Here is a 72,089-nt window from a genome sequence, read left to right as displayed (position 1 = left end):
CACGAAAAACATTGCATAATCGCCGCAGGTCGTTGGCTCTACCTCTCGGCGTTTTCGAATTATTCGTACCCACTCGATATTATTTTGTTTTTGTACCTAAAACTCGTGTATACCTACTTGGTTTACTAATTTGCATATTATTATTATCCCCGTATGGTAAATGTTTATGTATATCAGGCATACGCGTAGTTGATAAATCATATTTTACGATCTCAAATCTCAAATGTATATATTGTTTGTGTACAATTTGAGAATTAGTACCACGCGTTCCTGGGCTCGGGTAAATAATACAAATTCATACAGTTAGGCACTACCTATATATATATATAGGTTGCCAATATATAGGCGATTGGAATAAAAGCGTTATTTAATTTTAACGTCGTAAAAAAAATCTAAGCGCTATTTAAACTTTTGTGTTTAACGTTCAGAGATATTTACATACAAACTGTAAACGTATAAAACAAGTCAACAAATTATGGAACAATCTTTATACGACCGTATATTATAATATATAGTGCAGTACCTGCCTATATATGTAGGCATTCTCTATTTTCCTAGTTTTATTATTATCTGCAATTACTGTATAGACAGGAGATTCGAATTGAAATCGAATCTAGGTTATAATAAATACATAACATAATGAGTACCACGCAGCTGCATTGATCATATTTTCGTGGTTTTAATCTTTACAACAGTTGAAAAAGTAGCTAATTCATATTATGTAGGCATGAGCTATGTACAAATAGGTAATGAAAACATTTTAAGATGTGAAACAACGTTTTATTATATTAGATTATTTGTACAATTTTCCCGTTAGTTGAATTTTTATTTAATAATATATCATTTATTGTTTTCCGTTATCCATTCTAGTTGGATTTTTAAAAAATTGAATATTACATAATAATTATATTAAAATGTTAATAATTAAATATTAAAACTATTTCATCTACGCCTATGCAATACCTATTTATAATCTACACCTGTAATAATGTATATAGGTGTAGATTATATAGGTACTAGTGTATACAGATTATAGGCATAAATATAGGCGTATAATGCTTTAAATCTTAACCTATCACAGGTTAAGATACGTACGTGCATAGTATAATAATTGTGTATGCGGAATACTGATAAAAACCAATTATGTTCTATTTAAATAAATATAGACCACCGACTTTTATTGATTTAACTTTATGAATTTACATTTAAATGATTATTATATTATCATCATTAATCATTAATTTTTAGTGTTATTGTAAAATTGATCGAGGTTACAGACTCAATAATTAATACGCGCGTGTTTATACATTGTTCTATATTATGATATATACATGCATTATGCGCTTTAGATGTAATTCAGTTATTTATCCAAGTCCGAATCATAATTATCATTGGGAATTGAAGTTTGTATGAACAGAAACCTAAGTCGTATACTCGTATACATACAATATGTTGTACCAAACTATTAATTGGTATTATGACAGATATAGGCTTACATATGACACATGGTTGAAATGACGTAAAATAAAAACTATATTTTAATTCAGCTATGTAATAAGATTCCATTTTTTTTTAAAATTCATTGCTGCATTTAGTTTCATTTTAATTAATAACACTGCAGTCAAAATAGAACCAAACAATTAAAATTGTATTTACATATTTTTTCCCATTAAGTTTTTATAAGTCTTAGTTGGGGAACCTTAACCATTACTTACGAACTATAATAGACAGCCAAGTTCAAAGTTGATGGATGGTTCGATTGTGCCTAGTTGTAACCCCAAATCGTTGACTATAGCGCAGTTGGGTAATAATTGTGCGTAAAGACTTAGTTTTGACCAATGAGGAAGTGTTATTTGATAAAAAAAAATATAAATATATAATAATAATAGTTGCTTCCTACCAAAGGGGAGAGCGTGTGTTGTAAGAACGTACTATAAGCTTGTAATGCAATGAACAGGAGGCCGATAATAATAAAAAGGAGCAGATGTATAGGAGTTTCATAATCAGCTACGGTTGGCCAACAACTCGGCGACAGATGGTTACGGGTCCGAAGGAAGAGTTTTTTTTTATAGGCATCCCTCCAGAGTTTATCCATCTTCATTCAATGTTTTAAAAAAATATTACATACACACTAAAAACCAACGATAAATACAATTATTATGTGTGCGATAGGTAAATAATATATCATTACAATAATATGTTAAATTTGGCTACCGTATAGTTGACCATACAATGAATCGTATTATAATTTTTTATGTCGTAGTATGTTTATACTGAGTAATGTAAGTGTGATGTGGGCGCAACTAGTTGATTCGTATTATTATATGGTATAATGATAATATATATGTATATATATGTATACGTATTATATGATGATCACACGAGTATTTGCTTTTGTAGGTCAGAGTCATCAACAAATTAATTAATTTTGCTGATATACTTAAGTCGAAGAATCGTATATAAGGCTTGTGGAATACCTAATTTTTAAATTGTATTTATTTTTACGCAATATAATATAATATTACCGTGAATTCACCGTTTAAAATAGGATTATCTCACAAAAATTAATTGAAAAAAAATTCTAGTCCCAATAAATTCCTGGTGTCTTCCGACAGTAAAACATAATATTGAGTAAAATATTAATGTCAGAAATGCAATTATTGTCTTATTGGACGTGTTTTGCAATGGAGATTGTATGTAGGATGAATCCGCAATTATACAGCGTAATGTCGAGTACCGACTATCTTGTTTAAACCCGATCATTTCATACAAATAATTGTGATAGTTAAAAGTATGTAAATCGCATACCGCGTATATTATAACAATATATGCTATGTAGTAACGTGTGAAGTGTAGGTACATATATAGTGCAATGTGATGATTTATATTAAAATATAAAATTATTAACATAATGTGTTTTTTTATTTATACTCAATCCCTTGCTGTTATAAATAAAAAATATTGTTTTGCACGCCGCTGCAGTAAAATAAATAGTTTCTCGGAAAATAAAGCGCATATTTTTATCAGTAAGTGCAAAAGTTCCGTTTCGGCGAGTTCCGTTTTTCTAGGTCTCTATACATTACACAGAATGTACCTACCCGTCGATTAAAATAAATAATTTCACCGCGAGTAAATAAACCGGGTGTAATACAATACTTTTTTCATTATGTTTTAATAAAGAAAATTAATTTCATGATGCGTTTTGTATGAGCGTTTATAATCAAAATGACGAATCGAGTTTTCCCCTCCGCATAATATTATTATATGTGTCGGTGTATTTTTTTGTTCTCGATATGAAATTTGCAACGAGCGTCGTCGGTTGGTAAAAAAAAAAAAACAACAATAATAATAATAATAATGAAAAAGAGTTGTGCAAATAAATATTCACCCCAAAGCCTTTGCGCAGTGTTCAATGTCACGTAATCGGGTCCCCGCACGTATTTCAATTTTCGAAATGGACCTTTATCGGTATAATAATGCCCTTTTAATGGTCCAGCCGTCGGGAGGGTTTTGAAACGATCATCAAGACGAATCTCTCTAAAAAAAATCTACACCTCCCCCTTCAATAGAGTCATTTTTATACGGTCATGAAGTGTGAACGAAATAGAAATAAGTTTTCGGGAGTAATACCATCGTGGGGTGGCGCTGCTGCTTTATTCTATATATACATGATATTACATTTTTTACCGATCGATCGAGGATTTTTTGTATAACATACTTTATATATATTTATCATTGAAAAGTGAATACAATATGATAATTTTATGTATTACCACATTTCACGATTTTTAGAAATATATATATAAATATAGCAATATAATTTACGTGACGAATGAAACACCCTCCCCCCGGATTTCGCTAAGCCCGTGTATTGGAATATGTTGTCAGCAGTTGGTATTGTTTGTCGCGCGCGTGCGCTGCAGATCGATCATGACTGATGAAAGATTATTCGCGCGATCCAGGTGCGGGCGGAACTCGTATCGCACAGCCGTAGACGGTATAATGTATAGTGGCCTCGAAAACCGAATAAAATCCAAACGAAAATACTGTTCAGTTCCCAATATGCAGCAGATGCTTTTTCAGTAGTTTCCATTATAATATATTATTATTGTGTTTCATCTGCCGGGCGACGTGCACACGTCGGCTGCTGCGAAGTTGTTTGTTTTGCCGCTGCTGCGGTGTTCCGATATAACCAATAACACACGTACACCTCCCCAGGAGGACGAGCGCATGTACCATATCGATAAAACTACATTATTATTCCGTATACATTTGGGATGTCAATTTTACGTTTTACCATGGCATATGTTTTGAAACCGAATTTGACTTAAAAAAATTACATTAAATCAAGAAAAAACCACTAGCTTGCTGCATGTATAATGTATTCTTTACGATTTCCTGCAGTATATAATTCATTCTTGTGTATAATATTAAAAAAAACTGTGAGTAGATCTGCCCACTACTATACTCTCTTCGCTGGACATGAAACATTATAAAGAGGGTATGATATACATATAGGTATAGTTTCATATAGTGAGTATTTGGATCAACTTAGCAGTGCAAGCGTTCGGTCTCTTATGATTCTTCTTATTTCCCGTATACCTATATATTTTATTATCTTTCCGCGCAGCTGTACCTACACGAGAGGTATATATAAAAAATAGGTATAGGTATTATATGAAAATAAATATTTTGAGAAACCATTGGGCGGCGACGGTTGTTTCCGTTACGAAAATCGCACTCGCAGTCGGCTGCCGTAATAATAATACATATAATGTAATAAGTGCGCAGTATAAATCGTAGTAGGGGTGTGCGTGCGCGCGCGCACTCTCTCGTCCACGCGGCATCGCAGGGGTGGCGCGTACGCCCCGCGGAGGGGTTGGCGCGGCTCCGGAGAACGCGTTTCACGTGCGGCGGTTTGTCAACCGGGGCGGGCACCGCAACCACCACTACCGTCCGTCTATTATACGCGTTACCGAAAAACCTTCGAATTTCTCACGCGGCGAGAGAGGGGTGCAACCGAAGCGCCGCGAACTCGTTGTTTTGGTTGCGCACCGCGTGTTCGTGTTTACAATATTATTATTATTATTATTATTATTATTATTATTATTATTGTACAGTGCACGAGCAGTATATATATATACCTATATATGTGTCCATTCTGTGCTCTTCGCTGCGCAGCTCTTCGTCGTCGTCGGCACTACCCTCTGGTGCTGTTGCTGCGGGGAGGCCGCGCGCATCCCAACCGGCGATCTGTTGTCCCAGGTTAGGGGCGTGCGGGTGCGTGCGTGCACGATCGTTCACTACCCGCTCCGCTGCGCTGTCGCCGTTTTTATTTCGTCTGCGATTGTCGTCCGCAACACCACCACCGCCACGTCGCTCCGACTGATTTACCGTCCGCCAAACCGCGTTCTTTCCGCAACGAAAAAAAATGCAAAAACCCGCGCCGAGTTACACATCTTAACGCCGTCGAGTGATCTATATGAGCCACGTAGTGCATTTGGTGCGATATTTCGGAGATATGTTGTGTCCTAGATGCGACCGTTGCGGCGTTGATAAGTCGTGTTCGTCGATATGTCTTAAATGTTGTCCTCCTTATTGTGGTAAGACGATTATTTTATGTTAATTATAATATCATAAATTATATATTTGTATGTGGAATAAACTGCAAAATGTCGTGGGAATCACGAGATTCAATTAGAATATCAAACGTAAAAAACCTTATTTCGTGCTTGTATATAATATTATTATTAAGTATAATGTGTATGCGCAAATATGTGCACAAAACTTCATCGCAGACGTAGGAAAATGCATTCAATAATACGCATAGATGCATATTTTATCAAGCACGCAATAGCGGTCGTCATAGTTACATATACCCGGGGGACTGGTTCGCTGGAGGGAAGGGTGCGGTATTATTATTATTATTATTGCCGGGCAACGACTAAACCCGCACTGCAACCCCCTTCTCGCTCTTCGGGTTTCGCATAGCGCAACACGTAAGATTTCGTCATACATTAATTTATTGCATTCGAATGGGCGTCGGTAACTGCGCTCGCGATATGCAAATCGGTAAAGGGGAAACAGCGATCAAACTGCGTCAACAACTTTTGGTCCATTTGTGCTACACTCGCGACGTATATTATAATTTATTAATGATGTATATTTACCGCGAAAATACTGAACGAAATATCCGCCCCGCAGCGAATTCACCTACGTATGGGTATTGCGTATATTATATATTGTTGTCGCTGAAAATTGTCCCATTATTCGGGTTTGCCGTGCTCGCTTTGTCAAGATGTATGAATGATACGATTATTTCTGCAAAACTCGCGGTCGAGTATGAAATTTTACATTAGATTTTAAGAAAATTCGTCAACGCGTATATGACATGTCTACTCCATCTCTCTCCCTTCGTACTGTACAACACAATAATTTATGCTTGTTAAAAAGTGAGTATAAGACACTTTTTTATAGGTCGTGGGTCCTCGCCATCATATAGTATACGCTTAAGGCTTAACGCTTCACATAATATATTACTATACACACGCGGCAAAGCTCTTCTCGCGGTGCATTGCACGAAATCGTTTTGACACGAACAAACAATATATATATATATATGTATATGTATATAATAAATGTGTTGGAAAAAACCGCTCGGATTTTGAGAAAAAAAACGGTCGCGATACAAGTCTATGCATGCAGTGCGCGTTGCTCGGATGACTGATTAAATTATGCACGGTGGACGGTTTTTGGAGAAAAAAAAACCATTTTTTTCTTCTTTCTATTAATTTCACTTCCTCGGCATTCGGGCGCGCCGTGCTGTACAAAAACGCAGCCGACAAATGAAATAATAATAATAATAACGATATAATATACTTCATTACATTTTTTAGTCGGGAGAAAAAAAATTAGTAATAATAATAATCGGTCTTGTTATAATAACGTCGGCCAGCAATAATTTCCGCGTATAACATACACAAAGCGGCGCATACCCGCGACACATCTTGTATTATAATAATATGAGTAGTACTTCAAAATAAAAGTCGCCGCCGCCGCCGCCGTCTCTATCAGCTTTCAAACGAATCGACTCTGCGGTGCAGCACATGATATTATAATAGTGATAATATTCGCGACGCGCGTGCACACATTATACATATATTATTATATTTTATAATAATTAATAATTATTAAGTATTATTATTATTATTATTATTATTATTATGCTGTAATATAATATTCGCGTGAGTGATAAAAGGGCGTTTATACATATACCTACCTGTATACTAACTGCATGTACGCACATAATATTACATAGATAACATTCTCACACATACACGCGTATCGTAAAATAATATTATTTAGGAATAATATAATATGCACCCCGGTGCATCCAGGCGGTTTCCAAGCGACGTCCCGTTTCTGGAAATCTCAGTGACTCACCCCGTACATACGACGCATTAACACGCGAATAACAATAATATAAGCTCGTCGTTTTATTGAAACTACACCATATAATATGTGTATAGGTACCTACTATGATGTGCCTACTATATATACCATATACTACGACATATAGTCGGGGTAACCGTTGAATATTGTTATTGCGCAGCGCGCTAGGGGAAACGGACTCCGCCGAATCTCGGCGGCAGCGCAGCTGCTCTTGTTTACTACCACGACCGCGCCCGGACGTTATAACGTACATTATGACGCGTATCTGTGTGTGTGTGTGTGTGTGTGAGAGAGTGCGTACCGCGAGCAAGTCTTAAAAAACCCAACCTACTCGAAGGGGGATTAAATTTTTTTCCGATAAAAAACCATTTCCATTGTGCAATGTTCTCGTTTCGTGAACCGAAAACGAGAACGTGGGCCCAGCGGTGGTGGGTCTCTCCCGTCCGCGCGCTGCGGCTCGCACTCTTCGCACTGCACACTTCACAGTCTATAATATTATATAATATGTACGTACCTATACCTATAGCAGTGTACGCGTATAATATAATATATTATATTATAATAATATATATATTGTGTTTATAGGTATGCCTTGCAGCGGGCTAATGTCTCTTTTGTGGTGCGGTCTTTCATTCAATTCTTCTCCCGGTCGGGGAGGCCGTGTCGGATGACAAGAACCTTCTGCTGAGACCCGGACTCCTCCTCCACCTCCTCCTCTTCTTCTGGAGGTTTGTTCCGTACGGGGGGTATATATATATATACCATTATACCTATACACTTATGTGCAGCATGCAGCCTAGCACGTCACTCTACATATAATATATTGCGCTCTATATATAAAAACTATCCCTTATATTATATATACCCTTCGTCTTTAATTTATATATTATATTGTGCGCGTATGCCTACGTGTCGTGGTGTCGTGTAGGAACTATACACACCGCATAAAATAATATTACACGCATTCTCATCTCTCGGTCCGCGATATTTCGTCGATCCAACTGCAGTATTGTTATAATATAATATTCTAAAAATTTTGGAGGAGTGCAGTTTCCTCGTAGCCTATAAATTATAAGTTATAATACTTACATTTGGATACCTTTAAAACTACGAGCGTTGATGCAGCAGTTTTTATTTTCCGTTCAGTTTAAAAATATTATTTGATTTTGTCAGGGTTCGAAAAACTTACTATTTTGATTTTAAACACGTAATCGTGTTGTTGTGTACACATCATATTGTTGTAATAATAACGCTTTGTTTCTCGCGTAACTCGACACCGCGGCGGCATGTGTGTATATTATATACGTATATTATTATTATTATTATATTATATTATATTATTATGTACAACGATATAATATTAAAATATCGACGGAAACAGATCGGAAACCGTCCCAACAAAGAATACGCGCTCGGCTATATAATGTTATCATATACTTCTATTATTTTGTAATACACTAAAACAACGGGGACGAGTAACCTGGAACCTGTTATGCGGTCGGCAAGGATATATCGTGTGTACGCACAATATACACACACATGGTAGAGCGCGATAAAATTACGGTCCTGGGTCAACCGGTGCCAAACGAACAGCATCGCACTAGACCGATCTTAATTAAATTACTGCAGGCTGGCGTAGCAGGAAATGAATAAAAGCTAAAGACGATCGCGTTTATAGAAGTATATGTACAACAATATTGTCACGCCTAAACGATGTATAAACCAGTTTGCAGCACTCGGACCGGCCGCGAATAACGCGAGCATTCGCGCATGTGCGCCGCCGAGTTGTAACGAAAAACGACTTTTATTACACTGTTTTAGCCGTAACTATAACACACGTGTGCACGTTATTATATATGTTATGTATACAGGGTGATTCATCAAGTATATGCTCACCCCCATTTTTCCTTTAATATTGAAATTATTGAAATTCCAATATTTGGAATACCTATGTATGCTCAAAGTCTATATTTTAAAATTCATAAGATTGTTTGTATTGCCCAAGGAGATTAATGTAGGAATACAAACTTTTGATTTTTTTTTTTTTTAAATGGGAACTTTTTTTACCGCAAATGATCTAGCAGATAATTTTTTTGAATATTTGGATGCATTAAAATCAAAAATCATACAAGTAGTTTTTGATTTTGAGTCACTTAATTTAGTGCACTAATGACAAAGATCCGTGATAATGGGTTTGGGGAATTTGTAAAATGTAACAGAGTATGAAAATATACTAGATCCAATATTTTTATCGATTTTATATTTGTTAATATAAAATATAAAACCGTTTTAAGTATTTTTATCCTTAGTATAAATATTTTAACAAGCATGGGAGTGTGAGACTAAAATTTTTGTTCCAATTTTGTATTAGTGTTATATCAAAATTAAAAACAAAAATTATCCTCTAAATAATTTACAGTAAAAAGAGCAGTTCTCATTTTAAAAACCAAAGTTTGTTTCTTCTTAATATAGAAATTACAAAGTATCTTTAAAAATATACTCATTCAGTATATTAAAAAATTCCAAAAATTAGAATTTAAATGCAAATTCATGATGAAAGGAAAAAAAATGGGGTGTGCATACTTCGCGAATCACCCTGTATATATATTTATATTATATGTATTATATGTATATTATTATATATCGTTACAGACTTACAGTTATTTTATATATTGCGCTTCGAATGTCGAGTGTGTAATAATTTAAGTAGGTTGTTATATTATAGGTACCCGCCCCGCTGACTGTTTTGAGTTTTCGCGTGACTCGAAAGACATTATCTTCGAAATCGTATATCTGGAATTTATAAATTAACAATTTTATGCATAGACTCGCAGTTAATATTACACACTTAAAATATACACACATTTTTTTTAACGTTCAATAGTGGGTACATATTATTATATACGCACCGCGTTTGATTCTCAGAGCAAGATTGTCGTCGTTAGCTTAAAAACAACGACACGCATGAGGTCATTCAAAAGCGATTTCTTTTGTGCGGTACTCGATGAACAAAACACAAATAACGTTTATGATAATAATTACAAAATAATCAAAGTGAGTTTTTTCTTAGTGCTGGGATTTTTTTTTTCGTCAGTTTAAGGACAGATAATTTTATTCTTTTAATGGATACTATGTTTTAAACGGTTAGTAAATACTACATATAGGGGCACACTAGGTTTTAAATTCAAAACATAATACTCGTAATTACTAATTAGCATAATTTTATAGAAATTGTATGTAATAAAATTAAAACAAATTGTATTGGTAATATACCGGCTTTCCGCCAACTGACTATACTATTATACTTACTGGCCTTGTTCAGTTGTTCGGATACTGTCGTCGTCGTCGTCAGGGGCACCGACATTCATAAGTTTTTCATGTTCGTTCGTTGTCTATTTTGAGACCGACGTGCTGCCGGGGAAAATTTTATTCCTCAGGTTGTACAATTTTATTCCGTCCTTGTCTCTCGATCCACAGCGTCAGCGGCGTTGTTCTCAATCTCGAATAACCTCTACTAAATGATCAAATTATTATTATTTTCGGATACGCGAAATGTACATATTTCCGAAACCTGCGGAAATCGACATATTTTTTCACTGCTCGATGACGCGTACACCGAGTTTAATTATCACGACTTCCGCGGAGGGGGTGGTTTAATCTCAGCGATTATCGTTAACGTGGCTCCACAGAACTCGGCTCAGATTGTTCGATTTTCGCGGTCAAACCGTTAAACGCTCCCGGATGACCCCGTAGGGGAGGGGGGAGTGAGATCGTAGAGTATGTGGGATGGAAGAGACACCTTTGAAAAATATTGTTGACACGCTCGAGTGCGTTTTCGCTGGACGAGATACGAACAAATAATATGTCAATATAAACCAACCGCGGTTAGTAGTATTATAAACATTTATTATTCCCGGCGGCGACGGCGATCGTTATCACGCGTATATATTATTAAAATAACAACACGTGGATTTAGATCGCGTGCTGCGTATTAGTGGGCATAATAATGTAATACGGAAGGTACACACACACGCCGTCAATCGCCCACACGGTGTGTAAATGTGTAATAGTATAATTTCCAAAAACGACGGCCGGCAGATGTGTTTTTTGGTGGTTGGTGGCTGCTGGCGCGAGCGTGCGCGCGTGACACGGGCCGCCCCGGCGATCAGATGTTCTTTTTCCACCTGGCCGACGCCGCGCTTGCATTTCCGCCGTCCGTTTGGTGGAATCGTCCACATAGGTACACAATAACAATAATAATATATAATTCAATAGTTCCTATGTGTATTTGGCATTTGCAGTATATTATAATGTATTATTTTCAGTGTTTGATATATTATATTATATTGTGGACACATAAAGCCCGCGCGATGCCTGCTGCAGCGACAACCCCGAATACGGTATATTATATTTTCATCGTCGTTATTTTTATTAACATTACGATTATTTGGAAAAAACAACCGCTCGCGTACGTTTCCTTCGAGATGTAACGACGAAACTTCGGACCCTTTTGTCGTTCGAATCCGGCAAACCGAGGGGAGCGGGGTGCACCGACGTTCTTTTATAACAATCGTATTATATCACGAAACCGATCGCTTAAAATATTCAAGTTGATAAAAGTTTGTTTAAAAGTAAACATATACCTTTTTCGGAATTTATTTTACAGGATTTGAACGGACGATTAGATAATTAGTAATAACTTTTTTATTTAAATGTTCGATAATAATATTATCTGCGCCATTCCACTCTCCTCAATTAAACTTTAAATCATTATGACCAAAATTCAAATTATGTAATAATAAAATTTCCCAAAACGGAATATTGTTTTGAGGCTTAAAAAACATTTGAAGGGGGCCTATGCTCTACGATCTCCGACTGTTGCACCGAGATATAGATTAGGTTATCATAAGTTCTGACGCTGCAAATCATACTTGGACGAAAAAGTCACTAGATATCGTTCACTGGGCAAGAGGGGGTGGGGGGAAACCTCTAACTCGTCGTCGTCGATCAGCGAGGTTCCCGCGGACCGGGTAGAGTGTAAAATAATTCATAATGAATAAAAAAAACTCTGCGTAGACGACTGATAGGTAGGCAGCAAGCAGTAGAACATAGGTATAATAACTACGTTAAGTGCGTGCGTGCGCCTGCAGTAGCGGGCAGGAGCAGCCTGTTGACGACGATATAATATAGGAGCGGTTTTTACCGTTCGGAACGAGATTCTTCGGATGATTGGCAAAGTTCAACACACAGCCTCACAACGTTTATATTAGACGCACGCAAATGTAACATATTATATATTATATCATATTATATGAAAAACAAATCAAGACGACTCTCGTTCACGTACCTATTTATAATATATATTTTTATATACATTATATAATAGTTAAAAAGTTAGCGCGTGCAAGTGGCGTGCGTATCGTATACACTGCACAATCGATGTTATCTGTGTTATCAGTGTTATCACATTTTATTATTGCCTAAAATGTACGTATATAGAGGCTTTTAAAAGTTGTATATTATATTGCTGTGCGCGCGGTTTTGATGAAACGTTATACCCCGCGGGCTTCTCTGCAAGTCGCATTAACCGTTTCCGAAATAAAATAATTTTTCGATGGTGAATGATGATCATCGTGCATTGTAGCGATATATAGCGTGTTTCTCATCGAGAATACAATATAATATTAAATTCTCATCGTACCTACGTTTTTCTTCCTGTACCTCGCGAATGTACCTCCGCGGTTATTAATAACCGTTTCGACTGCACCTTCACCTTACGGTCGATCATCATTTTGCATCTCGGCTGGCAACGTCAAAACACGAACGAAGTGCAAGTTCGAGACCAATTTTCGGTATACCGCATAACACAAAACCAATCGTTTTAGGAAAGCCACGGGAAACTAAAATATTATGTGCAACTATTTCACGATTGTACTATATATATGTTATTATGACATCGTCCGTAGTTCAATAAATCTACCCGTATGCGTTTTCTCGAGGTCAAAATACTAATTTTGCAGTGTTCGATTGAATAGAAGATGGACAGTAGACTCGCGGGGTGGGACAAGACGTCTCTTATTGCGGGAGACGGCGTGGCACCTATACAATATTTTAATATACCTATTCGAAATTTACTCGAAATAAAAAAAAACTGGTTTCCATAGGTTTTCGGTATTATTTTCGTTAGTTTCTCTCAGCCGTGTCGTATCTGCAGCGTGTAACCACAATCGTTTGATGGAACCCATCACCGCTCGCCGGTGTAAAATAATACGGGCGCACGCGTTTGTACTAATTAATATCAGTTGGCATAATATGTATATGTATATATATAGGTACAAGGTGATTCTGTTAAAGGTAAACACTCGTTTTCTTGAAAAGGATTTACTTTTTTAGTAATAATAGTAGTCAAATAATATGTACCTAATATGTATGCCAATTATATAATATAATTGTATCAATTCGTTTGGAATTCGATGTTTTTATACTTTTAAATGCTCGGAAATATATTTAGGTACTGCGCTTCGGAATGATAAAAGACATTAAACTTTTTTTTTGTAATCACTTCGAATTATGTAAAAATAAATATTATCTAAAACGATAATACTTTTCGAGAAAACGAGTGCGTTTACCTTTAAGTCGATACTAAGTCCAAAATAATCGGACGTGTACGCATTATACTTCTTTAGTTCTGTATACACAGTCGTCGTCAGTCGTAATCTACTCTCATCATCTTTACCTCTTTTCGCGCCCTCCTCTTAGTCATTGACAGTTCAGAGAACATTTTTAATGTGTAACACGCGTTTCATACATTTGAACGTCGTCATCTTGTCATCATAATATTATCATTCTCATTTCTCGCCATCAATAACGTGATAGCAACTCGTACGGTACTTGTAACGATGTCATTCAACGGCTGTAAGGAAATAAGGATAATATTTTTATTATATGTTGTAACCCAAACGGTATTGGTACTTCCTTAGAGGCGGAGGAAGTTCTTGTACTTTTTGCTGATTTGAAATCTAATTTTCAAACAAAAATAGGAAAATTTGTTTACAAAATTGTATTGTTTAATAGTATTTAAAATGTTCATAGACACAACGAATGCATTTCATAGAAATAAAGTAAAGCTAGATATAAATTAGTATTATGTGATATGTAAATGTACAAGTGGGCTAAAACCAAGGGGTGCAGTTATACTTTTGGAAACATCTATGTAGTTCATTTTGTTCTATGCACTACTCATGGCCCTAATTTTAGGGGTGTCATTTTAGTGTTTTGCATCAATGTTTACCAATAATCAACCTCAAACAGAGCCACGCTCTGCACTTCTTGTTTTAAAAATGATATTATTACATACAATTTTTCATACAAAAACGAGTATACCTAATAATATAATATTTCTAAGTTTAAAATGATTAAGCAAGAGGAAATTCAGAAAAGATAATTTAAGAATTTAATATTAAAATAATTAAAATGTTAGGTACACCTAACGATTTATATCAATTATATAATAGTATAATAATATTTATAGCTTAGAATAAATTTACACCTATAAAAAAAATGAACACTTTAGTTTTGTCATTAATAAATAATAATAATAATAATTTCTAAAACAAAAATGTTATTATATTTTGTGTTAGAAAAGCGTTTCAATAATAGATTTTCAATTTTTCATTGAGATATTTTTGTTATCGTCCACATCACAGCTGCTACTTACGACATTTCGGTGCATTTCAATGAATATGGAGGTATGACGACTTAGGTACCAGTTTTGATGCCACTACATTGAAATATATTATTTTGAAGTTTTTTAGTTTTGATTGTTTTGAATCGATCGATATTAACTATTAATTCTAAAAGGTGGGCTTTTCAAAGGCATGTCCCGCGTAGAGAAATCCATGTTAGCAATTATTATCGATTTCGCCCTGGGCCTAGGAAATCCTTAGGACAACCATGTCCCACATGCAGTACTACGTTATAATCATACAATATAATATATTTTAGACGTCCAAGGACGAAACGCGCGTGATGTACTCGCGATATATATGCAGTCGCAGTGTACTATTTATATGTACGCGTATCACATAGGTAGTGTGCATACGTATTATGACTATATATCGTGCGATAATTGAACGAGCAAATCCACTAAGTACTGTGCAAAACCCAACGCCCGCAGATATCATCGCGTGTGTTCGGTATACAAAAGTGCAAAACGATATATTATTATACAGGTAAACCGCTGCTATATTAAAATTCTGTCATACATACGTCAAGTCGTCATAATATAGGACATGGGTGTACAACAGACGGCGTGTACGTACCAATCGTTTATAATATTATTCCTCGCGCACCAAAACGAGAGCACGCATCGGATTCATTGTTCAGCGTAGTATTTTTAAATTTAACATTTGGTCGCTTGGTGGTCAAAAGGAAGACGGCAGATGTTTCGTCGATCGCCCGGTGGTGGTGGCGTGTGTGTAGGTATACACCGCGTTTAATATAATTTATAATATATAATAATCGCTATAATATTATTTCATCGTATATTCGTGTTATAGTATAGAAGTATACCAAAATCATCGTCGTGCATACACAAGTATTGAGCTGATCCACGGCGGTCGCGAGTGTCGGCGAATAATAGCCGGAACCCGGAAATAAAATAAAATATGTTATAAGTATTATTATTTGTAGGTTTCTTTAATGTTCGGTGTACGTCGATTTCGGTGTATTTTTACATTGTGGACAAACTAAGACTCATTCTCACACGACATTTTCGTTCGTCTCACTCATCAAACATTATATTCTAGGAGGTATCTATATTGATAAAACGACGACGATCGTGGACATGCGGTCTGTCTGACATAATTCCCCGCGACTAGAACCACCGCCGGAGACGACGATCACTGTGATAAACAACGTACCTATATAAACCGCAATCGGTGTATCATCATCGATCAGAAGATTGTTTGCAGAGTCTGGTTTCCGATAACAGAAAAAACAAGCTTTGAACACACACACTCGCGTTGTTGCCTCTGCAGCAGATCCCGTTACCATAGTATATACCTATTTCATAGTATTAATTATTATGTCATTCGTAACAGATCTGTATATTCAATATTTCATGTTCTGGTATTATGTTTCCGATCGCAAATCGCAATGTACCGGTAAATAAAAATCGTTAACAACAACGATAATATCATTATTATTTTAGTTAGGTATAATAGGCATATTCTATCGGAGATCGAAAGTGCTGCATGGATATTGGTTGTCCAATTTAAATGAAAAATCTAATTTTTTATATTGTATTTTCCAATAATTTTAGGCACACGCGGCGCTTTTCGTGATGGATGGTTTGCGATTATTGCTCGCTGCGAAGCGTTCCGCCAGTTGGTCGATGACTTGTGCAACTATTGTATTATATTAATCACACTAATATTGCACATGTCCCGGCCAATTGGAGGATTTCGCTAAAAGTCGACGGCTGCAGGGTTCTTCAGAAATCATCGAGGCCAGCCAACGTCATTTTTTTTGTGTTCGACGGAGACGAAAAACAAAGAATGTAGCAAATTAGGTTGTGTTGTTTGCAATATGTATTATACATTACCGTGTGTTACACGATCTCATATTGCACTTGACCCAGCCTGCAATGCACATTTCAAATCGACGACGACGACTTCTAGCAGACATAACGGTGACACGGCGACGATTTTAATTGTACGCTGCTTACGACGTTACACACGCATTGTGTTCAGGAAAAACGTCACATCGTCATCACTGTTAATTCCTACCCCTGTATTTTTATTTTTTTAGACATATTTTAGTAGATATGAATGTAATAATTGTGTAAAAATAATTTACAACATATCTTTACAAAACATGTAACATTTCTTTACACATTTGACGTCGACGAACTATTATGTAGCTTAATATTATGTTCTTATGTATTACAGAATACGTTGTGCTTATAATGTTCAGCATGTATATCACATAATATGTGTGTAAACGCAAATAGGTTTTTATGATAGGTATATGGTACTTTTGGAAAGATTATTATTAAAGAATAATATTAAATGGTATCACTGTATCAGTTTTTTGTTAATACAGTTATTATTAAGACATTTTACCTAGTGTTCAGTTCTAAGTTCTTCAATGTATTGTAATATGTAATTTTAAGATAATTATAATTTTAAATTATGAGGGTATATACAACCATATACTGTATTTTTCTCGACCATATGATTTGTACAACTTTCAGAATACCTTAAATCCTTTAAAATGCTGTTTAAGACTTATTTTCATCAAAACTCCTGATATTGTATTAATAATTTTAAAAGTTCTTGTTGTTTATTATTATTTTGAGTGTGAATCTATAGTAAGCACATACACACGTCGTATTCAAATTCAAGTGGCTTCTAATTAATGTGATTACTGGTTAATATAATCAATTGTTTTTATCAAATCAACAGCATCATTTATATTGGAACAAACTTGTAGACCAACCATGAAAATAATAAAGATTGAGGAAATATATTAAATGCATGTATATTTGTTTATCTCATCAATATACAAGGAAAAAATGAAAAATACACGACTTTAAATGTTTTATTACTAAATAATATCTAATATAAAAATGACTTACACTTTAGTTGTATTAAATTATACAATCGTAAATAAAGTTGTACAAAGTAGTTGTAGAAACTGCGTAAAACTTCATTATATCAGTAATGTAGCAAAACAGCATGAGAAATAAAATTGTAACACATAAAAAATATGAAAATAATAAATAAAACATTTTTTTCTTTGTCAAATTGTACATTACAACAAATTAATTTTGTAATTTTTGTTTTTATTCTTAAAGTACAAGTCAATATATTTATATGTACCTATTATTATCTAGAATACATTTAATAATACATAAATACATACTAATTAAATCAACTATTACAGTAAAACCATATAAATAACTAAATATTTACAAAAGTACTTACAGAATTGATTTTAAATAATCGGCGACTAATCCAGAATTCAAACAGGCCACTTATCATAATATACCTGTTGGCAAAAAATAGATTTAGGTTGTAAATATGTATTGTAAATGTTTAAATTTCTACCAATCAATACAATGAAGAGTCATAAGTTTGTATAAGCAGTATAAAATATCACATCTTTATTAATAAATACTCCTATTCAAACATTGACAAAAAAAATCTTATTAATTTCAGTTAGTAACAATCAATTTTCATTCCAAAATCATTACCTATAGACTCAGCAAGATTTTATTTTTAATTTCCAATCATGTTTAGGTGAGACATAATACAATTATTTTATTTATAATTAAATCTTAACTTTATAAATAACCAATGAAAACTGAAATATATTATTACGGATTCAAGGTAAAAGTACAATGAATGTTTTCTATTTTTTTTTTTTTTCATCTTAGCCTCAATATTGAAAAAGAAAACCAATAAAGGTAATGATATGAAGTAGAAAATATATATTGAAATTCAAAAAAATGTTGTATCCAGTAAAATAGTGATCTCAGCGTTTGTCTATGGTCCTGTTTGGGTAGGCACACTACTAGAAAAATCAAATGTCATTTTCCACATTTAATTTCAACAATATACTCGGCGTACCAGTCACAACTGGTCATGATCTTAACGTGCGCTGAGTATAGGCCTTAGAACTTTAGTTTGTTAATAATATAAGCTAGGTGGTTGGTTTGAAAAAATACACTTCCTACAAAATGCAGAATCTTACTGCCCGAGGTCATTCGTATATTATGAGACATGAAACCAAACTTATTTATTGCCAAATTCAAAAGAATACTGTTAAATTTTATATGTAAAATTATACTAAGAGCATCAGTTTATATTAGATGTTTTTAAGGATATGATATTGCAGTCATGCAAGTTTTTATCGTAGACAATTTATGTTTTACTTTCTTTAATAAAAACATTAAAAATAAAGAAAAGTGGTTTATATGTCAAGAATAAAAATTAGTCTATTTAAATATATTCAAAACACCATTTTACATTATTATTAGTATAACTATTTAATAAAAAAGACAAAAGATAAAAAATAAAAGGAAATAATATAAATATATGTATATTAAATGACAAAATAGTTTTTTTTTTATGTGACTATATAAATAATAAGTAGATGATTCTAATAGTTAATATTAATATTGATATTTTGAACAATATTTTTTTGAATATCAAACAATAAAAATATTATTTTAAAAATAAAAAGTATTCAATAATTTATACAATGAGTTTAATATTAAAAGGTTGGTAACAACTAAAAGATGTATTTGTATTTCAAGAGTAATGAAACAACTATTTATAACTTACATTATAAGGCTTTGTAATTCTGGAAATGCATATTTTATGTGGCCATTGGAGGTGCAGGTGATGCAGGAGCGACATGATCTGGGTTAGGGACCGGGGGAGGAACACCTGCGGCTTGTAGTCTATGATGAGCCTGTTGGCGAGCTCTGAATTCAGCAGCTTTTAGCTGTTCTAAGTGAAATTGTTGTCGCTCTTGTATCAACTGCTGCCTCTGATATTCTAACCCTTCGCGTTCTCTTTCCATAGTTGTTTCAAGTTCCTCAAAATGTCTTAGCTTAATCTCTAGTTTTTTCATTTGAGTCTCTACTAATAATGCAACAAGAGATTTTATTTTTCGTTCTTCTACAGCTGCTAAATGTTTTGCCTTGACAGCAGCTGCGGCTAAAGCTGCAGCAGCAGCAGCTTGTACTTCAGAGTCCTAATATTTTACATAACAAATATTAGTAATTCAAATAAAATAAATTTAACAATACAACTTACCTTAACTATTCGTTCAGGTTCTTCTTCTGAAGTACGGTTAACAGTAGTAGACTGTGTACTAGCTGTAGTTTCTTCACATGGTTTCTTGTCAACATCCATAGGTTGCTCTTTATCTTTATCGGAGACTCCTTCTTTATCAGATCGAATGGATTTGTCATTATCTGCTGTCAATGATGGATCTTTGACATCTTCTGTTTCTTTCTTTTCTTTTTCATTTTCTTCTTCTTTTTCTGGGAAAGTACCCGCAATACCACTCTAAACCACAGCAAAAATATTATATACCTTGATTATATACCTTGAATTATATTTTATCATTACCTGTAAAAGTCCCACAGCTGGATCATATTTTCCATCTGTAGTTGCTGCTTCAATGTTTTTAACATGAGCATCCATCAACGCTGAAGGAACTTCATCCTGGAACAAATTTATTTTAAATATTATCATCCAATAAAACAGTAAAATTAAATTAACTCACTCGGATAGCAGCAAATTCTTCCATAGCAGCTTTAGCTGCTGCAGCAGCAACTCTAGGGTCGACTACAGATGCCAAAAAGGCAACAGTTGACATAATAGGATTTCCAGATTTACTAAATGGAATTGGTTGATACGACAAAGGACCCAATGCACCACCTAATAAAAAAGTTTTGAATTAATACATTTCAGATTTAATGAATTGTTTAAGCATACAGTATGTTTAATATTAAAAATATAAATATTTAATATTCATACCGGTTTCAAAATCTTCCAAGTAAGGATCTTCTATGGGTAAACGAAGAAAATGTAATATACATTCATCTTGAGTTCTTGTGCCAACATGTTCACAAACTTTGTTCCAATCATCCTTATACATTTCTAATCCTTCAAGTAGTAATAAAGTTTCTTGTTCAGTCCAATCTCTTGTCATTCCAGCAGCTGTTTTATTTCGTAATAAACCAGGTTTTTTGGCATATCTAAAAAAATTATTAATAATACAATATAATACATAAACTTAACTAAAAACATAAATAATATATATAATAATATTATATTTGTTGAGAATTTAAGAATACTTACTGATCTAATTTAAGTCCAAAACTAGATAATGGTTCTGGCTGATGACCAGCATCTTTATCAGATATAACGGGCTTTTTCTCTAAATCTAAAAGTGTTTTAGCAGCAGAAGGTTGTTGAGTTCTAGGAGGATTAACAGGTTGCAGACCAGAAGGTGTATCAGATAAAATATGAAAATGAGATGTAGGCGGTGGACCCATTGCAGTTGGTCTACTATCAGCATCAACCTTAATTATTTATTATAATAAATTAATAGGAAGGAAAAAAATTGGTATTTATTTTAATTTAAATTATATAAAATATATACTTGATAATTAATAAGACCCCATTGTTCCAAAAAAGCATGAACTCTCATAATTGCACAAACATCACCAGCCAAATTACGCCTAGCTGCGGTACTTGTCATGTATTCAGTTGGATTGAGTCTATATGTATCAATCATGAAATTTCGGTATGCTAGGTATATTTCAGGGGTTTTTGATTTATTCTTGTCTGAAGCAATAGAGAAATTAAAATATTGTTAATGACTTTAAAAAGTATTATAATATACATATTTGATACATACTATTGAAAAACTCTGGTAAGGCTCGTTTCTCAACTGTATGAATTGAATTATAATCAAACCATGCAGCATAGCTTGGTATAACAATATGATGCATTTGTTCAGTAGCATTATCTTCTGGCCCTTCTTCTTTTATTATTGACAAAGCACCTCCAGTACTAGATACTCCAGATGCAGGACAACTTGTACCATCTTGAGCATTACTATCAAAGTTTTTATTATCTTCACTTTTATCTAAATCTTCGTCTAAATCCATAAGAGTACCACTTCTAATTGGCTGAGAATCACTATCCTTCTTAGATGAAGATGATCCTTTTTCTAAAATATAATATGTTTAATAGGTAATTTACAAACTAAATATTATTAGAAATTACCAGTTTTTATTTGAGATATATTTAAAATAACTTCAGAAATATTGGGTTCAGAAATTGGGTCTTCGAGATCTCTAGTTAGATCATCACTATCGTCATCAACTTTATTTTTCTTTACACTCATCACAGAACCTCCACGTCCGCTATACAATTAGTGAATAAAATAAAATAACAATTTATAAGTTAAAAAAATTAATCTTTTTACCTTTTACGTTTATTTGGTTTTGAGGGTGGCGATGGTGTTCGCTTCCGCTTGGGCTTTTTCTTACCTCCAGATGGGTCATTACTCATGAAATCTTCAACTGAGAGACGCAACTAACACAATAATACAATATTAATAATATAAAAATGTGGTTCATATTTTTAAATTTTATTTACTTTATGAACTTTTTTTTTGCCAGTTTCATCAACTTCGTAATCTTCTTCATTCATCCATTCATTATATGTATCTAAATCTAAGACCCAAGATGCTGTGACCTAAAAAAATAGTAAAATGTATTTTAATCTATACATTTTTTTATTTATATTTGTTAAGTAGAATAACTATATAACCTAAAATGTTTAAATATCTAAATGTAATTTGAAAAAAATTATTTTATAATAAACCATTGTTAATCATATTGAAGTATGCTATAGTTGAATACAATTCGTATCACCTTGTAATACCAGTAACCAGTATACAATTATAATTTAATAGCAATAAATATAATATAATGTAATATAAAAATATCAGAAAATATATTAATAATATAGGGCAATCCTACAAATATAAGTTAAAAATAATAATGTCCTGTCACAGAGCAATCAAAAACCAGTATCAATTCAAAATATACTAATTAATAAAAATAATAAAGGTATAATTTACCCTCCATGGAGTAGGATGTTGACTGCCATATAATACTTCAGGAGGTTCAACTGGTAATTCAGTAGTCACCCATGAATCATGAGAATCAGGAAAATAATACCAATGCATTTGTATCCAGCGTTCTTTATTTTTGTACACTGGCCGAGCATATTCTTCATCCAATGGTTCCACAACTGGAAATAAGACATGGGTAGCTTCTTGTTCATTTTCTAAAAAAAATAAAAGAATAACAATTTATTTACCATAAAATGATTAATGAGCTTTGTAAATATACCAGTAAGTGTTCCTTGATGTCTTTTTATAATATCCTTTATGCGGTTTTGTACTATTTTATCAACATCTGGATGAATAAATATATTTGGCATAGATAGACATTTAGCATGAATTAAAGCCTTTTCAACATTCATAAACATTTCAATACTTCTGTCCATTCTAGAAGGACTCTGTGAATAAACCAAAACAACTTTTATGATCAAGTAAAAATGAATTTACTTTTATAAATTTAATTATAAACTTGTTTAACACATCACTATATAAATATAACAAATTCTATGAAGGATACTAAAATGTTTAAGTAAAATTGAAACTTATTGAATTCAAAACGTTATATGACTTATTAGAAAAATAAACATTAGCTATTTAATAAAGAAAATAATAAACCAACATTTCAAATTTAAGAAAGTAAAATGTGAATTTTATTTCAGTATACTTCATATATTTATTTAATTTTGAGTATACAGTTAAGACTAATAAATAAATATGTACAGTACTCTAAGATATTTGTAATATCAGCAGCATTTAAAAAATAAAATAATAATAACATTGATCATAAGTAGTTAAGATAATTTAAAATGTTGATTAAGTTGTAGACATCATAGTTTTTAAATGAATAATATCAAACACATAATTTGGACTACTTCACAATGTCTTAAGACTTAAGTTCTGTACATTATCATTCATAGTTTAAAATATTTATAAGTGTTTTCCCTAATATGTTTAATAACTGAATTAGTACAAGAATGTAGAAGAAAAATATTAGTTCACATGAACAAGCACACAAACGTTGTTAAAACTATTTCTATATACACCAAAATATTTATAATTTTATACACATAAAGCAGTTCTTAGTCCCAATTAAACTTATAATACACTTATGAATTTCATTCAATATATCATTTGCTTGCAAGTACCTAGTGCACTGTAAAAAAATCTATTATCTTATACTCCATACATATTTTGTGATGGTTGATTAACATATTTTTTTATAGTAAATATCATATTTGGATAATATAATAATGCATAAGATACACTTGAACCTAAATTATTTCAATATATAACAATGAAAAAAAATATTTAATCACAGTTAAGTATTAAAATGGATATAAATAGAAAATAACTAAACTGTACATATTGATTGAAATTGTTCATCACAATATTTAGACTACAATTATTAACAAATATCATTTTGTGACTTTAATATAATTTAATAAAGTTTGATAGCTCTGATCATATGGCTCAAATATATTCCATTCATAATTGATATAGTTTTTTAATTTAATTCATTTTATGGTCCACAATTATAGGCTTGTATTAGCAAGTGTTACTTCACTTACATGCCTTATAACAGAATCATGCGTAAAAAGGCGTTTGATTTCCAGGCATATAGCTTAAAATATTTACATAATATAAATTTTTGTGGATTTTAAGTGTAAAATAATATTGCATAAGTTATGCAATGATAATAAGACTTGAGAAATCTATACAATTTATGATAGTATAGTTACTATTGACCAATAGTATCGATAACATAAATGCTTTTTCCTATAAAATAAGTAAAATGTAATACCATTGGTTATACATATTAATATAATATGTATAATCAATGGTAATACCTATGAACATTTGGTACTTAAAAAACATCACTCTTGCATGTTGTCTGTGTCTGAGTAACACATAAACATACCAAATTTTACGTTCAGCAAATTCAATTTACCTACTGTTGTTTTTAATATCAATAATATATTTAATAGACCTATTATCAAATTTAAAGGAGAGAATATTATTCACAAATAATTTTCATTTAATAGCAAGATATAAGCATTTACAAATTTACAAATTTAAAAATACTTAAACTTGTTTCAAAATTAAAATATCAAAAAAACATGTAACTATGGATAATATAAGGTCAATTTGCTCTGAAGTTTAAAACAATGGAGTAAAATGAATTCTTCTGAATGTTAAATTTGTTATATTATGTGTTAGTAAAACAGTGTCAATACACTTAAGAATGACATCTTGATTTAATAAGAATATTTGCTAATCTATGAGGTATATTAAATTTATACAAGATATACACGAGAGGTTAGGTTAGGTATACGAGAGGCCACAATACAATGGAAGGACTTTCAGTTATTGAAAACAGTTATCAATGCGTACCATTGATTATAATACATTTTCCAGGTTTCAATAGTTGTCATGTAACACAAGATAATTAGGTAGACCCAAGTGATTTGATGAATAACAAAACATAAATAAAATATTATTTTTATGATAGTTTCAGATGTACCTAATTAAATGTAAACATGTACTCAATAAATATAGACCTTATGTACATAAACTGTAAATAATTATTGATAAACTACTATTGTTAATCTACATATACAAAAAAGTACTTGAGTAGTTTGTGTTACTTGTATAATCCATTGATGTACATATTGCAAAGGATTAGGACATTATCCTATAGGAACAAGGATAGACAGGTGCAGAAAGTGCGTGCTCGGCATGTAATTAAATTTGTGGTCACCACAGAAAAAGCACACAACACGGGCAACATGAACAAATTTCGTACACATATTATAATACCAATAATAATAAATTGGAGACGAGCTATAGCAATACAAATTGACAGCGTGGGATTATAACAACAGGTCAGGCGTGCACGTCCGATTAGTGGTTAGTGGTGAGGTGAAATGAAGGCTCGTCTCGCCAAATCATACCTTACTGACCTGGAAATCGAATCTTCGCCACCCCTGTTCCACCTTAAACTTGTACACGGTAGCTAGCAAATGGCACAGAGCACCTCCAGGTTTGAAGTCCATAAAACAGCGCATCTGCAACAGAATGATGATAACAATAGGTCGATTCAAAAACACCAACACATCACAGATGAGCATATCCAATGAGAAGAACTCGATGTCGTTCATTAGTCAAATCATCAACTTACAGGCAAGCGAGTGAGCGGTGGTTTGCTGACATTTTTGCCAAGATTGTCTTCCTGGAATTGAATGAGCTGCAACACCAGGGCTGCAAGTGTCTTGTTGGTTGGCGGATCCGCTTGAAGGTACTGAACAAGAAACAAATCAAAACCGTCACAACATAAACGTACAATGGGCCACACCAAGCGACAGTACCACAGATACGTTCGAACGCAAATGTCGACAAACAAAAGTGTAATTACCTTTTTGTGATTTTTCATTAGCCACGTCCTAACGCCCTCCAACATATTCAGCGTTTCGGGACATTCGAAAAACTTCACGTTCGGACTGCCGTCCTTTTTCGGACCCAAGGCCAACATCGTAGCGTCGGTTGGCGGACGATCGGACAACAAATCAGGGCCGGTTAGTCTAAAAACTCAAAAACGAGCTTTCGGCAAAACTTCAGGATATTATATCTAATTTCACAAGACCCGGTATACACGACAAGCGAGAAACAATAACAAAAAAACGTCGATAATAAATATGGCCGAATTGTTTGGATTTTGTGCACAGGGCTGACGGAAAGCCGACCAAAAATTACCAGGCGCACCATTCAGAATTGGGATATATTATTTTCATAATCTTGTTGTGTACATTTATTAAACGTCGCCTACGAGACATCCCGTTGCGTTAAAAAAATAATTTTCAGTAATTATTACAAATTAAATGTATATGGTTTTCAGTTTTCAATTACATCTAGATAACCCGTGGATTGAATACTAGAATCGATGCGTATTGGCAAGACTGTGTCGGTAAAAATACCGATTTCCCGCGATTTTTGTTTACGTCGGTACTCGGTACGACGGTACTCCGTATACCACCGCATATAACATAACAATAATATTATTTATATATTTAATTTTTAGTCATATTTGTCCATTGTCACGTTATCACTCCGCCGCGGCGCGCCTCTGCGTTTCGATCTTCGAATATTTTTTCCGACATTTTATGGAAAGCGAAAAATATCGTACAATTATACTCCGTCAAAGGCACAAAGTGTTCGACTGTAATACGGCCGGTTCGTCGTGGTTGCCTTAATGGCTCATTGACCAAGGCTCTGACTTCTTAGTCCGACTCGACTTGTCTGTTGGTGGTTTTCGATCGTCGTCTTTACGTCGTGCTAACAGCCAACGGATTTGTGTACTCTCCTAGTGTTGACTGTTGATCGAAAATCGCCATTTCACGTAATACTTTATCGTCAATCGTTCCACTATACTGTTATTGTTGTATATGACCGGCTATCACTCGCTATCGTTGCAGTTGACCTCAGCTGTCCTGTAGCTGTTATTTTTTCCGATCGAATAGTTCCGTTTGTCGTCCCTCACTTGTTTCGTAACGATACCTCGCGATGGCGGACGTAGATCGGAAACTGAAATCCACGGTCACCGATCTGTCTGGCAAGAGTTGGGCCGAACTGTGCGACAGCTCGCAATCGTCGCAGTCGCAGACGGACATCGATTCGCCACTAAAACTTGGTGGCGAGGCGAGCGCCAAGGATCGCGATGATGAGGACGAGCTGTACGACTTGGTTTTCAAGCCGGTCAAAAAGGAGTCCGTCCAAGCCTCCGCGCAGGAAGACATCAGTTTGACGTCCTTCATGAACAATGTACACATGGTAACGCCGGTCAAGCAGGAAATCGACGACAAGTCACTGACGTTTGACGAAGACACCATTTGTAGCCCATTTGTAAAGCAAGAGTGGATTGATACACCAGACATCAAACCCAAAGATCTGGTTTGTAAAGAAGAAAATCCCAAGAAGGATTTACAGCATGCAAAGAGAAGATTGACTTCAGAGTCCGAGTCTGTGGTTACCGACCCTGTATCAACTGAGCGAGTCAACAAAGTTAACAAAAAATCTACCGACCATAAAAATATACATGACCCTGTGGCAAGCAAGTATGGATACCTTTATTTTTGTTATATAATTTAATATTATAAATTAACCTATTGGTTATTGAAATGTTTTTTTAAGCACTTTTGTAGTTATATAGTTCACTTTTCAATATTCACAAGTAGGTATTTAGTACATTTAAAATTACCCAATTAGTTTTAATATTGAAAAAAAAATGCTTTTCAAATTATCCATATTAGGTATAATGTTTGGATTTATTTTAAAACTGTCATTACTTCAGTATTATTTTAGTGATTTATATTATATTTTATTTTTACAGAATAAAATTGGCTCGTGAAACAGATGCATTAATTTTATCAAGGAGACAAAAACAAATAGATTTTGGTAAAAATACTGTTGGATACGTTAAGTATCTGGAACAAGTTCCTAAGTAGGTTTTTTATATTTTTTATTAATAAACTAAGCAAACTACAATTAATGCTATTTTCTAGACATGAACGTAAAAAGAGGCATCCTAAAACTCCTCCAAAAAGTTTGAAATATACTCGACGAGCCTGGGATGGATTAATTAAAAACTGGAGAGTTAAGTTACATTTATGGGATCCTGAAAGGAGACGTGATGATGATGATGCCCTGACCACTGGTTCAAGTTCAAATTGGTGTTCGTAAGTAAAAAAATTTAAAAAATGTTCATTATCTATATTTTACAATGATTGAACAGAAATGTTGAACAGTTGTCAGTTTAATACTTAGTGTTTTGAGAGTTTATGACACTTTATAGCAGGGGTTGCTACTAACCTTAATTTTGGGAGTCGCAAATTTCTTAAGTTAATTTGGGGTGAGCCACATTGTAAAGCAATGTTTGTAAAACTGAGGAACTCTGACGCGGTCAAAACACATAGGGATTATTTTTGGCTACCTACAAATATTTAAAGCTCCGTCACCGTCGCTGCCTTGACAATCTATACTTCTATACCTAATAACTACTGAAATTATAACGAAACCGACGGCAATAAAAACCACTATCTTAAGGTTCTAATGAAATTATATATTTATTAATTTTAGTCCTAAGTTTGGTTCTAGAGCCGCACGAAATTGATTTAAGAACCTCATGTGGTTCGCGAGACTCGTTGTGGCCTCCCTTCTTTATAGCATCAAATATATTTTCTTGCACTGTGTAATTGTAGCATCAATAAATTTGGGACTAAGTGGCATTTCTAAAAATCGGGGACTTTTCCTGTGGGGTTTTGTATGCAGAATATTATTGATATTTTATGACCAAATATTTTTTTTTTTGTAAAATAACATTTTATAATTACAAACCCAATGTTATGTACCTAATCTTGAATAAAATTTACAAATGATGTTACATTTATAATAGGTATTGATGCATCTGAAAAATAATGTTATCTATATATAATAATGAATCAAGTTTTTGAAAGTATTAACAGTATAATTTTAATTAGTTACTATTTTTGATATTTTAAAAATAGGATTTCTTTTAATATGCTTTTATTTTAAAAATTTGGAATAATTAAAAGAATATTTCTATGGAAATCTTACTATTATGATTATTACATTTTACTTTTAAGTGAAAACAACAATGAATCATTTCTGCTTCGTATTGATATAGAAAATCATAATCTTAATGACAATGAAAATCTCCAATAAATTGACAATATTTATAATACAAACATAAACTTTAATCCTTTTGATGCTAATATTTGGAAATACAATTGAAGTTGAGCTTAATAAATAAAAATTATAAAGGTATTATAAAGTAATGAAATTAAGTTTTTTTTATGTTTTTAACTATGAACTTTATTCAACAGCCTTTTTAATTTACTAAATTGTGAAATTGGAACTGAATAATTTAATCTTTCAAGATAAAATGTAATATTCACTAGTGTGTCATACATATTATATATAATTTAAAACACAGCATATTGTAAATCTTAATACCATGAATTAACATTGACTTGATATTGTTTTTAATTTAGACTTGAATCAATGACTAGTATGGAATCAGATTCAAGGCCATCATCACCACCTCTGAGCTTGTCTGAAGATTCATCACAACAAAAACGAGAAAACCATGAAGATGTTCTTACTGTTAATCGAATGAAGTTTAAGAAATCTAAAACTGATAATAATTAATATATCTATATATATTTTTACATTTCACGCGCAACATTTATTGACCATTCATTATAATATTTTTGAAAATTGGTAGACTTTTTGTATATTATATTGAATTCTAAAATGTTTATTTCTCTAAAGCTGTTTCAATTTTTTTTTAATTTTTATACAGTAAAAACTTAAAATACGTTAAATGTTATTATTAATGGATACCAGTATTTTATTTTGATAACTTTATATTTAATTAGATACTTAAATATTAGTTACTTAATTTGGATATATATATATATATGACTATCTACGTATGTAAATAATTTTTTTTTAACTTTTGTAACAATATTCGTATTGAGTCAGTCTTACAATTATAAGTTATGTGTGCAGTCTTCATTGATTATAACCTTGTTTAAACAATTGAAGGGTTTCATAACATAATATTTTGTACCAGTTTATAACAATTTTGAATTTATTTTGTATATTTATTACTTTTATTTTATTAATTATTACTATAGATGAATTAAGAATTAAATCTTCAATATATTTATGTCACAACTATACTGAATATATTTGATTTTTTTATTCAATTGGAATAGATCTATGAACTATGCTTGAAAATAATTTCTTTTGATTCAGATTATCTATCGATAATTATACAGCTAAAACTTTGTATATATTATAGACATTCTTCACAAAATTTGAAATTCCTGTTAATTTTGTATCATATTTACAACGATAAACTGGAAAGTATTTTAAAAACTGAACTTTTATTATGTAATTTATAAGCAGTATTAGCGAATTAGATCTTAAACTAAATTCTAACATTTTTCAGATTAGGATTTCTTAAAGTCTCGATAATCTCTGTTTCTTCTATATTTCATACGCGTTAAAAAGAAATTTTTGGTTTAAGAACTTTTCTACATGACTGGAGTAGGAATAGTTGACTAGGTGAGGGTGACATTGAGGCTCCCTTCTAAATTCAAATGGAGTTTAATATTATGGTAAAATAAGTACATAAGGTTAATTCTTAGTAAAAAAAATTATATATTTTTCGGATGTTTCTTATTAGTCTTATTTCAGTCTTTGTATTTAATAGAATTAAAATGTACATTTTTAAAAATAAAAACCAGTAATAACTATTTGAAAATAGAAATGGAATCTATCTTCAATCTCGTCATAGTTTGTAATTAGAATAAGATTCAAACAAAACAAAATTATAGCAAAGTATTCTTATCATGTAGTGCACTTAACAACAAATCAAACTTTTTATTTAATGTTTCAACATTATTCTCAATTGTATTCATTTGAACATCCATACTTTGAAGTTTGTCCTCTACTTTTTTTTCGAATTGTTTGAAACTAATCTCCATGAAATTATTGTTCTCTGTTTCATTATTTTGAAATTTGGAATTTTCCATTTTATTGAAAATAGACATTAAAACATCATTATTAATTGATTTTGATTGTTTCAGACTTAATAAAGAAAACAGGTTTGAAGCTTTTAAGTCTAATGGTTTTGACACTAACAAATTTTCGACGTTCTGCATATTTATAGGTCCCAAGAATTTTTTAGGATGCTCTTTCATCTCGGTTAAATAAATAATTATGCCAAAAATCCAGACAAAATTTGAATTATTATATTGTTTTAACTTCAAAGCACACTCTGCATTGTCAATGGGTATCTAATGAGAGTACATTTGAATTCCATCAAAATCATTGTGACCTAAAGACTGATGTATGGACACATATTCTCCCATCTTCCCAAACAGTTCTATGATTCTGGCCTGAAAAACAAAAACCAAATTGTTCTCACTCGTCTCAAATACATTAACAATGTAAAATGAAGCAGAAGTACCTCGGAACACACAACTATTTCATTGATAACATGCATCGGACCGCAATTTATGTTTATGAATAAGTCGTTTAGTTGTTCAGGTTTTTCCGAGGGTTTTTCGAAATTCACACCTTTACAATCAAATTCTGTAATTAATTGCATGACGTCACTGCAACAATAATCATAATAATTAATAATTATTATTAATTATATCGTAATAACAGCTGTATTACAGTTGGTTGGCATCGATTTCAGACTGCTTCGGACGGACCACAACACAGTCTTCGATGTCCATTCCACAAACGTTTGACTGCCAGTCACACTTAATTTTTACAATGTTCATTTGATGCAAATTGCAATTCGTAGGCTCGTTCGTCATCACAATTCTTAAATCAACAATGTTGACTAGACTACCAAGGACTTCAAATTCTCAAAATTAAAGTTTTATTTTTGAACTGTTAACTGTAAAACCTTACTTTACTGTTTTGTTAGTGAATAGTGCTTACTGTTTACTTACAAGATATTAGATAGTTATAACCAAGTACTATAAATAAATATATTATTTGTTATTGCTTAAATCATAAATAATAGTTAAACGGTAGAACCATATGGTATTATGGTTCGTACTTGTCTTCGTGATTGTGAAAAATGATTTAAAAACAATTTATTTAATTACAATATCTTGAATTCGTGATTTTGATAATATTGAACTTTCATGGATAAAGTTAACATTTCATTTTTTTTTCCATGACATGATTCTTACATCTTCCTTCAAAACAACGAACTGTAGAAGCTTGAGCTTGAACTGCTCTAAGATATTTTAAATTAGTCTCTAACACCCTATAGGTAACGTATTTGATTTTTCATAAAAAACGCGGGATTTCAATCTACTTTTGAGTAACGTAAGGTTGTACCACGGGATCTATCATGATGTATTGACAATCTTCTCAACATCGTAAACAGTTTATTGTACAGCAACTCTTAAAGGTTATTGACATTTTGAAGTTTGGTAACACTTGGTTTTATGCTTATCAGTAGTGACGTCACGAAGTTTTGCCCATTTATTGAAATTTGACTTTTAGCATATGACAAGGTTATAAAAGTCTCAATTCACCTTCAGATATTCGTTAGAAGACTTCAATATTTCCAAATTTCCGATTTTTCTACGAAACACGATGGCCAAGTACAAGGTAGTGATGGTCAGACATGGCGAAAGTGAATGGAACCAAAAGAACTTGTTCTGCGGATGGTATGATGCTTCGTTGAGCCCTAAAGGTTTGTAGTTTCATATTTTTCATAGACTATTATGCATATTATATTATGTGTTATTAGTGTACCTGAGTTGTATTTTGAGTAGTATTGTCAATTGTATGTATTCTATTTCTAATAATGTCATGTGCAATTCATTTTTGTTGAATAGGTGAAGTAGAAGCAGCAAATGCTGGTAAAGCATTGAAACAAGGTAACTACAAATTCGACCTGGCCCACACATCTGTGTTAAAGAGGGCACAAAACACTTTGGGTTCTATATTGAAAGAACTTGGCCAAGAAGACATTCCGATAGCAAAAACCTGGCGTTTGAATGAAAGACACTATGGTGGCCTTACTGGACTGAATAAATCTGAAACTGCAGCCAAATACGGCGAAGAACAGGTAATAATCACATGCATTACAATTGTTTATTTTTTTGATAATTCGTTCATAAATTACTAAGCATATCTTATTTGAGTATTAAGAGAATGTCAGCTCACGGTTTGATTTTTCTCTGGCTCACACCCAACATAGACTAAACGTACTTACACAGAATCAATTTTTATATGTTTTTGAGTTATTTTAGAGTTAAATCAAAAAAAATTATTTTGGTGAAAGTGTTTTATCTATGTTATAGGTTTGAGAGAAAACAATCATTGTACTGACAACATCTTAATCGTTTAGTATTATGTTTTCAGGTTCAAATATGGAGACGTAGTTTTGACACTCCTCCACCTGCAATGGATACAGACCATGCATACTATGATCAAATCGTAAATGACCCTCGCTACAAAGATGAACCTTTAAAGGAGGAGTTTCCTATGTTTGAATCATTGAAATTGACAATTCAAAGGACATTGCCTTATTGGAATGATGTTATTATTCCCCAGTTAAAAGAAGGAAAACAAATATTGATAGCTGCTCATGGAAACAGTCTTAGAGGAATAGTCAAACATTTAGACAGTAAGTTTCACCATCAATATTTCTATTCAATATTTCAAGTTTGAAATTATGTGCTAAGTATAAATTGTTGGGTTATGGTTTCAACTTATATTAAAAAATAATAATTGTTAATATTTTAATCTATATTTTTCAGATTTGACAGAAGACCAAATCATGAATCTTAATTTACCAACTGGTATACCATTTGAATATGAATTAGATGAGAACTTTAAACCTGTGGTTTCAATGAAGTTTTTGGGTGATGAGGAGACTGTCAAAAAAGCAATCGAAGCCGTTGCTGCCCAAGGCAAAGCAAAATAGTTGTTGTCAAAGAACAAACTAAACCTAACTACCTAAAAAATAATTTAAATACTTTTTAGTAGCATAACATTTATTTAAATGTATTCTTTACGTCTTATGTTGTTAAATTATTTATGCAAATATTAGGTAAATATAAACTTTTTAAACACTACTTAGTGATAGTACACATATTGTTTACAGTGTAAAAATTTTAAAGTATCATTAATTAAAATTTAGTGTGTCTTGAATTTAATATGATTACCTGAAAGTTAGCCTAACCTGTTATATGGAATTTAGAATTTAATTGCCATATTGATTCCTGTTTATCCTATTACATGTTGCATTTATTCCTTTCTACCTCCAATATCTTTATAAGTCAATAACTATAGTTATAAATTGTTATAGTTATAGTTATACTATAAATTGCAAAAAATAAATATACCTGTATTACCTATAATATGGAACCTGTTAACTGTTCTAAACTACAATTTAGGGTGTATAAATGTGCTTTGACTTCATATCTTGAGCTTTTCCTTTACTATTATTGTAAATATTGCCGAAATAAATTCTAACAATTTTATATGGGCTTCAATTGTGGGTAGTGGTGGATTTTCAACATTTGAATAACCTTTTTCTAGATTGATAAATCCTATGTATGTATTCCTGTGCATGTTAAGCCTTTTTACTGCCAACATTTTTAAAACTGGGATAGCTCCCTGGTCCCCATTCCTTGCCTGAATTGAATGTGGTCTTCTTCAGGCATCATTTCAATTTTTATAATGTTCAAGAGAATTTTTGAAGCTTAGTATGGAGACTGATGGTTCTATAGTTGTGGCATTTGTTTGGGTTTACTTTTATTGGTATGAGTAAATTTCTGCTTTGTGTGAAATCTTTATGCACTTTGCCTTCTTGGTAAGCTTTTTCTATTATTTTATATAAGAAATATCTTCATTTACGTAGGTATGTAATGCTTTATCATTGAATTCAAAAGTAACACAACTTTGATTTTTAAGTTACCTACCCAAAGACAAAGTACACTCAGTAGTCAGACTCTACTAGTATACCTACTTAACACTACCATGCACCAAAGTTTGATCTCGGATTATTTTTTTTTCATGCATCCATTGTTAATATATTAATGCTTTCAATCGAAACAAATATAAGATTGCACGTTGGCACATCTAATACATACATAACACACACATTTTAAATACACTATCTAATGTCTATAATGAAAAACAAAATTATCATTATTAAATATTTTATCTAGTTTTATTGATAATATATAGTGCACATCATACAACTGGGAAGTGAAATGATGAACATTCTATAACAGTTACACTTATCCCTTTAGTAGTTTAGTACCTAGGTACTTTACATATACAAGTAAGTCAACTCTAATCAAAAATATTGTAATTTTAAGAAGACAAGTAAGTGTACACATTATTTTATATACATTTATTGAATGTTTACTTATGAAAAATTATGTTGTGTTATTATGCGTTATTTGGCAATAAAATAGTTTAGTAAATGTAATGGTAAAATGTTGTTAGAAATAAGCAGTCTAAAACGAGTTTTTTTAATGAACTTTTTAATTCCATTAATATAATATCCGAATCAAATCAATTTTTTACTTTAGAAACTGAGATGATACATAAAGTGTAAAATATATATGTAATATTACTAGGAGGTGTTTTTCAAGTTTTAATTTATATAGATGCTAGATATTGAAAATATTATAAAATAAAAGTGGTTATCTAACAACAGTTAATGAATGTAGACACTATAAATAATATTAAATTACATTAATTTAGATACTCACAGATCACATTTAAAAACATAATAATAATTAATAGCCTAATAATACAGAAATATTTCGAATGATCAATATACGTCAAATAATACAAATAATTACCTTTTATAATGGATTATTAAAGGTACACACTACAGTACTACACGGTACACGACAATAGGTAACATTTGATGTTCTTTATTCTAATATCGTATATTATGATATTGTCGTCAAAATGTTACAGGAAAAGTAAAAAAAAATGTATTCTAAAGATTTCATCTTTCAGAATTATACATAATATCGCAGTATAAAACAAAATATTATTAATACCTAAATATATAAAATAAATTATATGTTTGTTATTAAATACTTATTATGATGGTAATTAATAATTACACTAATTAGCGTTAAAAAAAATACCTATTTGTTAATAATTTGCATGTGTTGGTGAGAAAAATTGGAGGCTGGGGATTTTTTTTCCGGAGGATTTTTATTCCTATTACCATTTACCACCTTGATCATAGGCGCAAATTGGGAGGATTCAAGGGCTCAGCCCTCCAAACATTTCCTAAATTCTTTTAAAGCTTAGTCAATATTATTAGAACATAGAATAGGTACCTAATATTACACACCTCCCACCCTGATCTCAAATAATAATTGCGCCTATGACGTTGATGAATTATTGTACATGTACAACTTTAATAATATGTATGCTATCCAATTATCAATTTATTAATTCATCATTTAATTTTATGTAACATAGGTCAAACTCCCGAACATCATTATTGTGTTGATAATGATAAAATAAAATACATTGGACTTATTAACACAGAACAAATTCTGTTACTTGAACTTTTTTTATCTTCTTAAAACAACATAATATTTAATATTTATGCTAGCTTAAGGTTAGCTTCATGGATTTAAAAGATCAAAAATATTTTCAGAACTATATCATATCCAGAAAATTCAAATATAAATAGGTACTTTGTAAAAATGTCAACTACCTAGGTACCTAGCTACTTCAAATCTTAAAAATTTAAATATAAAAACGTAGGTACCTAATTAAATTGATTTGATTCCATGATAGTATTTCTTCAGGTTTTTCCGATTATTTATAATAGAACTTGTAATTTCTTACTTCGAGTTTACTTTACTAAAGTTCCAGTTTGAGGAAATTTTTCAAAACACCACCCCAGGTCCGGAAATTAATAATTTCCACTGCTACAAAATGTTGTAAAAGACGCAAACGCCTAATTATAATCCTGCAATAGGTACATTCATTGCTATTCGCTTCACTAATTTTATTTGCATAATTCGATTCGCTCCGATCGAATCAGAATCTGAAATGTGAATATTTCTTTCATCGAAACAAACTACAACAAAATGTATATGAAATATTATATGCATTTGTACTTAGGTGCTATTTTAATGAAGACCGCATGCACAATACAATTTTATTTATTGCACCATATCAGTAAGGAATTGTTTTGTATTTCAGAAAAATGATTGGTTATCCGTTGAGAATATTACCTGTGGCAATCTTCGTAATATTTTTACTGTCCAAAGGATTGTGCCGAAAAGCTCATAAAAAGACCATAATTTTAGAAAGTAAGAATTTATTTTGCTTATAGATATCAACACGTGCATCACTTATAATCGTTACATACGTTTTAATCGATTGTTTCTTAGAAGTGCTAGGTAAACAATTTATTTAAATTTACGGTTTAATTTCTTGCATGTAGACTAAGTGAATATTTGGTACACTAAATAATATTTCATAAAATAACTTATAGTAAAGGCTAGCAATTACCTATTCCGTACTCCAAAGTAATAATTGTATAATGTATACCTATAATTAATTTGGTCAAACTCTATCACAATTCACAGTTAAAAACATACCAAAAAAGTCACCACATTATATTATTATTGTTGAACAAAGTCATTACGTAGGCAGTTATATATAAGATGTTAAGATTATAGAAAAGTTTGATATTACTCAAATAATAACAATCAATCATTGATTATACCATTTTGGAATAGGTATACCTTATATCTAGTGCTCGAATTGAGAAGGAACGAGGGGAACTTAATTTTAAAAAATATTTATGCGTATACCCCTTCTAAGTTATAATTATACTCTAATCAATATTACGTTTAAATATTCAGGTGGATACGCACATTTTTTTTCACACTATATTACATCCCTTATCTATTTTTTTCTCCAATTCAAAGTTCAAACACTGCATGAGTACCTATATCTAAATCATATTATATATTATGTATTACAATTTATTCAAAACTGAAAAAATAATATTAATCTGATATCTGATCAAATCAGTTTATATGATGACTGATTAAAAACGGAAAGTTATTCCAATAAATACTCATATATACTCTCATAATACAGCGATATTGGTTCGATTGTATAATTCAACTAATTATCTTATCTTCCAAACAGTTGTTTTTCTATGTACAATATTTTTATTATTTTTAGATGAAGAAGATGTCATTGTTTTTACTAAAAACGGTAGCAGTTTAAGAGTAAAATGTCATTATTCTGGTGACTTTGATATCGTCGATGTTAAATGGAAAAAAATTAAAGACAATGAACATGTTGAGGTGTCACCAAATGAAATTTTGACCACATCACAGTGGTACCTATATATACGATTACTTCGATACCTATTAAATAATCAGACGACTACCTAAGCATCTGTAATCATTATTGTCTTATTTGGTTATACATAGGTTGGATTTGGAAAATGTAAGCCTCGACGACGAAGGACAATATTCTTGCACGATAATAAGCTCCGAGGAGAATTCCCAAAAGAGTGGTTTTATTTTGAAAACGACAACTCATAGTAGCAAACCGTGGGTGGAAAAAATACCGAACTTTCAGAAAGATTTCAAGGAGGACGTATCGGTATTAGTAAACAGAACACTACATCTGAACTGTCCATTCACGAGTAAGCGATAATCATAAACAATAACTTTCAATATTATAATTTTCGACTTGCGTTTTCTGTATCGTCGTGTTCATAGATTTTCCAATGATATCAAACATTGAAATGCTTTAATCTTCCACATCACGGGCAGTTTATAACGTATGAATGTGCGTTTAGTTGGTTTCTTTAGAGGTCAAATGTAAAAAAATCTCTGTTTTTTATGAACAAAGTTAGGTTAGGATATTTTCCAAAATATCGATTTTTGTTGTTGTTATTTTTCTAAAAATAAAAATAACATACATAGGTACTTGAATTTCTTACCAAATATTCAAATTAGCATATGTCTTATACTAGACACGACAATTAATTATTATAGTTGTATTATGAGTTTTTCTCGATTTTAGATTTTTATTAATTATTGATTTTGAGAGAGCACATAACAAACACTATTTTTCGCTTGGTAAAATAACAAAGCTTACCGATACAGGGAAACTTCTACTAGTTTTCAAATAAAATAGCCGTTGCAATAAAATTATTTAGTCAAAAAATAAAAGTGTTTTCTATCATTAATATTAATTTTGATGATTTAATTTTGTGTTGACAGACATCGTGTTCTGGTTCAACAATATTATTATGTTTATTTGTCCTTTTTGCAATTTCATTATTGTATCGTATTGTTTAATAATATATAATAAGTTATTTACTTAATGCTTTAAATCACGAGAAAGTATAATGTATACCTAGTTGTTTTTAATAAATAGTTTTTGGTCAAAGTTTACTTTAGTCAATATATATTTTAGAAACAAATTCCGTACTACAACACATTTCCATAATGTAGGTAAGTTTTATGAAATCTTTCCCGAATTGTGTGAAAACTGAAAACTCGACGTGATGTGTAAAATGAATAAAATTTCTACTAATTTCACAAAACGGTTCAGAACGTCAAATGAATGTGATAATATGTACTATTATATTTAATTTGTACACACATTAATCATTTTTTATATAATTAAATTGTTTTGGGCACTCGGGGAATGGCTTTTATCATAAAGGAATACAACAAGTCAATAACTGCTATTAGATATTAAGTCGATCAAAAATAATTTATAAATACCTACTGTTTAACTTAACTGCAGGTATGAGTGATACGACGTTTTATTGGTATAAAAATAATAACGACTTACTCATTACAAGAGAAGCAAAAATTGAAGGTGTTGGTGCTATTGATAATGAGTACAGTTTAAAGCCAGTAAGAATGTCGGATGCTGGAATTTATAAGTGCGTGGTGGAAAACGAATACGGTTCAATCGAATTCCAATTTGCCGTAGCTGTTTACGGTAAAGACGATTTGCAAATGATTGAATATTTGACTAGTTGCTATGTAATTCAATTTCAGAGGATGAAATCAAAAGTAGACTTAATTTCGAATATCCTCGAGATTTGTCGTTACGATCTGGGAACAGAGCATTCATATTTTGCCAGGCTTTTGATTACGGCGACAAAGAAATCGACTGGTACTTTTTGAATAGTACAAACCCAGTGGACGTAGACATGGAAACTATGGATCTTTCACAATTTAAAAAGATGGTCAATAACAACGACGTGAGATGATTATTACTATATATTATTGAAATGTATATTATTTTCAATTTAATATGAGATAGCAATTTACATACTCTTCAATCAGGCGTGTCCCCGAGGGAGAGTGGGTGAATGGGCATTCGCCCTCCTACCATGTAACAATTTTTAATGTATAAAATTACTCTCATTGTCAACAAAATAATAATGATCAAAATTGTAATTCATTAGTTCCCCCCCCCTTCTTGAAAACTCTCTAGGGACACGCCCCTGTCTTCAATATTGTATTTTGTGGATTAATACAAATATGTGTAACTTTTAATTATTCAAAAACAATTTATTATTAATCCGGATAATGTAAATTCAATACAATCATACAATATTATAATAGATACTCTGTTAAAACGTTTTACTGTTTTAGATACATAAATAATAAAAACAATCATTTTAACATATTGTTATGTGCAGGTGGTAATGTTAGATGGCAAGTTGGTAATCGAACCCGTTACAATCCAAGATGCTGGATGGTATATATGTATTAAAAAAGGATTTGAAAGAATTTTAATGGCCGAAGCCAAATTGAACGTGAATGATACAATTTCAAGTATAACTAGAAACATTAGTATTTATACGTCATAACACTCGATAACGCTTAAATATTAATATCGTGCAATCTTAGTTGAACATAACATAACTTACGCATTTTAAAACCATTCGAAAAAAGAAACACAAATATTTTTAAATAACCAGAAATGTCTAACATAAGCAGCACTAAACGGAAATAATATTATGGAACACTAGTTTTCAGCGAAATCAACTTTTTTATTTTTTTTGTAGTCTATTTGAACTATTATGTTTGTTTAAGCAGAATTTTTTTTTGTAGTGAAAGTGAATTCAGAGGTTCTAAATCAAGACGAAAATGTCTCTGACGACAAACATTTCTTATTAAGTCTTCTACCAATGTTATCCAAACTTCCGATGGATAAGAAACTCATAGCTCGGATAGCTATTGAAACTTCGTTGCAGAACATAGCTTTCCCAGATCTGAGAACAGTGGAAAATTATCACACCGAACCAATTAATACTACACAACAATTTAAAAATCTTACTGAGAGGTACACAGTTACAATTTGTTTTTATAAGCATGTAAAATTAAAATGGGAGTGTATAGAACAGCTGGGCCAATTAGGAAGGGTACTCATTAAACCAGGAAAATATTTACTAGGAAAAACCAATGTAGAATTAACATATAAATTAGGAAAATACTACTCAGGATTGAATAAAGTAGGTAACAATAATTTTAGATATATACAGGGATCTGAAATTATAGAACATTATTTTATAGTCAAACATTATTCTTCCACCTCTAAAAATTGTAACAGTATTAGAAATAATAAAAATTTGGTGTGAAATTAAAACACAGGACCGTAAAAATCGGGACAAAACAATAATATTCCCATGATCTCATACGACTACCGGCATTAATCTACAGTATTTCATACGTCCAATCTTTGAACATGTTATCACTTACTTTTTGACGCGAACTGAGATAGTTAACATTTCATAAATTCTAAATTTTAATAGTTTATTTTTAATTAATAATTTTAATTACTTATCTCGGTTTTTTGCTTCTCCTGAATAATTTTATAATAGTGACTTACGAGGTTTTTCATGGTAACACAGGCAGACATTTAATCAAATTTGTTCGTCTATGTATGGTAATAATATGTATACAAATAGTTTGTAGGTTATAATATATGGCTCCATTGCAAATTGCTGCGCCGAGGACCAACCTACGAACCAGTCAAATTATGGAATAATGTCTACTTAGATGTCATAAACTCATATAACAGATGTATAACCTAACCTAACCTAATCTACACACACACATTTTTACTATAAAAGTGCGGTAATGTGGAACTCAGTTACACCAAATTTATTATTGTATGAAATATTGTGTTAAGAAAATGCTTAAAAATATAGGCAATTCGTATTCATAAAAAATGTACCTATAGTTATTTTATTGTGATGATTGATTTTCTCATATTATCTCTAATGAGTACAACGGTAAGTACATGATTTATGTGTAGGATTTTTTTTTTCTATTAGTTTTTATAAATAATTATAACTCAACAATTACATTCTAAGTGGAGGAGTGCTCACAATATTTCCGAACTCGCACCGACCTCAACATGCCATCTACCATAGCAGAAGCGCTCGGCTAAAGTCAATCATCCAAAATATTAACATTTTTAAGTACCACAAATATTATTAAAAAATTTTCACTTATAAAACATGTATAAATTATGTAACAACTAATTTAAAAAAAAATACCATGTAATAATTTAACGTCAAGCTAATAACCTAAGTTGTTGAAGCCTTTTCTCTTAAATAAAAATAAAAAAAATTACATTCTACGTGTAGGCTTAATACAGCCATTAAAGATGTAGTAAAACTATACTCTATATAATACATTTATACGAACAGTCGCTATAATTAAATTTTTTTTTAAGCATTACAAACCATTTAGGAACATTTTCTGTCAATGCTAAATTCTTCCACTCCTCTATATATTTACGTTCAGTCACTTTATATTAGGTGTTATATCCAGACGAGAAACTAGGCCAAAATTGAAATACCCCTTAACAATCGTTTTATAATAATAAGCATAATTCGCAAGATCAAATGTATTTATTCAAATATTTATCACCATTCTGGTTACAACATAAAAAGTAATACATTTAATATTGCATCAACTATTGTTAGTATAGTTATATTTGTATATGAGTATAATTATAAATATATAATAAAGTATTTATTCAAATGGTGTCTGGGAAATTATTTCAAAGTCTAACAAATGAACTTCTTTGTGAACAAAGGTACTTAAATAGAACAATACAATAATATTGTCTGTGCATAATGCATATTATAATGTATCACACGCATCCATTGATTCATACACTCGTAAAAAGTATTGTGTATACAAAATGTTAAAGAAAACACAGCATCGACACACAGGTGGTTTCTCGAGGAACTTAAAAAACTTGAGCGTATACTCATATATGAGTATAATACGTGAACACGCTTGATAGTTGATTCTATGCACAGTCTTACCTTTTTTGGAACTTTGACTGATATCTGCAGGATAACCAAATGACGAATCTGGAATCGGAGGATACAGAGTAAATGACGAAAGGGAAAATAATATACTTATCACTGTCGTAATTTTACTATTTCCGGTGTAGTATGAATAATTATAACTAATAAAAGAACAACGATTATACCAAAAATATGTAATTATTTTTTTTTTTTTCCTTCGAATCTGTGATTAAACGTTAAATCTTCGATATTTTAATTTTGAAAAGAGACATGAGCATTTAAAATTTTTGACATTTCACATACCTACATCTTGATGGTAAAATTAATAGCGTTTGCAATCCCCTTAAGTAGAAAACCGTGTTTATAATAGCTTAGAGGTACCTAGTGGCTGATTTTGATTTTTGCTCGGAAATCCTTCCACCGAAAAAATCGAAAACGTGTTAAATAAATATTCGTGGTCATAACCGGCATACGATAAGGTACTTCGTCTAAAATATTCGGTCCCCCTCCGGACCACGCGATGTGAACAATAATTTTTACTTTCAAATGTAATCCAAAATGTATTTATGTAAACTTACCTAACAACAACGCCATCTACCGGCGTGCAATTTAACTTGCAATGAGCTGCAAACTGATTTCTATCGTCCAACCACTAGACAGCGATGCCGTATGGTCTTAGGTGATTTTTCGTGTTTTTTCTCTATAGGTTTTCAGATTTACGACTTTAGTGTTAACCGTTGGTACATTCTTTTTTCTCGTGAAAACAACCGAGCCCGACGCCATTTTCTACTTAGAGGTAGAACGGTGAACCGAAAACCTTACGATTGACAGCGAATGTTGGGTTTGTCCAAATCTATAGTGTGAATCGTACGAAATCGTTTAATCGTATCGATCATAATTTTTATTTTTATAAAACGATGATGGGCCATAAGTGACGAGTAAGCATATTTTATTATTAAGTATCGAGAAATAACCACAGGGTTCACGTTGAGACGATACAGACAAAAACCTTACAGACTTTTGAAAACGAATGGAAGTATTAACATTTTTATTGCCTACACTCACTACTCCTATTCTGTAGTCAACGGTAAGCAGTGTTATAAAAAATTGTTTAAAAAATATTTGAAACTATTTTATTATTATTTTTTTCAGTTTTGATTTGTTTCACAATATTAAACACGTCAGTTTACAACTGCACGTACCTAGGTTATGATTACGTTTTAGATAAACGTTAATATTATTTTGTGTTTAATGATATTTTTAATTTTTTGTTAAAACAGTCATGTTTTGTCTTTAATGATATTCTCGAACGTTTTTGTTTTTTGTTTTCCTTTCCAATCAGTACGTTTTTCATTCGTACCGCCAAAGTCCAACTTTATTACTATTTGATCAATGTATAGTACGTTTTATTATTCCGCTCTCAAATCGTGTTCTGAATTGTCAATAAATTCGTATTGAGGAGGTGCAGATTACCATCATTTTACTCTCTAACCTAACCTAACCTAACCGTGGCGCAGTGTGTTCGAATGTTCAAACGTCGTGTATACAGTATACTGTATATTCGTATAGACATCACTGTGATTATTGTGTACAATGCTTAATTATTATTTTGATCGGATTTAGAGGTCATTCTGCCATTGTCCGCCGTTTATTCGATTTTTAACTTTGTTGTCGTGTGGTCTTAGTGCCTATATAGTTACATAACACAACACGATTTGTAGACCGCGGACAATAGGTAATATTTGATTGGACATTTGAAAATAAAATATGTCAACCGTACACGTTATTGAAATTGACTTCAGAATTCCAAAACTACAAAGAGGCGATCACAGTTCAGAATGTTTATAGATTATAGTAAGTCAGTAAGACATATTATCGACTAACCACATAACATATACATAAATGTTTAATTATCTATTATTATTACTGGGTACTCTAATTCCACCAGCAAGAACTATAAGAGGTTATTCTCAGCAGTGAGTTTGGCCATTATATACCTACTCGTTATAATTTTATTGTAATTTTTCACTTAAATGTACCTTCGGAAATTGTTATAATATTAAACATTACATTAGAGTATATTTATGGGTGGCCAGGTGGATACTTAGGAAAAACCAAAACCATACGACAAAACTGGTGTTAAATCTAAATCCGACGACAATGTGTGCGAAATTGTATTCATTTACACGATCTTAGCCTCCTCCTCCTCCTCCTCCTCCTCAACCCCCCCATTCATCTCGAGACAAAAAAATCTAACAAAATTATTATGATAATTATTGCGATCGTAGTAACGACGAGGACGGTGATTGATTATAATACGACCGTCTTTAATCGCATTGGCGTTCCGTATAAAAGAATAATTAAAAATACATTAGTGACGGTAGTTTCGTGTTTTTTAAGATTTCGTCCGACACGATCGAAATTACGTAACTAACTAATATACATAATCATATAATTCACATCTATACACAGTACGATTTAGTTACTTAAACCGTTATCGTTTAGGTTATATTGGCAGAGTAAAATATTATTTACATAAAATCGACCTTGCTCGATCCTGTACCCGTCGGTAGCTTCTATATTTAAAGCGCATTAATTGCATTGTGATTTTTTTCTCAGTAAACGCCCATTAACTCGAAAACTATTAACGTTTTTGAAAATATTGTTCTTCCAGATAATTTAAATGTATTACGAAATCACAATTTCGAAGAAATGTGTTCTTTTCGTTATTATTTATCCTTATCAGTTTTCTTTTCTTTTTTGAACCGCAACACATATTAATTTACCTTCATATAGCAGAATCTATTTCTGACAATTTTTGCGGCGCGTGACAACTGTTGAATTTCGCTGTTGTGCGGTTTTGAATAAGTTTCGAAAATAATGTCTCGCAATAAGTTCAAATTTTGTGAACAAAATGTTTTCAAAAACGATAAACATACACGTAATATCGAGATAACGAGTGTTATAAGCTGTTAAAATAATCGGCCTGTATTTATAGGTTACACGGGTAGCTTTATAGGTATGACGCATATCATTAAAAACGCCGTGTCGAATACGGCGAGTGATCTCGAAAAGCGATCGTTTTTTTTTTCTCTTTAATTCCTTTGTCGTTGTGTCGATGATGATGATGATGATGATAATAATAATAATAATAATTGTATATGATGACCTCGGTGAGGCCGCGATCACCGAATCCGATTGTTTCTGGGTCGACCGCGAAATCTGTCCAAGGACTGAGTATATATTATATATTGTTGTATTATTGTTGCAGTTACACACAAACGCACGTCGAATGCGCCTTAAGCCGTAAGTATATTTGTATTATTGTGTATATTTTGCGCTCAAGGCTGTCGGGAAAAAAGAAAATTATCATCGGAAAACAGCTACAACCTCTGCAGGTCGCCGCCGGAACGTATATATTCTGAACGGTGTACAGAAACGAAAATCGTCCACAGCGCGGGCGGCGTACACCTATATAGGGCTGATATATATATATAGCTAGTTTTCATGGGGTCCCAGTGGAAATGTGCCACATTTCAACTGTCATCCGGTATAGATTGTTTTCGCGTAATTTAAGCGACACCGGCGCGTGCGGGGAGGTGCAGGGGGCGGTAGGAAGGGAAGTACCTACGAAACGAGAACAAGTGCCAAACACACACACACACACGCGCGCACACGCATATATATTTAACTCGTGTACAGCTCTACACGATTCTTCCTCGGAAACGAACCTTTTTCCTTTTTCTTTCTGTTTGTTTTTCGAACGCTAATCACGTGCGCGAGACTAGAAAACCGACCCCAAAATGAAGCACAAATAGGTATAGTGTCCCATAATGACAATTTACTGTATAAATAGGTGTACTTATATATTACACGTGTCTCGGTTGCTGCAGGCGTTATATAGCTGCAAGTTTAAGTTAGATATATATATATATATATATATGTGTGTGTGTGTGTACAATGTACATCCGGGTATATTATTATGTCCCCATCACGTCGGTGAATTTATATTTTATTTTCACAGCAAAAACGTATGAGATTTTTGAAATATAATATTATTGTCGAAGGTCTTATATGATTTTTTGGAAAATGCGGTCTGTATATATTTATGTAGAGCAGTTGGTCCCGATAAACTTAATATATAAACCGATAAAACCATGTTAAAATTAACTTTTTCAATAGTTAAATACTTATTTTAGAAGTGGCTAGAATACCAACTATTGATGCAGTTAAGGGTGTCGGTGCCGGTTTTCCCGATTTTCCGCGATCCTATACAATTTGAAAATCATATTTTATATTTTATTTACTACCTCGATTTTAATACTTTTCCACTAATCTACTATCTGATACCTATTTAGATGGAGGGGGGAGGGGGGTTGATGCGGTGTACTCGTATATTTTATAAATAAAAATTACTTCACAAGAAAAACTATCAGTAGAATAGTCTGATTTTGTTAATTTTTTTTTTATTTGAGAACTTTTTTCAGGTCGGGTCAAAGCCCTAATTCTCATTTTATTTTAACCAGTGTTGAAAAAATATGTTTGATAAAGAACAAATATTGTGCATTATTCGAGTATATTCAAACCGACTGAAATAATAGTTCTCGCATGTGCATTTTAAGTTTATACGACCAAGATCGTGGGCGGCTGTGTACGAGGACGAACACGGCGAGACACCCTGTATGCATATGAGTGCTAATGTTATGCGTACTTCAGTACTTGAAGGACGAAGGTTTGTGTTGATAAATCCAAAGACTCACACCACGCGGTTCTTATGCGAACGAAATACGTCTACCAAAAAAATACTGTAAAAAACACACACACACACACACACACAGTGGGTATAATATGAGAGTATGGCCATAGGTTTATTAAAGATTTCGTGTTCAGACAAACAATACATGTCATAAAGAAATGATTACTTAGTTAAAATATGTGATAATAAACTATCCACTATATTACATAATAGCTATATAACAACGCTTATACACAGATTACGCATAAACTTACCATAATATATCAAACAGAATAATTAAACCATTTATACGTACAATCGTCGTTAAGTGTTTATAGTGTTTACATATTTATTCTTCGCGTCGTCACGTCCTATATATTTATTCAATAAACACCGGTGACTATATATATACCGAGCAAACACTATATACACTGCAATGTAATACAGTATATTATAGTATATTAGTGTGTGTGGCTATATTGTTGTGCTCGGAAGATTTATTTTTATAATTTCAAAGGATTTCGGCGATTTTTTCTCCGCGGAGAGGGTACACGAGAATTATTTTTATAGAATAAGGGTTAATAAAATCGTCCGACGCTCGTTCGCCCCCAACCTCCACGAATTATCGTGATATGATAATTTGGATTCGCATTACATATCAGTATAAAAGTCCACCTGCAGGCCTGACGAATCGATAAAAGCCGACAAACAAACCGACTAGCGGGTGGGTGGAGGGAGGAGAAGGAGGAGGAGGAAAAGGAGAAGACGAAGAAAAATAGGGAACGCGCGAAAAGAGAGACCTTTAAGCCCGACGCGTGCTGGAAAACTCGCTGGGAATAACTTTTCAATTTCTTCGGCATAAACGTAAACAACGCAAATAAACGACCTGTGGGACTAATTACACCGCGCCCGGCATGGGATTCACAAACTCCCTGGTCCCGAAACTGCAGAGTGAGATTGTATTTATTTTGATCGTCGTCGTGAACCGTAAACTTTGTGGAGGGGACGTTAAGTTCCTCTTTCGCCGACAATAATAAACATTAATTACCGCAGAGAAGAATATTATTGTAATTACAACAGCGCGAGCAGAATCGCACGTATATACGTAATAATGTTGCATCGCGTAATCGGCGTTTATTCTGCGGCGTATGACAATACAATTTCTGATATAATAATCGTTGTAGAAAGTTCGATGAATTTAATACGAATCTATTACCTATGTTATTACTATAGCACTTATATTCAACGCGTTGATGAAATTATTAAACGTTTATTAGTCCGTCGTAAGTTCCACGCACATGATAATACTAAAATGTTATTGTGTAGGTATATAGTCGGTATATATATTGTTATATACGTGTATATACCTAAACAATTGCTGTCTACCATTTGTGACATAAATCTATGAAAAGATACACTCTATTATACACAACAACACAAAAATAATGTTTCGTACTGTAAACTACAGCTAATTATAAATACTCGTAGTACAATCATTACGCAGGCTGTCTAGGTACCAACAAATAAAACAGTAGGTACGGCTACACTATGTACAGGGTGGTTCACCAAGCATGCTTACCCCCATTTTTTCCTTTAATAATGTATTTATTCAAATTCTGATTTTTGGAATTTTTATACATACTCAAATACGACCATATTTTCAAATACCTAAACTGTTTTCTACTTCTTAAGGAGTGCCCGGTGGTGATAAAACTTCTGTTTTTCAAATGAAAACCCCTCTTTTACTATATAAATTAGTGGATAAGTTTTTCGAAAAATTTTGATGCCCCACGTTCAAAATTCGAATGAGTAGTTTCTAGGTCATTAAAATGTTTGCATTAAGGATAATAGTCCTTAAAACTAGTTTTATATAAATATAAAATAGACGTAAAATTGGATCTAGTATTTATTATTAGACATTTTTACAAATTATTAATATCGATGGACTTATATATTAATGATTTTAATTTTCAAATCGCCATAGCCCCCATAACTTAAGACTTCTTACTGTGGACCTTTTATCCTTAGAATACAAAGTCGTCAACTAACTCAACTATAACGTATTTTGATTTTGATACGTTAAAAATTTCAGACGAATTATGTATACTGTATAATTTATAGTTGGACAGGAGTATGGGTGTTCTCGATTGAATAACAGAAGTTTGTATCTCCGCAGGACACTCGAAAGTAGTACAAAAAAACTCAAGAATTTGAAAAAAATATGTTCATGAATCATATTTAAAAATTAAAAAATCAGATTTTCAATAACTGCATAATTGAAAAAAGGGGTTGCGCATGCTTGGTGAATCACCCTGTATATATTATATTATTACACTAATCTGTCTGACATTGCATCTGTGACTGTAAATCGGTTAATATCAAATACTTAAAACGGTTGTTGGTACGTCGCTGTTTTGATTGTCGGGCCGAAACGAACTAAATTACCTTGGCTGCGATTAATAACTATAATAATATTATAATTATTATTCGCGAAGGATTCGTTTAAATTAACAATTGGCACTTGACGAATTTAAATTTTTAATCGCCAGACGCGAATACTTTACCATAATAAAGTGCGGTGTCAGATGTCAATATATACAGTATAGTGTCATCGCGAAAATTAAGCGACAAAAGTGTCGTAATAAACCAATAAATTGCAGACTTGTTACAGATATTCAACAATCTAAACTACGTGTAAGCATAACGATTGGGGTCAGTCTGCAGCCTTCGATTTTAAGCGTCTATATGGATATTGCCGCTACTGATATTGGCTGGCTCATTTGTGTACAACTTTTTGTACTTTTAATTGTTAATACAATATCTTTTCTCGAAACTACGAGAAAAAATTCACGAAATGAAAAAAAAAAAAACAAGACTTTAAAATAGTTTTGAAACGTTCACTTTTTCAGTCGCTTTAAACAAAAGGGAAATTTTTATACACAAAGAAATATTAAAATACCTACTTCAACAAAATTCGAACGATTTTAATTAAACCAAATTCTGAATTCAGATTTTTAATAGTACAATATTACAATATATATTGTAGGCATACACCGCGTTTCATTAATGAGATTTTTTTTGTTTACAAACATTTGACATTTTTGCACAGGTAACAATATAATATACCTATCTAAATATATTTAATAAATACTGCTTATTTAATCTGTATTTTCCAGACGCTAGGTTAAAATAAAACTAAATTGAGTAATTGTACTGGAATTCGTATAGCCTCATCTGTGCGTAGAATGAGAAACATTTTAAACCGCAATGCAACTTTTTTAAACCGTCGAATTGTTAAAAAAAATATATTGTTTTGATGTTAAACGTTTGAAAAATGTACGGCTATACACCCATACATACATATTATATGTGTACACAACGAGTGCATTATTATGATTCATGAGTTTGGTTTTTCTATTGGTAATCATATAATGATGACCTATACCTCTCCCCTGCAGTATGCGTTATTCGATCCTGTGAAACACTACACACCATTATCGCATGGAACGATATTATGAAGGACCATATTATATATATATGTTGGTGTATGTCGTATCAAATTTTAGTGTCAAAAAAAACCCCTTTTATAACGAATTACAAAAACGAGAGAAGTGAGAACTTTTGTTTGCGTAGTGCGTGATTGTATATATATATATTATAGGCGTATCGTGCTCTAGTGTTCAAGGGAAGGCTTTAGACCTAGCGAGGGTTTTTTTCCTCCTCACATGGTTTACGTACACCATAATATATATGTAGCCGCTTTCTATTAAAAAGAACAGTATAAAATATAGAAAACCGAACGTAATAAGTACATTTATCATTGAGCGCCATTTGTAATTTTTCATTCAAAACTAAATAATATCGACGGACGGATCGCAAAATACGCACGCCTATAGGAATAATGTTATCTAAAATAATAATTATTAAAAATGCACTCAGAGAAAAGTGTCGTAGGGTTAATGAAAAATGACTGTAAATTTAAAGAAAAAAATAGGGGAAGATTTCGATCCCATGAAATTTCACCATAAAAATAATTCAATGTACAGATTTAATTCAATGAAATCTTAAGTTTTCAATGATGACACAATTAGCATTGTTTTAGTACATACAAACATTATTTGTAATAATAATGCTTTTGAAAATAAGAAAATCAAATCATTTAATCAGAAATAAGATACTCAAATTAATTGTGCAAGTATTATTATTTTAAAAACATTTTTACTTATAATAAAGACACATTGTTTTTAAAACTATGATAATCGTATATAACTAAAGTAAATAACTATTTTATTTCAACTAATTATTGAATTTTAATTATTTTAATAGCTCTTCTACTTAAAACAAGAATATGTGGTCTTTAATAATACGTAAAGGAATCAAATAATTAAATTAAAAAGTATTGCTTCGCACTCAATTATATGTGGATCGCTAAAAATGCAAAGTGATAAATTAAAACAATTAACTATGTTTAAAATGTATGTGTAATAAATACTCGTATACAAATATAAAGTTAAGAATACAAATATTATTGCAAAGGATTATTGACGTAGCTACAAAAACCAAACCAAGCCAGCCAACCATTTCACGAACATGTTTTATATTCTTCGTTTATTTTGTTTGAACAAACACTACTCCGGTAATAAGGTAATATCGCAATGCGCTGCGAGGTATTCGAGTAAATAAAAATAATAAATAGACTTTAATAAATGAAAGTTTTTTATATTGTGTAGAGATTTAATACAATATTGAGGTTTTATTTTTTTCGGATCTAGAAATGCAGTAGTAGAAGTATGTTTTACTTAAAAAAAAATGACTGTACAACAGTATTAAATTACTAAAACGCGTGATGTGTATTATACACGCGCAATAAAATTGTTAATTGATTTTTAAAATTATATTAAACTCTCAGCGCCGTTTCATGTTTAATTTATGGCTATATTTAGTATGTGCTGCAGGTATATTGAATACCTGTTGTCAAGCGGTCGAAAATTTCATCATCTCTACGATATGAACTCGAAAACTTGATTTTAATTTCTTAATACTTTTTTACAAACATAAAAATACAAGATAATTTACAATTTTTGTACAGTTAAATACGATTTAAATACGAAATTATTCATTTGAAATATATTTTGAACTATACTGTATAACATTATAATATTTAATATAACCGGCCAAAATAAAAAATATTGAGTTTACTCTTTCAAACATAATATTACATATTTTTAATGTTATAAACAATTTCTATAGAACACTCAATACTTCTCCTCCTCCCACACTACTCCGTGACAATGAAATGTATTTGTACAATATTGAAATTCTTTTGTAACTGCGACGGGGGATGGCTACAAATCGTACAAAATATCTAGGTGTCTATTGGTATTCTTGGAATTTTGTCGATATACACTATAGTGAAATGGAGTTGAATGGAAAAATTTAAAAGCGTTTTTGATATTATTTTCATTTATATTAAGCTAAATAAGGGCTATTTATTATCAATAAGTGTTATGTGGGAAAATTCACATAATCAAACTATTAGTTGACACGTCCCGCCGGCGAACAATAAAAACGGAAGTTGGATTATAAAGGGTTCGCCGCAGCTTTTCGAGTGTATCGTTTATTTATTAACTCGAAGTTTAATGCGGAAATCGATTAAATTCCATACCTACATAATAGACATATCGCATCATAAATGTATGCACCGTGAATGGCACAAGCTCGCAGAATCGAAAAATTGGCAGGTATTGTCATTATATTCATCGACCATTGTTTATAAACTGTAGAACGAATTATGGACTCCTAACAATATTCTGTAAAGTGGTAATTTGTTCATTATAACTTATAACAAGCTTATCAACTTCAAACATTGTTATAAGATGTAACATAGTATACTATGCCTATACTGACCATACTGGTTCATATTGTTTGGAATGTTCCGATGTATGTTAAACTATATTTTGCTGTACAATCTACATCAGCGATTTATTTTATTAGTTAAATACTTTAAATACACATTTAAAAACTTATAAATACTAGAGCAGAAAATTCTAAATACTCAACTTAATCATTTTTATCTTTTTATAAATATTAAACTAGTTATTAAATAAGAATTCACACAATTGTGTAATTATAATAATTATAATGTTAATATTAATTTGGGCTTTGGTGATAATATTATAATTTATATTTATACATATAGTATACAGGGTGATTTTTTAATCATGCTCACCCCCATTTTCCCCTTTAACAGTACATGTATTTAAATTCTGAGTTTTAGAATTTTTAAGTAGACTTAAGGTCATATTTTCAAATTTCTGATATTTTTTGTACTACTTAAGGAGTATCCTGTGGCGATACAAACTTCTATTTTTCAGTCACTAAAATGTTTATATACTAAAGATAATAATCCTTAAAAATGGTTTAATAAAAATAAAAACTATACATGCAATGTTAGATATAGTATTTATTTAACTTAAATCATTTATATACATATATGTATTCATATTGATAAATCAATAGTAAATGCTAATTTTTTGTCAAATCGTCTAAGCCCCTTATCTATTTAACCCAATACCATAGACATGTTATTCTTAAGACACTAAGTTACATAGTTCAAAAACTACTAGCTTGAATTTTGATTTAGATACATACATGATACCTACATGAAAAATGAAAAAGAGAGGTTCCTATTTGAAAAACTGAAGTTTGCATTGTCACTAGATCATCCTTAAGTGGCTCAAAAAATGTCAATTATTCAAAGAATGGTCTTGAAGAGCATTTAAAAATTCCAAATATATTTTCCGAAAATTCTTGAATTTTATTTTATGCGATTTGTTAAAAAAACAACCTAATTCTCAGGCGAAAACCCGTAGGTGCCCGTTCGTCTGTCACGATATTATATTATACGAATTCGAAAAGTACTTGGCGGTCGTAAACTCCGTGTGAAAATTATTGGCGATAACAACTATTGTTGTTTCCATTGTGGGCAAAGACCGTACGTTTTGCTCGTCTTGTGTCACAATCAATTCGCGTCGAAACACAATATATAGGTACCTAACATTCGTTACGCCGTCATAGCGGTCGTCGGAAGAGGACAGCAGCAGCAGCAGCACCGACAATCTCGAAGGGAGTTAGTTCTGTCGCCGACACGATTCCGCGAGCGCTCGGTCCGTTTGACGCGACGAATTCGCGCTGACAGAGAGATAGATAGAGAGAGATAGAGAGAGAGAAAGAGAGAGAGAGAGAGAGAGAGGGAGAGAGAGAGAGATACACAAGGAGACGGGAGGAAAGAGATTTACCGTTTTTGGACGCGTGTAAAGGACCATAAGACCCGAGAGAAACGGAGAGGTAAATCGACGATATAAACGGACAGAGGTATATATTATATACTCTCTCTCTCTTTCACTCTCTGCGGTGATCTATATAAATATATATATATATATACCGAAACAATACGATAAACTAATATAATAATAACGGTCGGTGGCGGTGGTGGAGATTCATCTCGAAACCCGCGAAATGTATACGTGTGTGTATGTGTGTGTGTGAGAGTAAATAGAGAGAGAGAGAGAGAGAGAGAGACGTATAGTGGAAATATAATATATATGTGGTATACGAGCGGGGAGGTGGTGGGGCAGCGGCGGCGGTCGGGTGTGTTTTTGACGGCTGTCATCGATATCAATTTCTTGTCCCTACGCAAAAGTCCCCCGAGGGGTCCTCGTCCCGGCCGCTTTCCGCTCCCTTTTAACCGGGCGGCGGCCGAGCGGGCACGAGGAATCGTCTACCGCTGCAGGGGCTGCGGCGGCGTGTTGTCCCGACTTGGGGGGGGGGGGTGGTGCGGTGAGCATATATATATACGCGCGCAACAAAAACCGGACAGACGTCCGCCGCCGCAGCCCCGCGCTCGCCGTAACCATGGAGACGGACGTGCCGGTGTATATATACTATATATATAGGGTTGTTCGCATAGATCAAACGGCACAATTCAATCCTCGGCAGTCGTGCCGCGTCCGTCCCAACCTGGCGCGAACCCACCGGTGGGGGGGGGGGCACCTCGACCCGCCCGTGTACAGTCGCCTTCCGCGGACATCTACCACCCCCGCCGTGGGTCGGCTGCAGTCGGCCGCCACCCCTTGCGGGCCCTCTGTGTAGAAGATATAGGTATACGAAGTATATATATACAAGTGATATCACGCGATATACATCACGCGCGAGGGACAACGAAATATAAGAGGGGGAGAAAAAAAGTAAAATATATAATAAACGAGAGAGAGAGAGAGAGAGAGAGTGAGAGAGAGTATAGGTAACAAATTCATTTCTATACAAATCGAAAAACCGTCGTTTCTTTATATAGACGACCGCAATCATCGAGATTACATCATTATACTATCGACGTCGGATGTAGCTGATGCGTCGTCGTCGTCGTCGTCGTTATATATTATACATATGCGTATTATATTGTTATTATATTGTTATCCGGCGAGCAGATCGTTTTCATCCTTTCGTCGTCTCGCCGTATATGCGTATAGATATTATACTATATTATTGGTATAAAATATATTGTATACCGCGGTATACCGATCATACCACAGGGCACAGAGTACGCGAGCGGTTTACATTTATTTTGTTGCGAGTTTATTTCGTTTGATTTATCCACGACCAACGAAATTATCCGCGAATCGTCTGACTTCTTGGCAGGCAAGCACGGCGCCGGAGACTCTCGGAGACGACGAACGACCGGTGACTGCACCGATATAAATCACTTCGGCGTGGGGTCGGCGATATTTTTCGTATTTTTTTAATATTTACATATTATCTCTTATACATAAATAGATGGATATACTTACGAAATAGTGGCCAAGCGCGAGTTTTTTGGCCATTTTTTCGAGGCGATATCCGAGGGGTAAATAAACCACCGAAAGTCTTCTCGTACGACGATATAACACGTATATTCTGATCGTCGTCAAACGAATAAAACCTGTAGCAGTCCGCAGTCGGCCGGCCGGGCAAGAGCAATAAAACAATACGTATAGATCGTTTTAATTATTCAAGATCGAATCGTCATGACCATTTGAATAAAATACAACTCCACAGAAGTACAGACTTAACAAATTTTCTACGAGCACATCATAATGTCAATTAAGGTTTTTTTGTTTTTATTATCGGCCCACTACACTCGTATAAAAACACCAAGAGTTTGAATTTATAGTTTGGTCTTTTTTATATATTCATTTCTATAAAAATAAAAATATATACTACATACCAGGTACCTACTTATGTCGATGCAGATAAACAGTGTCACGCACTACAGGTTCGGGGTTGGTTCCTCCTTCAGGTACTTATAATATTTTTATATGATATCGCAATAATAATAATAATTATGTAATTTAATATACCTATCCAATGTTGTGTACCTACTAATATGAGATTAGAGTTGTGACAATATTTTCTATTGCAGTGGCATACCAAACACAATCGCCGATCTAAATTCGTGTTCGACGAGCTCGAGCGATCGCAGAAGGGTTATAGGCGTACTCTTGAAACTCGGACATACAGCTCTCTATGATCCCATTAGCGAAAAAAATAAAAATCTGAATTTAGAAATAATTAATGGACATTTTTTTTTTTTTAAACAAATACCATGATATATTTTTTATTTATATGAATTCCTGACGACGCCTGTGTCAACAATGGCTCTGCCACGAAAGTATGGTTTACTATCTGTTTCGAACACAATGTAATTAATATATTGTGCATATAACATTACATAGGTTCGAGTTTTAAGAACAAGTGATAAGCACGTAATATCAAATTAATAGAAGTATTGCACTATTATTATAGCCTAAATAGGTATATCACCGCTATCGGACATAACGATAAATCCTTGAAATTAATTGTATTATATAGATGTTGTTCATAATTTTGTTTGTATACTATTTTATCTCAACGTATTGTTTGCTATAAGAAAAAATGAGCAATTACGAGTTTTTACTCAGTAACCAAATAAAAAATAATAGTATAGATAAACATAATTTACAGTCCAACAAAAAAAATTGTAATATACATTACGAATTGATACTATTTCTTTAGTTCACTTTGTTCTTTATTGCAACATAATACCAATACACCTATCAGGTCAATAAATATAAAACTCAACATTTATCATTCAATAATTGCATGTTTACGATTTTACTATGCTCGGCTTGTCGTCTATTGCTTGTACATATTATAAACATTATTTTACGTTAATAATCAGTAGTATTTTCTATTATTATTTACTACTTGCAAGACATCAATTAATAGAAAAAAGTGTGTAATGTGTATGATAAAAAGTTTTGAAATAATGCAGTGGTTAATGGTTATTACCAGTTACATAATATTATGACATAAGCAAATAATATATTTGTGTTAACCGATCAAATATTCAATAACTACATGATACTGATTTACTGCTATAGATAAGTACGTACTCTCTCAACTCCTCGAGTATACAAGGAAACAAAACGTCACGAAATAGAAAAACAGATATTATAATTTATAATGGACTGAATGTATTATAGCTTTAATATGTCCATGCCAGAAATAAATGCTAAATTAATGACGAACTCTAACGTGGGGAAAGTGAGTTAAATTTTCTTCGGATGCTCCGCCGAAGTATTAGAGATGTCAACAATTCATCGGTCTAGATGAATGTGAATAGACAATGTTAAACGAATACTTACATTTTCATCCTTGAATTTATTTAAGCGACACGACTTAAAATGCATTTATTATTAATATGGTTACTAAACCAGTACCTACACAGAACACAGTATAAAATGTAAATTAGTCATTTTTTATAAATCTTAACAATATTTAATAATTTAAAATGTGCTTGTCTTTTGGCAATTTTGTGATGTTATTAAATCATAATAATAATAATAATAATTGTTATTATTATTATTATTATATAATGTATTACTTTGAAGAAAATGTAAAACACAAATTGTTTATTGTATTTTTATTTGGACAATATACACACCACGTGTATTATTATACAGTGCACGTGCTACGAGCATATTTAAATTATGCAATGAAACCAATTTGTGAGAAAATAAATGTAAAAAAAAAAAAACAATTTTCCCTAGAATTGATTCGGGGAACGATAAATAAAAAATATACCTTTTTTCCGGTTTTACCATGCCGACCTTTCGATGAATATGAACAAACAATTAAGCATTATACACACAGGGCTGGTCACAGGTTTTATATAACTGAATACAAAAGGCGAACAATAAATTCATAAAGCTGCTTTCCAACGTTCAATCGGCGAACAGTCACTGTTTAACATCGTCTTTTATTAGGTAGGTTATACTTATATTAATATTGTTGTTCCGGTACAGTACGCTCATAAAATGGAACCAGTCTCGAACCGAAAGTCGTCGTCTTGAGTAGTTTAGTGGTTTTTTTTACAAAAATCGTGCATCATAGACATTATACGCGATCGGGAAGGGCTAATTGCCCGACTGTAATATTACTGCCGAGTGTCTGAGCGATTATGTGGATATTCGTGACATTTTGGTTTTTTCTTTTTAATAACACCAAGTTATTTCAATTACCTACCTACCTACTCATTTCTCTCTAGTCTCTCTTCACTATAATAGCAGTAGTATAGTTAACATGATTAATGCGTAAAATATTAAAGTATATAAATCCTAATTGCCGTGTCACATGTTTCGATATTATCTCTACAGTAGTATAACATAATATTATTTAGTATGGATCGACTTAGTTACTCAATTATATTTGATATTCAGTGATATTTAACTATTGCGAGTAGCCTAACCTAACCGACTCAAGCCTGGACGTCCACACGATATTTTATTATAATATTATTATTACCTTGTAAATACTTTATAACGTAGAAGTATAATTTTATTCTGATGTTATAGTCATATAAGTACATGCACTGTACTACTGTAATCAAACACTGTAATATTTTAAAATTACTGACTTATAATACTATTTTCGTTATGCCATCAACAATAACTTTAGATGGCATTATGTCAGGGAAAATTTAATAAATAATAAAAACAACTATTTTGAGTTTATTTTTATTTTACTAGGTCAATCGTTGTTACTTGTTATAGTTAATATTCTTAATTATAATGTTTGTATAGTGATCAAAACAATGTAAATCAATCTTCAATAGTTTAGCACTGAAGTGAACAAAAAGTAATTATTAAGTAGTATAGTTATTATTAATATACTTATCAGTCATAATAGTTCAAAATATTAGTGTATGCTTTATTACAAACTGTGTTACATTTTATAAAATTAGGTATTGTTAGTAAATTAAAATGTCTGCTGTGGTTTTGTATGTCATAATAATATGATAATACTCCTTTAGTACAAAGAGAATTTAACAAAATATGTAAATTATAAAATATAAATGTTTAGAAACATAATCCTAAATACCGGATTTTTAAAGAAATGCGTATAATTACAGAAGAGCAACAAAAGGAAATAAGTAAGTATAGAACAATGTTTATGGATTTAATTGTGTAAAAGTCGATTAAGGCGTATTCAGCTGTTTATTCTCTTTTGTTTTTGTACAAACAATAATCAAAAGGGTGAACGCCACGAGAGGGTGTATAAAATATATAGCCCTCTCAAGATATATTTTCTGACGATAACAGAGAGTTAGTAAACCAATAACGATAAAATAAGCGTATTTGTAAATCGATGAGCTTAATGGAAAGTTTATACCATAAATATAAAATTGAAATTATCTTATGTGACTGGTTAAGTCGTAAGAAATAGAATAGGTATTATTATATCAACCGATTGTATATTATTTACACATACCTATTACCGTAATATTAAATTAATTACATTTCCTATAATTCTCATGAAACATTATTATGTAGCACAATATTCATAAAAAGGTTTTTACTTTTTATGCAATTTAAATTGTTCATGCACCATAAAATAGAGCAAAAAATAACTCAGAGTGGTGCTAACACAACCTGCAGCACGTCACTCAAGTACACTACAGGTTGTATTAGTACAAATCTTTAAATACGTACACAATATTCACTTTTAAATAAGCGATAGTTATGTTCATTTTGACATATATAACTAAATTTTCAAAACTAAAAATTGCATGATTTGTAAGTTATTTATATACATATTAAAATTAATATACTGTTTCTAAATAAAAGTTGATGTGAGTATTTAGTTTAAACTAAAATGTTTTTTTTAACTATATAGGGGCTCACATTATTTATTGAAAGTTGAAATCCTCTAATAATTTTTTATAAATGGAATACTTGTTTTTGAAGTAGTGTCAAGTGGACACCCCTTCAATCAATTCTGCCTGTCCGTGTCTCTTTGTATACACGTACACGTATTATTTATTATATTTATTATAGCTATCCGTAAATCTTTATTCTCTTTCCTGATAAAAATAAAATACTTTTCTCGACTTTTACACCACAAGGTTTTTTTTTGTTTGTTTATGAAGTATTATTTGACATTGTTAATATTTTAGATTGTTTGGAAATGTATCAAAAAGTAATTTTTTGAAACTTTAAAAAAAATGATTCTTGGAAATCATGTAACTATTGTGATGGATTTAGTTGATGATAATAATAAACAAATTAGCAAAGTTCCGAATATATGCATATTTTAATGGTGAGTTGTGGTGCAATAAATCTGTCGCATAAATTAAATTGATGATTTTTTAAAATACCGAGTAGGGCATCGTAGTTTTTAATTTTTAATTAAACCATGAAAAATTATTTAAATATCAATTTACTATATATCAACTGAATTAAATGTATTGATTTTTTTTAGTCGTATGCTTTTATATAGTTAACTCATTCTGGAGTGTTTAAAAATATATTGGAAATAACTCCATAGCTATTTTACAAAAGCACCCTCACTCGTTATATAATAAAAATAAATAGGGATAATCATTAGGACTTTACGTTTTAGTAAACTTCTTCAATTGTCAACCTCGCGAAACGATGACGGTTAAAGTATTGGCAAATTTATTAAACTATATCTGTATAACAATTTGTAGACAGATTTTTTTTTATTATTATTATATAATACATCTATGTAGTTTCTATACGTACAACTAACTATTGAAATGTCATTCGGTTTTAGGAATTGTATTTTAAAATGGCTTTTATAACTTATGAGTCAAAATAAATATGCAAAACTCCGATAACAGTTTTGGCAAACCAAAGTGACATTTCTAATAAATCATTTGAATTTCATGAAATTGTACGAAAGTGTAGAATAGCCAACTGATTATCACGAGGAAAAAAATTACATTCAGTTCACACAACATAACTTCTCAATTGATTGACATCATTTTCTTGTTAGCAATAAACACATATACATATAAATCAACTAGTAAGCAGACTTGATGAGTATATTGAAATCGGGCAACCACATGTCAAGAGGAACAAAAATGCAAAATGCGATTGATTAATCCATGACGTTTATGAGCTTATGTCTTGGAATATAATATTGTTTAACAACCATTTAAGATTTAAGTAATGACAATTATAGAATCTAGCCCTGTCCCTGGACATTTAAAAAAATCAAAATGTGCCTTTACTGTTTTAATTGTATTTTAGAACTGTATTAACTGTTGTTTGTTTGTCATATGTTGAATGTTATGTTAACATTGTTAACAGTTGTAAATATCATTGTATTTCTTGTTGTGTATCTGGTTGTGTAAATAGAAGGCAGAAAAGAAGCAACGTTCATTTTTTTTTGTATTGATACAATACCCTTGGCGACATGGGCCATTGGGCTTAAAAAAAATTTTAATCGATAACATATTAATTAAGTGTACTTATTCTAAATATATATTTCATTTTAAGTTCATTTTATTGTCGTAAGTACAAGTTACACACGTAAAAACGGGGGGAGGGGGGCACAAGGAGTCACAAGCCACGGGTCAAAAATTGTTTTTATTCTTTATCGCCTATAAGGTGACATTCGTAGGTTATTAAGTAGTATATTTACTATACTTATACTAAAGGTGCTTTATAATTTCCTTTTTTAGTTTTTTCGTAATAATTTAATCTTTTCATCAGTGACTCTCTAGAGGACAGAAGTATTCATTATTATTATTTATCCTAACGCAAAGTACTGAATCTATGTACTTTTTTAATAATGATAATTATTATTGTATGTTTAATGTTATTAAAACCCTTACTTTGTGATTTATCATTAAATATCTCTAGCTTAAAGACGAATAGTCACACTTTAAAAATATTATATTATATTCATAACTACTATTATTATTTATTATTATGTAATTAAAAACCAAAATTAAAGATTTAACATAATAGAATAGATTTATATTTTCTACTTCTATTTTGTCATGATATTATAAAAGATATTAAGATTATTTTGTGATTTATAATTATAATTGTTCATTGCTTGGGTGATGTCATATTGATTTGATTATTAATTAAATATTACATATGCATTAATGATTAATTAATACAATTGATTATTCATTAATCAATTGTATTTTGTCCTCATGACATATGGCTGCCAGATTTTATTGGTATTATGAGGATTTATCACGAGTCTGCTATCTAGTTGTTTTATAAATCTATGGCACTTGATGATTCCTTGTTTTCACGGCAAAAAAATATTGCTCGGACCATTTTTTTAGTATTAATATTACAATTTTAACAAATTTTCATTTATTTCCTCCAAATATTTTAAAAAGTAAGCACTGAGAATTTTCAATCTTGACCTCCCAAAAGTACCAACTAGATTCAATTTGCTACCAAAAACCACCATTAAAGTTGATGATCAGAACATTTTTCTAATAGAAAAATTAAGAAGTTGAAGTTGTACAAAAACCCACTTCACTGCTCACTCCCATAACCGCCACTCATTTAACTTACAATTTTAGTAGGTAAGTATAGTAGTTAATGTAATATTAATAATATTATGTAGTATATTATTTTAATAAAACTGAAGTAATAAGTCATAGTACAATTCCATACTTTAAGGCAGTGGCTATTTTTTATAACTTTTCGGAGTGCACACTTGTTTTTGAATTTGATTACAAATGATTGAGATGGTACGTACTACGTGTGAATCTACTATATACCTTTATCTACCTTCTATACTATCTACTACCTATACATAATTGATACAAATTACATTAAGTCTATTACATGAAAAACGCTTCAAAATTTTCATTTTTATCATACGCAATAGTTTATTACCTACCTTGCTTAAATGTACTAATATCAACAAAATGTACCTCAATTCACATCAGTATAAATCAGCGTTTCCAACTTTTGCCCTCGTGGCACACTAATCCCAACCCATATTTAACAGAGGCACTCTTGTCACTGACTTATATATATATATATATACATATATTTTTTCATTGTAGGCTTTCAATTCTTTCATCATATTAATTATTAATACCAAAGTAGTTATATATCAGTATATTACTAACAAACAATTTAAAATGGTGTGTTTATATTTTAAGTTGTAAAAAAAATATCATTACGATTATTATAAATATTTCATTAGTTAATTTCAACCAATTACCGAAATGTTACTTAAACGTTTATTAATCATCGTGAAATGTCGAGGCACAAATTAGAGTCCTCACCTCACACCAATGTGCCGCAGCACACTGGTTGGGAAACACTGGTATAAATTATCAAAAAAAAATAATGCCTTGGTTAAGTATATTTTTTTTATAAATACATTATGTAAAATAAAAAACTCATTTTTGACTGTATTTTTAATTTATCATCATGGTCTTTGTTTTTCAATGAGTCATTGTCTCACTCTCAGCATCAGGAAAAATACCTCGAAACCATCTTTCAATCTTTGCTTAGTGGCTTTTGAAAGTATCTTATTACCTATATCGATTCTTTGTACTGAGCTATAATTATGTAATTTGTTTGTGCTCACCTTTTTTGAAAGGGGTGGGGGAATAAGAATTTTTGACTATTCTCAGACTATGTTATTATGTTATTTATATACATTCATTTCTTTAACATATAATTTATATGACAAAAATAAATTAAATGGGGGGGGGGGATATGACACCCTCATCACTACCTGTATAAAGAAATTTCCAGAGGAAAAGAGGAGGGTTATATTACAATAATATATGTATACATAATCTTGTGTGCTATGTTTTATATAAAATCATATTCATATGTTATATTATTCTGGAAAAATGCCATAATTATATAGTGAAGGGGTTGAACGGGAGCCCCTCGCCTTAATTCCAGTGTGTAAACCACTGTATATATAACGTATAAGCATAATTTAAGTGAATAATTATTTTATTTAATTATATTTATTTATTGATTTTCCATTGTCAATTACTTACCTAATTACATTGGGTATACCTACTTTATTATTATAATTGTTTTATAAAATACTTATTTAGCCACGCATCACAAGTATTGATTATTTACCTATATCATTTTTTATATACAGGTATGTGTAAAAGTTAAAAATATTTACTCTACCTTACTGTAAAGAACTAAGTGTAATATGTGGTCAAAATCCCACCTATTGCTGTATTGGATACTATACAATGTATAGATATTTACAAGATGCAGTTATAACTGTAAATTACATACACGCGTCAAAAATCATAATAATATTAATATACTAGAAAGTTCAATAATTGAAGATTTTTAGTATTGATATTTAGTTGTATCATTTCATAATGTGCCGAATATTAATAAACATGTCTCAGCACTCAGCACTCACCATAGCGATTAAATCATATAATTTTATTAGCTTACATTTCTGGTTCTAGTTTCGTCCAATAAAACCAGAAAATAAGATATCAAAATATTGTGCAAATAGGTTTTAATGTGTTACCTTGTATCAGTCGAATCTGTGTGTTTAAGATTTTTTTGATAGTATCTTATACTTTTAAAAAAACAATAACGCTTGGGAAATAATACTATTAAAACTCAAAAGTTTTAAGACTTTAAAAATGAAACAAAATCTTTCGACTTCTACCTAAAGACACACTAACCAGTTTGTTTATAATTATCTGGGTTTTCTTTTTTTTTATACCACAAAATATATTGTATAATTTGTGTGAAGCGCAAAAGAACTTTAATTCGAAAAAATATTATACTCCCGCGCGTGGAGAGGCTTTTGAATTAAAACAATTAATAATTCTTGAATCATGCTGTGTCTGTTCGCTTCATTCGCGCGTGGGCGATGAAGAATAATACAATTTTTGTTTTACAACATTTTAATAGTATATTTTATGTAATGGTACCTATATTTTATTATTTACAAAGTGATTTGCCAAGCATGCTCACTCCCATTTTTTCCTTTAATAATGATTTTATTAAAATTCCGATGTTTAGAATTTTTAAATAAAAAGACCATATTTTCAACTTTTAGATATACTTTGTTCTAATTGTGGTGATACTGCAACTTCTTTTTTTCGAATCATTTTTAAACGAGTAAATTTTCAGTTTTAAAATGTTTATATTATATAAAGGACACTGGATAAAAGTCTTTAAAAATGGTTTTGCACAATTATAAAGTATAATATGTAATATTGATCTAGTATATTTAGTATAGTTGAACTATTATTAAAAATTATTAATGTTGACAGATTAATAACACTACGATTTTCAAATGCCAATATATTTATATCTCTGTATACAAATCCAATACCCATTGTAATTAACCTGTTGTCAAAAACTGCTCATTTGAATTTTTTTATTCTAAGACGTTAAAATTGCCAGAACAAATTATCCGCATTTGTACAGTAAAAAAGGAGAGTTCTTATTTGAAAATACGAAATTTGTATCTTCACAGGAAACTCTTCAAGCAGTACAAAAATTCTCAATAATTTTAAAATAGTATGGTCATTATGAATATTTAAGATTCCGAAAATCAGAATTAAAATTATTTAAGAGAAAAAATGCGGGTGAGCGAGCGTGCTTGCTGAATCTCTTTGTATATTATATAAATATGTATAATATACATAATACATATTATACGGGAACGATTTCTTCCGAAATTTTTAAGGAATATTAGTGACCAGTGTAAGCAATAAGTAGGTGTAACATGTGCACGTGATTATGGCCCGTGTAATTGTTTTATACCGAAGGAAACAATGGGAAATCCAAAAAATCAGCGACCGAAAAAAGTTTCTATTTCATAGTGTTATCCGTCGCATTATCCCATCAGTCTGAGATGAAAATGCATTAATACGCTGTAATGCGTCTGAATAGGTGTGTAATTTATATATATATATATACAGTTATTGGTCAGACAAAAGCCTATCTATAGCATTTCAACCATACCATTATAAGTGTATAGGTCACGCAATGAATAGCATAATATCATGTATAATATAGACGGACGTAGAAATGAACAATATATGTATTACAAGTATAGGTATTACCTATGTAGTACAATAATACGTTTAAGTAAAATGGTCAATTAGTCCGCGTATAATAATAATGATAGATACCTGCCTTCACCGCATACAGGCATTCGAGCTGAAAATGCCTCATAGTTTATACACGCGGCCTGTTTTCACCTATATAATGCAATATATTATTATTATTACTATTTTTTTTTTATTGTTCCGAATTAACATCGGCAACAATGGTCATCAGTTGCGATTTTTTTTTTTCGTTATATTTGGTTATACGATTTGATTGTTTTTTTTTAAACTTTAAAATTTGTGTGGTAAGCGTCCGCGTCCGCGTCAGGTCCGAGTACTGAGTCTAATATGGTGTTTGATATGTCGAGGCTGCTGATTTCGTCCGTGTCTTAGAAGGCATCGTATCATATGCAGGTTACCGAGGGTTCGGTTTCACAATGTGTTTATGCCATTATTATTTTATACCTAAATAATATAATCTATATAATATTATGCATAATATACTTTAAAGTCATGATAATATTCCCGCAGAGGTATTCGCAGTTTTCGTCCGTTCCACTATGATATACATCATAATATATTTATATGTGTCTGCCTGCCTACCAACATGTCCAAATCAAGTCGTTAATTGATTTCTACCGGCCCACGTGGCTGTGACGTGGCCGCGTTCTTTTTTGCAGTGCCATACATTCAGTCACACGCAGGTCCTTACAAGACGTATAATATTATATACGTACAGAACAAATGAAATATAATAAACGTGCCGACAACGGTCCGTTGCGCAATCAAATGATAAAAGGCTTTGAGAACTACGCGTGTTTATACCATACGAAGTTGTTGTGCGAATCGCGAGGAAATCGGGTCAAATCGTTAAAATAAAAGCCACGTGCGTATTATAATATAATATTATGTAACCATATAATATATTATGCACTGCAGTAACCGTTGATTTTCATGGAGAAGCTGTATACTAGGTATATGTCAACCAAATTTTGAACGTTAATTAGCCATTGTGAACTTTGCACCCCCTGATCTCGTGTTTCAATTAAATATGTGATATTTACCCTATACTTCTATACTCTATGTCTAGAATCGATTATAGCAGAAACGACTTCAATCTGATTTCAGACATATTCTAGTCTTAAACAAACTATATACATGTATACTACCTATAGGTATATTATGGTATTCAAATTTTTAATAAATTCAACGGTTCTAACATCAGGAACCTATTTCCAAATACTCCAAGCTCTAATGCATTTTTACATATTTCATTCTGTGCATATAAATAATTTATTTTTGTCTTGCAATTAGTCAATAATTTATAAAAAATAAAACGAATATCTTGCTTGGCGAAATTATGTTTTTCAGGACGAAATCGAGTTCAGATTATTTAAGTATCTACTCTTTATTTATTTACTAAAATTCCATTAATCATATAATGAATACAATCAAAACCACAATCGCATTACTTCTAGCCCGCGTGATTAAACCTTTATTATATTTTATTTTAGTTATACCTATTTAAACTTTTGAATTTGCCCTCTTCTTTTAAACGTTGACTGTTGGCAGAGAAGAAAGGTTTTCCCAGAAAAACCTACAATTTTACTGAACGCCAACAGTATAAAAAAATGACTGAAAACAAATTAAAAAGAGGGGGCATAATAGCAAATTCATAAATAATTGGTTTATGCACATCTCTCAATCCTAAAAGTCTATATGTACCTACGTAACATTTGTTACATATTGGACATAATTCGGTAATATACATAATGTATTAATATGTATAATGTACCTATATGGTTCACTTTATAAAAATATGATAATACTATAAATGCGAACTACTAGGCTTTACTCAAGGATAAATGAAGCAGAGATGGGTCTGCGGATGATAGTAATAACAAAGCAACTTTTTTTCTTAAGTGTAACAAGTAGAAATACACGAATATGCGATTATGATTTTAATATTATTAGTAGTGCGTAAGCCACCCTATAAAATAACTAGTTCAAAATATAATCTAAAATTATATTATATACCTTATCCTCGAATCGTCAAATCGAATTTTTCGATTCTATAAATCAAATAGCCATACGCGCCTTGCCTTTTATATATTATAATTTATAATAGCTTTTGACCGTGATTTATATTATTATAATACTCCGGGATCCCAAATAAATCAAAAATGTGTGTAATATTTGCGCCAATATTGCTCAAAAACTGTGGATTTGCATATTATGCGTACTTTGTATTGGTATAATATAATCTGTGGATAATAATATAATACGTATTAGCCGATTGGTCATTATAATTTACCAGCTGTCTCTATCGTTTATTGGCTTCCATTTTGTTTCTGTTGAAATATTCTCAATTGTTTCTTGTGCAAATCAATCATTTTTTTAAATTATTATAGTAGGAATAGAAACCTTAATCATACATATTTTGCCTCTTATATATAAAAGCTGTTATTCGATTTTACATTTTTATACACCATATTATAGCTTATGAGCACAAAGAAAATTATAATACAAAACAGAAAATTATATCCAATCATAATAACTATTTTACTATCTATACAAATATAACCTATTTATCTCGTACACAAAAAAATATTTGATACTCGTGAGCTGAAACAAAATGCAGCCACCCTATAACGACATATATGGGTTGAGAAACGAAGTCATAAACCCTCTTCGAATATTAAGGAAGGAGTCTATTAATATAACTTTTATCCAGTAGATTTCGTGTCATTAGTGAACAACGAAATAATCAAACATTTTTATATTCTTTAATATTTATATATGTAGATGAAAAAAAATGAAATGTAAAAAATATAAAAATGAACATACCTCCACCGTATCGTCCGCGATTCAATGCAGTTATAAAGATGATCACTATCTAATAAACTTAAATCTCTCCTCAAGACTCACAAAAATGAACTTCACAAATCTCACATTGCTTCTCTATCTCCAAACAATGGCACTCTTTGGAAAAAAACCAAATCTCTTCTACGACATAAGGAAACACTGCCACCACTACTCCGAGATGACAACTCATTAGCAGTTGACGATCAAGACAAAGCTGATTTATTATCTTCTCTCCTTGCTGACTCATTCAAGCCACATTCTTCTCTTCTTAGTCAAAATCACATTGACTTAGTCTAAACATATCTCATCTCTCCACTACCAATGGCCTTACCAGCCAAACACACAACTCCTGCTGAAGTCTCCAACATTATCAAAAACCTGAAAAACAACAAGTCACCCGGACACGATCAAATCTCAAACAAAATCATCAAAAACCTCCCTCCTAAATCAATTATTTGGCTGACTTATATATTCAATGCCCTACTTCGCCTATCTTATTTCCCTCCCACCTGGAAGAATTCAATCATCATAACAATACTGAAGCCAGGAAAACCTTCAAACAGCTCTTCCTCATATAGGCCAATCAGTCTCCTGCCGGCATTTGGTAAAATGTTTGAAAAAATAATACTAAAAAGGCTTATGCCAATAGTTCAAAATGAAAATATTCTGCCAGACATTCAATTTGGATTCCGTTCTAGACTCTCAACCAACCATCAACTCCACCGCGTAACCGATTTCTTCTCCTCGGCACTCGAATCAAAAAAATACTGTGCAGGAGTTTTCCTAGACGTCGCGAAGGCTTTCGATACCGTTTGGCACCACGGACTATTGTTTAAACTTAAAAAAACATTCTCAGCCCCCTACTATCTACTTTTAAAGTCATACCTTGAAAACAGATCGTTCAGAGTCAGAATCAACACTAGACTATCAACTCACCATGAAGTTCAAGTTGG

The 72,089-nt window shown here is 31.7% G+C and overlaps 4 protein-coding genes and 1 pseudogene across 7 annotated transcripts; 3 read left to right on the top strand and 2 right to left on the bottom strand.

Moving 5' to 3' along the window:
* Positions 1-18,036: 18,036 nt before the first annotated feature.
* Positions 18,037-26,852, bottom strand: LOC111034006 (SWI/SNF complex subunit SMARCC2). 3 transcript variants are annotated; one of them, XM_022315013.1, is made up of 17 exons: positions 26,585-26,852; positions 26,351-26,470; positions 26,124-26,237; positions 23,402-23,570; positions 23,128-23,336; positions 22,641-22,739; positions 22,468-22,577; positions 22,266-22,405; positions 21,895-22,209; positions 21,637-21,821; positions 21,333-21,556; positions 21,009-21,229; positions 20,755-20,909; positions 20,598-20,693; positions 20,280-20,534; positions 19,803-20,217; positions 18,037-18,504 (listed from the first exon to the last, which is right to left on the bottom strand). In XM_022315013.1, exons 1-16 carry the CDS (start codon positions 26,699-26,701, stop codon positions 19,837-19,839), a joined length of 2,910 nt encoding a protein of 969 aa, XP_022170705.1. In that variant the 5' UTR covers positions 26,702-26,852; the 3' UTR covers positions 18,037-18,504; positions 19,803-19,836. The 3 variants fall into 3 exon arrangements, with proteins under 3 accessions (XP_022170705.1, XP_022170708.1, XP_022170707.1); XM_022315016.1 differs by having other exon boundaries at positions 26,133-26,237; positions 26,585-26,701; XM_022315015.1 differs by lacking the exon at positions 18,037-18,504 and having other exon boundaries at positions 19,711-20,217.
* Positions 26,853-27,184: 332 nt separating this feature from the next.
* On the top strand, positions 27,185-30,471 carry LOC111034007 (histone RNA hairpin-binding protein). The gene is made up of 4 exons (XM_022315017.1): positions 27,185-28,280; positions 28,556-28,666; positions 28,728-28,901; positions 30,237-30,471. The coding sequence occupies exons 1-4, from the start codon at positions 27,730-27,732 to the stop codon at positions 30,391-30,393; spliced, it is 993 nt and encodes a 330-aa protein (XP_022170709.1). The 5' UTR covers positions 27,185-27,729; the 3' UTR covers positions 30,394-30,471.
* A 646-nt stretch (positions 30,472-31,117) lies between these two features.
* Positions 31,118-32,863, bottom strand: LOC111034011 (annotated as a pseudogene).
* Positions 32,864-33,072: 209 nt separating this feature from the next.
* Positions 33,073-34,945, top strand: LOC111034012 (phosphoglycerate mutase 1). Its single transcript, XM_022315022.1, has 5 exons — positions 33,073-33,190; positions 33,286-33,478; positions 33,624-33,856; positions 34,153-34,417; positions 34,551-34,945. The coding sequence occupies exons 2-5, from the start codon at positions 33,379-33,381 to the stop codon at positions 34,715-34,717; spliced, it is 765 nt and encodes a 254-aa protein (XP_022170714.1). The 5' UTR covers positions 33,073-33,190; positions 33,286-33,378; the 3' UTR covers positions 34,718-34,945.
* Positions 34,946-35,118: 173 nt separating this feature from the next.
* Positions 35,119-43,504, top strand: LOC111034010 (fibroblast growth factor receptor 3-like). Of its 2 annotated transcripts, none has more exons than XM_022315020.1 (9): positions 35,119-36,082; positions 37,987-38,096; positions 38,983-39,142; positions 39,237-39,454; positions 40,570-40,770; positions 40,830-41,035; positions 41,480-41,615; positions 41,895-42,126; positions 42,752-43,504. In XM_022315020.1, the coding sequence occupies exons 2-9, from the start codon at positions 37,991-37,993 to the stop codon at positions 42,756-42,758; spliced, it is 1,266 nt and encodes a 421-aa protein (XP_022170712.1). In that variant the 5' UTR covers positions 35,119-36,082; positions 37,987-37,990; the 3' UTR covers positions 42,759-43,504. The 2 variants fall into 2 exon arrangements, with proteins under 2 accessions (XP_022170712.1, XP_022170711.1); XM_022315019.1 differs by having other exon boundaries at positions 35,119-36,126.
* Positions 43,505-72,089: the final 28,585 nt, after the last annotated feature.

This window comes from Myzus persicae, unplaced genomic scaffold (assembly GCF_001856785.1).
Source record: "Myzus persicae strain clone G006 unplaced genomic scaffold, MPER_G0061.0, whole genome shotgun sequence".
NCBI classification, from domain to species: Eukaryota; Metazoa; Arthropoda; class Insecta; order Hemiptera; family Aphididae; genus Myzus; species Myzus persicae.
Note: the sequence above shows the minus strand (reverse complement) of the source record. Positions and strands in the feature narration are given on the sequence as shown.

Excerpts from the sequence above, each read along its gene's own strand:
- LOC111034010 (XM_022315020.1), top strand. The coding sequence starts at position 37,991 with ATGATTGGTTATCCGTTGAGAATATTACCTGTGGCAATCTTCGTAATA. Across the intron at positions 40,771-40,829 it reads ATTTGCCGTAGCTGTTTACG|AGGATGAAATCAAAAGTAGA; the intron begins GTAAAGACGATT and ends ATTCAATTTCAG. Across the intron at positions 41,616-41,894 it reads CGTGAATGATACAATTTCAA|TGAAAGTGAATTCAGAGGTT; the intron begins GTATAACTAGAA and ends TTTTTTTTGTAG.
- LOC111034012 (XM_022315022.1), top strand. The coding sequence starts at position 33,379 with ATGGCCAAGTACAAGGTAGTGATGGTCAGACATGGCGAAAGTGAATGG. Across the intron at positions 33,479-33,623 it reads TGCTTCGTTGAGCCCTAAAG|GTGAAGTAGAAGCAGCAAAT; the intron begins GTTTGTAGTTTC and ends TTTGTTGAATAG. Across the intron at positions 34,418-34,550 it reads AATAGTCAAACATTTAGACA|ATTTGACAGAAGACCAAATC; the intron begins GTAAGTTTCACC and ends TATATTTTTCAG.
- LOC111034006 (XM_022315013.1), bottom strand. The coding sequence starts at position 26,701 with ATGTTGGCCTTGGGTCCGAAAAAGGACGGCAGTCCGAACGTGAAGTTT. Across the intron at positions 26,471-26,584 it reads TAATGAAAAATCACAAAAAG|TACCTTCAAGCGGATCCGCC; the intron begins GTAATTACACTT and ends TTTCTTGTTCAG. Across the intron at positions 20,910-21,008 it reads CTTGGAAGATTTTGAAACCG|GTGGTGCATTGGGTCCTTTG; the intron begins GTATGAATATTA and ends CTTTTTTATTAG.
- LOC111034007 (XM_022315017.1), top strand. The coding sequence starts at position 27,730 with ATGGCGGACGTAGATCGGAAACTGAAATCCACGGTCACCGATCTGTCT. Across the intron at positions 28,667-28,727 it reads TATCTGGAACAAGTTCCTAA|ACATGAACGTAAAAAGAGGC; the intron begins GTAGGTTTTTTA and ends GCTATTTTCTAG. Across the intron at positions 28,902-30,236 it reads TCAAGTTCAAATTGGTGTTC|ACTTGAATCAATGACTAGTA; the intron begins GTAAGTAAAAAA and ends TTTTTAATTTAG.